This window comes from Varanus komodoensis, unplaced genomic scaffold (assembly GCF_004798865.1).
Source record: "Varanus komodoensis strain SLA01 unplaced genomic scaffold, ASM479886v1 scaffold6_1, whole genome shotgun sequence".
Lineage (NCBI taxonomy): Eukaryota > Metazoa > Chordata > Lepidosauria > Squamata > Varanidae > Varanus > Varanus komodoensis.
The window spans coordinates 4,579,597-4,651,685 of record NW_025336345.1 but is presented as its reverse complement, the minus strand read 5'-3'; the positions used below and the strand labels follow the sequence as shown (position 1 = coordinate 4,651,685).

The following is a 72,089-nucleotide window of genomic DNA, read 5'->3' as shown; positions in this document are numbered from 1 at the left end:
TACCACACCTGTAGCCCATGGAACTCCCTGGGTGGTTTACTTTTCCAATGATAAAAGGAAATATACAAGTGCAAATACATTGGGATTCCAAATACATTTCACATTACATTTCAAATACATCTCCAAAATTCAGGCCCTGGTTGTGAAAATGGAACAATAAATGGGGAGAGCCAGTGTAGTGTATGGTTAAGAGTGAGGGACTGAGGATCCGGGAGCTCCAAGTTCTAGTCTCTGCTCAGCCATGGAGCCCACTGGTGACTTTGGGGCCGTCACAGACTCTCAGCCCAGCCTGCCTCAAAGGGTGGCTGCTGTGAGGATAAGACTGAGAAGAGGAGGAGGAGAATTGTGTAAGCTGCCTAGAATTCCTTGGAAGGAAAAAAGTTGGGATATAAATATAATTGGCTACCAATTATAGACTAGTTCTTGGGCAAGGTGCTCGAGTGGGTGGTGGCCGGATTGTTAAACCATCCTGAGTGGGTGGTGGCTGCCCCTTAAGATCTGGGGCAGACGCCCTTCTCCAGGAGCCCTCCTTGAAGGTTGTTAGGAGGATGACTACCCAGAGAAGGGCCTTCTCTGTGGTGGGGCCCCGATTGTGGAATACGGTCCCCAGAAAAGTTCGCCTGGTGCTGTCACTTTATTCTTTTTGGCACCAGGCTAAAACCTTTTTATCTTCCCAATGTTTTAGGCTTTGACTGTTTTTAATATGGGTGTTATTGTTGGTTGGTTAAGAATTTGACTAGGCTGCTGTGTTTTATTCTGTTCTGCCTAATCGTTAAACCATCCCAAGACTACAGTAAGGGATGGTCTAGAAAAGTTTTAAACAAACAAACAAACAAACAAACAATAAATAAAATATAGGAAACAAACAGGCACAACTCTGCTTTGCTGTAAATTAATGCAGTTTAGTTGTCAGATTTGCATCAGTGTTCAGGAAACAAATGAAGTGGTAGTCATGGGAAAACTGATTAAAATCAACTCCCTCACTGGCCGGGGGAGAGTTGCTTTGTTTTGCTTTATCAGGTTCCTCCTCCCCACGTCACATATCGCATCTTTTCCTTCAGGCAAATTCTCCGCAGAGAAAGCACAAAACCTCCATGTATGTGTCACGTGCGGATTGTTTGAGCAGGCATGCGTTTTGCTCTATGTGCACGTGGTGTGTGAAACAAACACACATCAGAGTGTGATATTTTCTTGCTTCTTGCAGGTAATCCAAGAAGAACAATCTCTCAACCCGTGTTCAATGGCGGGGTGAAAGAGCCATACGGCACCCTTGTCCCAGTTCATATCTTGATCATTCTACCAGTTCAGTACCGGGTAAAATCTGAGCTCTGGCCACCCAGTTGGAGAGGGAAAAGGCCACAAGTGTCAATGTTTGCTTGATGGCAGGATACACAACACATTTCCAGGAACTGACAAACAGAAATACTGCCCCTCTGTGTACCTAATTAGATTTTTTGTTCCCTTGATTGTGAAGCGTATTCATAGAAGTTCAGTGAGACATGAGCACAGTCTCACCATGGATACTTGCTGGTGCCACTGTCTTTAGGAGAGTAAAAACAGATCTGGCAGGTAGGTGGCACTGCAATGCCTTTTCTGAAATATTGTTCTTACCGAATGTCTGTGTGGGAAAGCTCTGCATTTATTCTGCCTCTTGGAATGGAGCCGTAATTCTGAAACTGTGGACATGTCCCCCACCCCTAGGGGCCCATGGGGACAGGAAGCTGTGTGTGGACAGAGGGGGACAATCCCACCTGCCGAGTGCTTCCCTGCTGCAAATTCTCCTCTTCTCCTTAAACGACTTATCATACAATGGCGTTCTCTTAAACACAGTTGCCTGTATCGTGTGGTCAACCCATTCGCTCCTGTTCTAAATCAATAACTGGAAAAGCCAGATGTAGTAGGTGTATCGCATGTCCTGGTCAATATCCTGTTTATCGAATTCAAAGAATACTAAAATAGCCAGGAGGCAGATATTTCCACTGCAGAAGTCCACAGAGATCCACTACAGAAGTCAGACTGAGATGTCCTAGACCAGACATGCTATCATAACAATCCTAGCTTCAAAAAACAGCCTCATCTTTTTTAAAATTATTCTTATTATTTTGCTTTTGGGCTAATTCCTAGAAAAACAAAGGCCATTGCCTCTGCCACCTCTCCAGCAGGCTTTGAGGGTAGGACAGTGAATAGAATTGGACCCCACCATTACACCCACAAAAATTGTTGGAGTCCCTCCAGCCTAAATTCATACACCAATAATTATAATTATATTTGACTATGTGTTATGTCTAGGGTGGCCATGAAACCTGATTTACAGAGGCAGCCTTTTCTAAAGCTGTTCTGAATTTGAAGGGAAGTTCAGTCCATCCAGCTGAAAGCTAAAGAACCACAAGAAGTTGGCCATCAAAACACAACATCTGTATCAATCAGATACAAAAGTAATCTGGTTGCAGTTCTTTCTGCCATGGTGAGTTGTATTGCACTGATGTTTAAAATAGGATTATTTATACAATTACATATGTATCGATGTAAACTTGATGCAAATCTGTATCCTCCTTAGGTGATACATTTCTTCTTTCCTGGTGATGTGTAAGTGGTCACTGTGCTCACGGTCCAAAGGCATATTATTTTCATCATTACTCGGGGAGCAGTTGAAAACAGCCTTTGTATCCTTTTTAAAAGGCTTTCCAATATAAACACCCCCATTCAGAACTGACTCATCGGATCAAAGAATATAAAAGGCCTGAAAAACGAAGCCATCTTTTTAGCACAGTGAATTGCTCCTCTGTGTCAGAAACTTTTCAGTATCCACAGCCTTGTTGGGCTCATGCCAGCAGGGTGGAAGTGCGGGAGGATGAACATTTGTCCTCTTCTTTCCTTTTCTGGAAGGGCTTTCAACCAATTCCCCTCCAATCGCAAGCAATGGCAGGAAATTGTTTGCATCAGCTTTAGTTGGGTGGATTGGAGGAAAGGAAATGGAGGCTTTAGATTTGGAGAATGTCAAGTTCCCCTAAATTGCCCGCACTATGCCAATATCTGCCCCATTTTACTTTTTTCCCAACATTGGCATCTTAATCTTGAGAAAATAAAGAAAATGGAAGTTTCTATAGGATCCTGAGGTCCGATGTTCTTCTCTGAGGGTGGACCCCCCTCTCTGCCATTGGAGGAGAGAGCTGAGCAGCTCTATGGTTCTTGGACAACCTGCCAGAGACCAGAGGATTGCATAATATTTCAAGCAACGGGTTTTCCAGATGGATTCTCTCTCTTTTTTGCAATTGGTATTTTTGATCTCAAATCCAATGAAGATATGCTGAGTACACTAAAAACCTCTGTTTTGATAATTAGAAGCTACGCATTTTTTAATCATGGAAGATAACTTTATTAAATATTCTACATTCTCAGTTTGTCAGATGTTTTGGAAATCACAAAGCCATGTTCAAATGCAAGATGGCTTCATACAGAATACCATCAATAACATGCTTCTGTCCTCTAACAAGTTCATGAGGAGAACCTGTGGTATCATGGCCATGGAGAGAAGAGCAGTGTCCCAACACCCTTCTGGTGGGCTTGTCGTGAGCGGAGCCGGCTGGAGCCGGGGGTCAGACTAGATGGCCCAGGAGGCCCCTTCTGGCTCGCTTTCTTTCTATGTTTCTATGTTCTTCTCCCTCTCTTCCTCCAAACTTCTGCTTTCCTAATTTAGTCATTTCCTCCTTGTTATTTGAACTTTGTCTGACATGTGGCACATATAACCATTGATGTCTCTTGGAGGCTGGGGCAAAGGAGAAGAGAGTCTGGGCAGGCAAAAGTGCATTCAGGGTGAATACTGGGGAACTCATGTGCTAAAAGACTCTGCTGGGAGAATGGAGGCTAAGGTTTATCTTAGAGCTGTTATTCAGGAGTCAAAAAATTCTCCAATCTCCAGTCCATGTCTTTTTCTGGTTTCTTGGAAGAATCCTAATTGATTGACAAGGGGTAGACAAAAGCTTTTGTCTTCTGGTTGTAGACATACAAACACACAGGTATACATTGACACTCACCCCCATATACTTCCTTGTGGAAACACACACCACACATTACAGTGCAGTGTCTGACACAAAAATTCAAGTACTCACAACTGGAGTAAACTGCATAGAAAACCACCTTGCCCAGACTGAGATAACGTGCCTGTTAGATGCAACAGTTTCAAGCCATCCGTGAACCATCTTGGGTCATCCTTCTCTACATTCAGTTTCATAAGAAAGCAGTCCTGGTGCAGGAAAGGGCACATCAGAAAACGGCATGGGGTGCAAAGGGCTACATTCTCTTCTGCACTCTAGCTCCTTAAACAAAGGGATTTGCCTCTAGCTCCTTAAACAAAGGGATTCATAGATCTCTCTTGGGAAGGATGTTGGCCAACCAGAGTCTTCGGCAGCAGGACAGGCTAACAAAGGATGAAGTATCATGAGGTGGGCTCAGATTCCTAGAGGAGAAAGACAAATGAAAGTCAGAAGATTATTTTATAATATTTACATATTATTTTATTATATGGCTCATCCGATGGTCCCTCCACATACCACTGTGATGGGGCTAAGAGAGTACCATGTGGTTGCGATTCTATGCAATTACAGCAGCCAACTGGAGAGCACCACAAATAGCTGTAGGAACCAAAGCTAATGCAGGACCCCCAAAGGCACCTCACCAGAGACCCTGGTGAGCCCACCCCAATAGCCTCCCATGTCAAAGCACCCACAGTAGCAAAGAAGGCACCCACCAAGTCCTGGGGGCAAGTTGCATTGTCATGAGCAGAGCTGGCTGGAGAGGAGGTCAGACGAGATGGACTGGGAGACCCCTTATGCCTCGCTCTGTTCCTATGTTTCTGTGTCCACATTCTTTCACACACAGCCATGCACAAGCAGGCTGTCAGGGAGGTCCAGCAGTGCCCCTCATCAAAAGCCATTTGCAGGATAGTGGTTAAGAGGTGTTGCTTGTTGCCACATGCGTCAGAGCATCCTCCCAGCCAGGCGCTTGAGTCCTTTGACAATGCAACAACATCGTCAGCTCTGGAAAGGAGGGCCTGACATGGTGCCATCCGTGCATTGCACAGCACAGTGCTTGGGAGCCAGCCTGCCTGCAGCCCGGGATCAGGTGACTTGAAAGACTGCCTTCTCCCACACAAGTCTGCTGAGTTCTCCAGCTCTTCTGGAGATGGCCTTCTCTTGAGCCCACCCCATTCAGGGATGCTTGGGTGGCAATCTGGGGGAAGGTCTTTTCAGCAGCCTCTCCAGGCTGAGCAACACTTATAGCATGAACTGGTTGCTGGCTCAGCAAGGCAGGGAAGGGTTCAGTGATAGAGGGGTAACTGTTAAAAGAGTCCTGTGGGATGCTGGCGCCAGCCAAGGTCGCAGGAGGATCGGCTGGACTCTTGGTATGCAGGAAGGAGAGATACTGTAAATCACACCCAAGGACTGGAGATTGCTGCGATAAGGCAGCAACCCTAACCCTAACCCTACACCTGGGATCAAGCGTGAGCCGTCATCTCCAGGGTCACCTGACCCATGTTAGGGGGAGTAAAGCTCAGGGCCTGAAGAGGCTCAGCCTTCTTCTTCAAGGAGAGACTCTGTTCTTGTTCGGACTCCGTGCTGAAGATTGCTGTGCTCCCCTGCCCCTGTGGCGGGACAGCACCTGTGCATGCAGCTGAGGCTAGGCTGAGCTTTGCTATTTTATGTCTGAGGGGGCCAGCAAGGCCTGGGAGTTGGGGAGTCTTTGGCTGGCTGTAAACTTGTTGCTGCTCTCCAAGTTCCCCTTCCCTTTCCCTTCTACCCCTTTTCATCTGTTTAGCTGTTTTAGTACCCTCCAACTCTATATTTTATCCTTTTAATAAATCCATTGGGGGATTTATTGGAATGCAATAAATCCCCCAATGCTTGGGTTGTCATGTGCTGAATCCTGTGTCTGGGGCAGGGCTCTGAGACCAGGAAAACACCAGGCAGGGTTTTTAGCCCAGCTGGCCAGGGGAGTGGGGAATCCTGGGTGGCTTTCCAGGACGACAATCTCCAAAGGGAGGCCACAGCCAGCCTCTCTGCGGTCCTTCTGCTAACAGGCAATGGCTGCTCTGTCCAAGAAGGCCTGTGGCCTATGAAGGCATCTGCTGTGTCGGGTGCTGTCATGAGTAGGTCTCCCTTTTTCTCTTTCCCGCAGTTCAAAGTGAAAGGCTTCAGAAATGCATTAAATTACTGAGTGAGGCTGGTTTTGCAACACAGGGTGAGTGATAATTAAGTTGCTAACAAGCAGTATCTATCAAAGCAGGAATCTCTCGGACTGGGAGACTTAAGTCTTGCCCAAGTCAAAGTTTGGTTCCAAACTGAATCCCGCTCCTCTCTTTCCTCTCTAAAGTGGTAGGTTCTGCCCTCAGGGAGGTTCAAGTCACTTATGGGCCGGATAATGGGAACACCGGGCATTGCTTAACTGGTCCCCTCATTTGGCTTGATGACGATCCATAGGGTTGATGGATTCACTCCCCTCCTCCTTTAATCCTCCCTGTGCTACAGTGTCTCCCTGAAAACCAGAGGTGGTCTGGTTTTCACTGGCCACATGGGACATGCCGTGGATTTCCTATCTTTTAATATATAGTGTAAAGGTTTGTTTACAAGCCTTACAAGCCTAATCATGTATGAAAATCCCTAAGCATTTTTATATATGTCTCCAGGTACATGCAATTTTGTATGCATAATGCCTAATATACACAAGTAGGGAAGCAAGGTTCCTAATTCAATGCATTTTAAATGTGAAATCCCCTGAAATATGCATAATTGCACAGAAATTTTGATTAGAGAACCCCATTACAAAACTTGCAGAAGTGTAAATTTCAAAGGAGAACCAAGTTTTAGTTTGAAAAGTAGTTCAAAAGTGCAAGATTTTCTAAAGTTGCATTAAATTTAAAATGCAAACTGAATGAATTAATCATTCATTCCTACCCTCAGCTCATGAGCTGGATTAGCTTACTTGCATCTGCCAATTGCTTCATCAGGCAACTCCAAAATTAGGGACAAAAGCCCTGCCTGTGTTAGGAGGCAGATCTTGTTGTAAGTCAGGGAACACCCTGCAAGCTTACTTTGCTCACACTTTGGCATCCTGTCTCATTATTCTAGGGTAAGTGTGCAGCAAGATCACACAGTAAGGCAGCAAGAGTGAGAGAGCACAAGAGAGGGAAAGAGCACATGAGATACAAAACCCCAAAGATGTGACGCAAGATACGTGGTGTGTAGGAAATAGGAGAAACAGTCAAATGGTGAGTCTTGGAGGAAATGATACAGTAAGAAAAAGGGTAGTGACAAAAAGATTTATGCTCAGTTACTAAAGCTCTTCTCCTTCACCACAGCCTCTAAAACCAACCTGAATGCACAGCTTGCTGGCCTCAGAGAAGCAACGCATGTACCCGATGGGTCCTTGCAGGAAGCCTCCCATTGGATGGCATTCATGGCTGCTAGTGAGCTTATAGCCAGGGCTGCCTAACCAAGTAGGGCAGGGCTGGTCCAAGATGTTCTGGTGCCTGATGCAATGGACCAGATGGTGGCCTCCAGCCCACATCCAGAAGCTAGCCTGCCTAGCCGCTGAATCTTCCTTTAACTCCAGTGTGGGACTGCTTCCTCCACCAGAACTGAGTCCGGGAGGAGGCATCCCCCAGGGAGTTCAGGAGGAATGGCTTGGGGTTCTGTCTGTTCAGCATCTGCCATCTGAGGCTGCCGCCTCCCTCTGCCTAACGGGAGATCTGGCCCTGGATCAGTGAAGGGAAGCAGGCTTAAATCCATACTCAGTTCTATGACAGTCTCTTGCAGACCTTTGCAACCTGGACATCTGGGAGCAGCTATCCATGACATCTGGCGAGCACCATGTTTTTGCAGGGCACCCCCCTCACTTTAAAAAAAAAAAAACACCTATATGTCACTGTGAAATATAAAATCCGCCCCAACCCCACAAAAGCCTCCTTTTATTTCACTGATACCTTTAAACCAGAGGCACATAATCTCTTCAACCTGATTGCACAAGCTCTGGGTGGTGGCAGGACCAAAGCAAAGGGATGTCATCTGAAATAGACAGTAAGCCGTCCAGAGGCTTTTGGTAGTGGGACAGCGTATAAAAACGTTAAATAAATAAATAAGAAGTGCCAGTCCATTAGGTATTCAGGCTCTTCCTGCCAGTCACTAAGCCTTGGAAGAGGCATTTCAACCTTTCAGCATGGGGAAAACACTGGACAAAACCTGGGCAACCACCACAGGGTTGACAGCCAAGGGGAAGGGGATCGGACCAAGAAAAGGAGGGGTGGCCACCTGGGAAAGCCAGAGGTCCAGACTGGCACCCAGCAGGAGGACTCCCAAGGAGTGAGCCCAGTCTGTGGCTGAATGCGGACTTGACTTTCTGGGCATTCTTTCTGTGCATTAATGAACAGTTGATGAAAAGGAAGTTGGTCGTTGGAGGAGCACTGGCAGCCAGGGTAGCGTGGGAGCGGCAGTGTTGGACTGGGGAGATCTGGGTTCTAGCCTCCCGCTGGACCATGAGGCTCACTGGATGACAGGGCTCAGCCTCACCTGCCTCACCAGGTTGTTGAGGTGAAGAGAACATGGAGTGGAGGAGGATTAGGGTGGCCATCTTGGGTCCCTTGTTGGAGGAGAAGAGGTGGAATGTAAAATAGTGATGGTGATGGTGATGTGGATATTGAAGAGGAGAACACTGAGGATGGGCTGATGGAAGGGCAGTCAGGGGCCTTTGGAGGTCCATCAAGGTTGCCGCTCACCCTTTCCCAGGCCAGCTGTTAGGGCAGCCTTCTTTGGAAGAGATGGGAGCAGACCTAGGAGGAGACGGAGGGCTGTTGCTTGCCCAGTCCCTGAGCCCATGACCAGGTGTCGGAAGAGACGAGCTACCACTGAGAGGGCTTGCCGAGGGCTTGCCAGCTAGCTCTCCTCCAGCGGGAGCCACCCTGAGGGTGGATCCTCCAGTGGAAATGAAAGGGAAGGAGTGGGGGGAAGTTTCCAGGTGGGGTTCAACTGTCTCTCGCTCTTTACATGAACAGAGGCTGTTGCTCAGCTTGCTCGCGGGCTTTAGAGCTGCACTGCCTTGTTAGCTGTGAAGCACCCATCAGGATCTGCATTCCAAAAGACTGTCTGGTGTTTTGAGGCCCAGAGCAAGAAAGGAAGGGCCAGGCTTATGACAACTCAGCACCAGCACCAGCACCACCATTTCCCTGAGCTTAACAGCTCCACCCTAAGTTACAGGCACATCAAGCAGTGCTGTCGGGCATGGAGGCTCGTCCTCTTTTCCCATGCCCAGCCCTCATCCCCTTTCTTCAGAAGCCATTACTCAGCCGCTAATTGCCTCCCCCGCTGCTTTTAGACCTCTGCGACGAATGCCTTTGAGGGCTACTGGCTTTCACACTGAGACTCTGGGGCCCAGGCACTCATGCAGACAAATCTATTCCCAGATTCAAGGTACCCCACTAGCTTGTTCTGAGGAAGGAGAAGGGGAGGCCACCCTCCAGAAGCAGCTGCTGGCAGGCAATGCAGTTTCAGGCCTCTAACCACACCCCCGCAGCCAGAAATGCTATTTGCTTGTGATCTTGCACAAGGTTATTAGTGCCCTGTGTGAAGCTGGCATAACAATGGTATCGGAGTTCAGGCAGTCAGGTAATCTCTGTTTTTTCAATCCCTGTGACACTGTCAATAAAGTAAAGGCAGAGCGGAAAGAGCCAGTTATCAGCAGGAGAGGGTCGTGGGACGGTATGCAGAGGTGACTCTGACCTTAGCTTGCGAAGCCCTGCCCTGCTTTTTCAGGCCCACAGCAAATAATAACTCGATTGTAGCCCGAATTCATGACTTTCTTCATATGATGCAGACCTGCTTGCCGTTGTTACTGCAGATGATGAATATGTATGGGAATAGGAGATCATAATGCAATTCCTGCAGCGTTAGGGAATTCTTGCTAAAGGAAGGAAACACTACATCCCCAACCTGTCAAAAAGCACAGAAGTGTTGCCCGTGATGGATCATTTGAAAAGGCAGTGACTAAAATGCAGTCACCTCCGGGATAGTTGCTCAACAGCCAAGTGACACCTTCGAGAGCAGGCAAAAGGGGAATTGTGGAGTTAGTTGGAAGGAACGGCTTGGCTGGAAATTTCGCAATGAAGTTTCTTCTCCACTAGAAATGCAGAAATGCTCTCTCTCGTGCACACGCACACATAGATACTCCAAATGAGGTACAGGACTTCCCTTTCCAAACAGCAGACCACAAGGACTCTCACGGGAAGCAAAAGTCCACCATACCAAGGCAGCAGGCCTCTCACGCGGTTTCACGCTGTGTTGCTCTGGAACATTCTGAGCACACCGAAATGGGGTGGCAAGATTTCTCCTTGACAACGTGACCTGTGATAATATACCTTGTTCCACAATGAATGCAAAGGCCATGTGGGGACCTGCACTGCCTAGTCAAGTATCTAACAATATTGCATCAGATTGGCCCTTAATCTAGACCTTGCTTAGGCTGTATCTTTGGGCTTGGTCCTTTTTGTGATGTGTAGGTAAAAATGTGGTGGGGACATCGTTTCTTCCTCCCCCATCACAATCTTAAGAGGCACATCCCGGCAGCAACGGATCCCTAGGAGCATAGGAAGAGCCTCGCTAGATCAGAGGAGGTCCATCTCATCCAGCATTCTAGTCAAACCATGGCCAACCAGCTGCTCAGGGAATACTTACAAGCAGCACACGAGGGCAACATACCCTCCTGTCCTTATTCCCAAGTGACTGGCATTCCCAGGTAACTGGGCCTACTTCAGTAGAGACGTCAGAGAAATCTACATCAGACTCTAATGAGTTTAGGGAAATGTGGAAAACATTCAGCACAAATGCAATTTCCCCCATTGGCTCAAGCATGAAAAATAAGCATTTTGGGGGGATTTGGGCATTTTGGAGGAATTTGTATATATTTTTGGAGTGCAAAGATCTGCAAGTGACTTTGTTTATGGACACATTTCTCCAAAGTACATTTTTGTCAATGAGCTTATGATGGCGCTTAAGGCCCCCAACGTTCCACAACATGGAGGCAGAATTGATGTTACAGTGTTTGTGGATCTCTGTCGGTCAGTAATCCTGGAGGTAACATGCAGCCATCGGCCTCCCTGAGTGCCATTTTCTGGCAGAAAGGTAGGATATAAGTTCAATGAATGAATAGTAGCCACTGACAGCCTTATCATTTGTGAATTTCATTCCCCTTTAAAATTATCCAAATAGGTGGCCATCACTACTTCTTGTGGCAATGAAGGCCATAGTTTCAGTGTGCTGTTGTGTGGAGAAGTATTTCCCCTATCTGTTCCGAATCTCTCACCCACCAACTTCCCGCAATAACTTCAGGTTCCATTAGTATTTTTATTAAGGAGGGACAGAAATGTCTCCCTCTCCACTTTCTCTGCACCATGTATAGTTTTGTCCACCTCCCTGAAGGTCTGCACAGTTTTCTATGCCTTTTTCTTAAGCTAAGCAATCCTAGCTATTGTAACCATTCCTGACAGGGGAGTGGCTCGTCTTCTGCTCGTTTTAGTTGTCCTTTTCTGCACTTTTCCCTGCTCTACAAGATCATTTTTAGGCACAGTGACCAGAACTGTACACCATAGTAGAGTGGTCACCCTCAGCATCATAAATATTCTTTTTTTAATGGAACCTACCATATTTTTCGCTCTATAAGACTCACTTTCCCCCCCTCAAAAGGGGAAATGTCTGTGCGTCTTACAGAGCAAATGTGTGTGTGCCCGATGCCCGGGATGCTGCCGGCCCGCCTGCACCACGTGGCACCACCTGGCCGGCACGCGCTCAGTGCGCCCTGCTCCGCCCCCCTCCTCCAGCGCAGGTGAGAGCAGTTAATCACAGGTCAGTGTGTGTTTTCAAATGGCAACCCATCTTTTAATGAAGCCCATGGGGAAGTGATGGGGAATGTGCCTGTGATTATCAGGAAGCTTTCCATGGATCCCTCCTCTAAAAACTAAGTGCGTTTTATGGTCAGGTGCATCTTATAGAGCGAAAAACACAGTATTTTCCTCTGTTCAGTGTTGGAGGCTAGTGAGAATAGGGCCATTTCTCTCCTGTCATGTAGCAAGAGAAAGGCTGTCGCTGCAGAGTGGGAAGTTCAGCCTTTGTCTGGGGAAGGTTTCTGGTGACTGTTCTTCATGGAAAACCTTTCAGGGAATGTTTCCAGCAAGTCCGCAAGCACGGAATGCAGGAGAACATCTGTGGTGTAGCTTTGTGGCCCTAATACAGCAATTCGCCCATGCAGGACAAAGTGACCCTTCACCAAGCTCTGATACTGACATGAAACTGGACTGCTCTGTCTTTCATCTTCTCACAGGCCTTGTCTTCCCTGCAAACAGGCTCCTGGGATTTCTCCACCAACACTTCGGCTTCAGGGGCACGCCTCCAAGGCATATGTTCAGCTTTCCACACTCTCTGGCACAGAAACACTCAGGATGAACAACAAGCCAACATAGAGATCATCTGTGGCAGCAGAAACTGCTTTTTAGTGTGATCCCCCCTGCTCATTGGCCTTCCTAAAACTTCCTAAAGCTAAAGGCCCTGTGTAGCTATTCTCTCTCTCTCTTTCTCTTTCTCTCTCTCTCCCCTTAATGGAATGTCTGTGGGGCGGTGAGGGGGAGGGATGCAGTGGTGGGAAAACACAGGCATGTTGGGAACAGAGGAGGTCATCATCTGCAGCCCCCTTAAATTATGTGGCAGGATGATTTTGCAAGAAAAACTTCATACTAGAGAGCATACAGGGGGAATCCACAAGATTCAGGGTGAAATTCCCACTTGGCCTTGAGGCTCACTGGGTGACTTTGGGCCAGTCACAGACTCTCAGTCTAACCTACCTCACAGGGTTCTTGTAGTGAGGATGAAATGGAGGTGTGTAACCCAGCTTGGGCTCCTCACAAGGCAGGGTATGAGTGCAATGCAATAGTAGTAGTAGTAATTATTATTATTGAAGGCAGCTTTGTCCACAAGAATGGTAGCCCTGCTATCACTATAAGAAGTGGGGGAGGGGAAGAGAGAAAGTCAGAATGATTTGGATCCACCTGAAAAAACATCAATATTGTTCCTCTTTTCCTTGAGCACAGCCTGCTCAAACCAGTGTAGGGTTCCCACAACCCTGTGCCTTTGACAGCAGGGTGACATATCCAACATGGCATCCAATATGGCATCCAACTGGGGCAGCTTTTGTGAACATGGAAATAGCAGGCAGCTGTAAGAGAGGCGTGGGCCCTCTCTCCAGTTGGGAAAAAAAAGAAGGATGTACCTTAATCCTGGGATTTCTACTTGCCACAGAACAAAGTGAATCCCTTTAGGGTATCTAGAGGACTTTTGATCTCTTTCACAATAGGACTTCCCAGGTACTCACCCAAGTGGTACTGTTTTTGATCTTTCCCCGGCAGGCATCTAACTGTGTCCCTCTGTTCTCCATGGCTTTTGGAACAGGACAGTCAACGTTATGTCACAATAACCATTGTTCATGCCCTGGCCGGCTTGCAGTTTAGAGACAAGGTCCAGAGCTGCAAAGGTTCAAATGAGGAGAAAGAAAGCGTGAGAGATCTGTCAGTGATCCAAAACAACATCCTTAGCAGATAGATAGATAGATATTTTCTTCAGGCTATTGCCCTGCTACATCTCAGCACGTAATGACAGCCTTTGCTCCATGAGCTCTGGTTTATGTTGCCCAGCTCCAGATTTGGAAAGAGCAGGGGAGGAAAATCAGAATTACCGCTCAGAGTCACTTCATCTGCAACCGGTAATGTAGTTACTTCTGCAGGGAAAATGAACATATTTCTCCTCATATCAGATGGCCAAAAGCAGTGCTCAGCCGATCAGCTCCAGGGTCAATCCAGACCAGTGCGGAGTCCACCCGGGTCTTGCTAGATTATAGCAAATCATCTGGGAGAGGGACCAAGAGTGCAGCCCAGACGGGCCACCCGCACCTTGTGCTCTCAAATTGTGATACCCCAACCATGCTTGCTTCTAGCTTACTTAGGGTGGCCATGCCTCTTCTTTACAGAGGGCTGTCCTCTGTTCAAAGGACTGACCTGCCTGGGTCTTCAGTAAACATGAAGTGCCATCAAAAGGAAGAGCTGGGCTCTGAGGCTGCCCCTCCTTGCTTCATGCTCGGATGGCAGACTGAGGGAGTCACCTCAACACATTCCTCCCTACCATATTTCTATTGAAATGATGGGATTTCTTTCTAAATTTAAATCTACACCCAGAGACACATGTATGTAAATTTTATGCAAATGGACGCCTTCTTTTGTACTTTTTTTGGAGGATAATTCTGGAGCCCAGATGGGGAGGGGAGATACAGCTGGGAGGTGGTGGCTTTGGGGCAACGGGCTCGGGCAAAGGACGGTCCCCACTCTCACCACCCCAGCTACTGATGCTGTTTCTTAAAAAATCGCCCCTCAGCCAAGCATGATACGAATTTACATCATGCCAGTTTGCCAGTGAATGGTATGAGGGATTTGTTTATTATACTTCTAATCTCCTCAATTGCCAGCATTCTCTGGTTGGTTTACAATCAGTCGAAAGACTAAAATGAGGTAGAAAAAGTGAGGGCAGTCTTATGCATGTTTAGATAGAAAACAAGGCCTACCACTCTCAGCATGTCCCAGTCATAGGACAGCATCCTTAAAAGGATATAAACTATCCAATGTAGTTAATGTATTGACTCTAAAAATACTGAAAAAAGATGCAAATTTGCAGTGGAGGAAAAACTCAGATAATTTAAGCTTGATCCAAAATTACCAGCAGAATTTTGACCTTTGCTAGCTGCTTTAAATGTGGGCTGTTACACTTGACTATGTGCAGTCTTGAGAGAGAGAGAGAGAGAGAGAGAGAGAGAGAGAGAGAGAGAGAGAGAGAGAGAGAGAGAGAGAGATTAAAAAGCTGAGAGTGCATGGGAAAGGAAGTAGGCCGAAGTGTTTCCCATTTGTCATTCCCTAGAATCTAAGCTCAGGAATTCTTCAGGGTACTCATACAAATCCTATAGCCTTAAAGTGTCCTAGGCTGGGTGGTCACTGACAGTCAAAAGAAGATACGCATCACCAAAAATGAAGATGAAGGAGGTGATAGATTTACATAAAATAAGTATATTGCAACTTATGCTCTCCCTCCTGTCTGAGGATTTCTCATCTTCAAACCAGGCTTGGGCTGGACAGCTCTGAACTGGGACCAAGGAAGGGGCAAATGGCAGTCCCAGTTCCAGAGTCCCCATCCTGCCTCCCTGCACCTGCAAATTACTTTTTAGAGATCCACCCCTGTGATTACCAATGGCACGAATAGGCATGGTGTCTAATTCATCCCTGGCGTGAAGGTATTGTTTTCCTTTAGAATTTGGCAGATTTAATGGGCCAGATTTGCACAGCTTCCCACAGCAGGCAGGAAGTTTTCAAAGAGCCCAGTTTTTATTTAAGCAACACACTCAGGCTATCCAAATTGCTCTGCAGGGCCAACTGATTCATCTGCAATCCTATAAACATTAGCTTAGGAATAAATCCCACTGATTTCAGTGAGAATTATTTCAGAGTTGATACACAGGAGTAGTATCATGATCCCTTTATTTAAGGGATAGCAACAAGGAACTCCATCTATAGACACTTGACCAAATACTAGGTGAAATTAGTGGGCACTGGGGACTGAGGGGAATTAATATTGCCATAACTCCCCCAACCCCAACAATACAACAAAGCATTGCATAGCATAAACAATACAAACTTTTTATTACTGTCAAAATAAAAAGTTATTTTTTATTTGCATTTCCCTGCTAGCCAATTGCCAAAGCTCGCTGAGTGTTCAGAACAAAATGATGCCAGTCTAGAAGCAGCCCGTGCCTGAAACCTCGCTGGAGTGCAGGCGTGACCCGCAATAAATTCCAGTGCGGTGGAAGGTCATCGAGATGACAGGAGAAAGGCGCAATGTTAACCTCTTTAGAAAGAAAGGCGCCCTGCAGAGTTGTAGGACTGCCTCGCAAGCGGTGCATGGATTTGCACTGAAAGCTCCGGGAGCCGTGCCACGTTAGGAGCCAAAGCAGCCCTGCCTCAGAAGTGACCGCGCGTGTCGAGCACAGCAACTCACGGCAATGAATGTAAATACCCAGGCTAGTCCTACCTCTTGTACTTTGTACGTTGTACGTTGATGCCCTGCCCATTAGTTTCAAGTTTATTGCTGCTGAACTGGTTAGCCTTTACAACATAGCACAAATAAAAATGAAACAAAAAAGAGAAAGTGTTATGATTAAACGAACAGTATAAAACAAAACAAAACAAGAGCAGCTCAAGGGATCTTTTATCCTCATAATGGTGGCAAGAAACAGCATTTGTTTTCCATGAATTCATTCTAATATTACCAACCACACGCACAGATGCCTGCATTATAGGTAGTGGGATAATCAACATTAAGTGCATATTTTCTTTCTTCCAAAGAAATGGGAAGTTTATTTTAATCTTGCAAGTATCTAATCATTTCAACTTAAGAGAAAATGGTCCAGAGTCTATTACACCCATTACTGTAGAGGCACTGGGTGTTTGGTCGCACATGCCTAATTTTAGTAATATACGGTTCAGATCCACAACGCAGAGGCTAGCTGACCTGAATGGTATTCACAAGAAGTTCTAAGCAGCAGATTGTTTGCTGTTTAGAAACATGAACCAGATGCCACAGGAATCTAAGTTAATCTAGAGACTTGCCTAAGGCATGACTCCTGGCAAAGACAGCTGGAGGCTACAGCCTCTCTCTACCTTTGCTTGTGGTGGCACTAGTGGGAATGGCTACTCTCTTTCGCCTCCCCTGTGTGTTGGCTTGCGCTATATAGCAATTAAGTGCACAGATCTGGGACTAGCAGCCAGTTTGAGTTCTTCTTTATCGCACAGCAAAGGAAGACTTTTAGAGGGTGGGAAAGCAGCATGTCTGGGAACTGCTGTCATCACAGAGTTTGACCCTTCCCTCTTGAAATCTCCCACATCCTGAGTCTTAAACCAGGAGGCTCCCCTACCATGCTAGGTCAGCGGCCTCGGCAATGAAACCGCTGATATACTATAACATTTTGTTGCAGGTCCTTACTTGCATGAACATCCCTCAATGGCTGCAAAATTGCAAAGTCAAGGAAGGAATCCAGCTCCATGTACCTACGATCTGCATGGAGTAAATACCATCTCTTGTATTCCATAAAGTAAACCACTTCTAGGCACATAGCCCGTCTATCAGCAATGATACAGTTTTTCTGTATATAGCCAGAGCACCGGGACTATTTGATTGCATGTGTAGGGCTTCAATCCCTCTTCAGCAAACCTTCTCTGTGAAGGCCTTGTGCAGGGGGTGGGAATAGTTCTGCTGTGCCCTGACTTTTCAGGAACACAATTGTCTTGCTGAAGCTACAGCAGGAAATCAGCTACAGAGGTATTCGTTTTGGCTCTTGAGTGGGTGGGATAGATTCCAAATATATAAAGGACCTTTGTAGGAATGCCTTCGTATGCTGAGCAAAGGTACATAAGCTCAGGCAAGGCAAGCTAGAAAGTTAGAAGACCCACCAGAAAGCATCTGCAAAGGACTGTAGATGAAGGCAGAATCAGAGTTTAACAGAAAACTTCAGCATGTTTTCCAAGGTAAGTCAGTGTGCCTAAAGTTAATAAAGGACATCAGATAGTAGGATCTAACTGACAACATGTTCCAAGAAACATGGGAGAGAAAAGCAAAATACCTAAAAGGCTGCAGACAGAAGGTCTTTCAAAAGGCTACAAGCGTGTAGCAGAATCTGGATTTATCCAGATCACGCCCAGCAAAATGCATCAAAATATAACTGATGTATGGAGGAGAGTAATCTGGTCTTGAAAAAAATGGCTTTGGGGGACTGCAACAGCCAACAAATCTGCATAAATCAGCTCACTATAATGTCTCAGTTGCAGCACTGCAGAGACTAAACCCAACTAACCAAAGGCATAAAAGTACCTGTCCAAGAAATTAAGTCCCAGGCTTGAGCTGGGTGTGCAGGGTATACATCCTACCAGCTTCTGCAGGGAGGCACCCTGGGCTCCTGCTTGAACATGGAAGGCTTTTTTTTATCATGTTTCTTTAATAAAACCTTATTAAAATTTGCTTGCTATATAGTCTGGGCATGAGGGTAAGCTAATCAACATGTCCAGTCTCTTTGCCCTACACAGGATCTGTTCTGCTGTATTAAGTTTAAAGAGCCAAAGACATTCTGAAACTAAGTTAAGAACATAAGCATATAACAAGTTCCATGCTGGATTAGACCAAGGTTCATCCAGTCTGTTTGCACAGAGGCCAAGCAGCTTCCCACAGGGTCCCACGAGCAGGCTTTGAGTACAGTAGCTCCCTCCTGCCCCGCTTCCTCAGTAAGTAGAGTACATAGGTTTGTTGCCTACATACAGCAGTTAATTCCCTTACACAAGAGGTGAAGAACCTGAGGCCCAAGGATGGAAACTGCCACTCTGGGGCATTCTAGAGGGTCATGTCCTCTGCCTGACCATGATCACCTCCCCCCAGTCACTGATCATTTGGTGGATTCCTGACTGTTGTGCAGTTTTTCTATATTCTAAAAGGTGAAAATGCTTTTCCTAAGACTTAGTTACTTTAAGTCACAATGTAGTGGCACTTTGTGGTGGTCCAGTCCTTTTTGCCTTTGGCTTCCCCCTTTTTTTCCCTTTGGTCCATCTGCCACTGCAGTGCGGCCCTGGCAATACTTTCAAAATGGAATTTGTCCTTCATGCTGAAGGAATTCAACACATCTGTCCTGAACCTTCTCCATTTCGTTAGTGAATTCGCCGAACCAGAATCTAACAGTAACCTAAGCGAACTGTTTGGAGCATTTGATTGAAATGGATGGCTGTCACCCCACATTGCAAGTTTCCTTTTATTTCTAAAACGGTCTAAGCTGTCTGAAGTTAACACAATCAAGATCTGTGCTTCAAATATGAGGCAGCACCAAACCTAGTTTTTGGTGCCCAAGTGACCTTGTATCAATGAAAGAGCTGAGAAATGCTTTTGCCTCACTATCTCACACCAGCGCTAGTTATGATGAATAGAAGAATTGATTCTTTCCTGGAACCACGGTAGCAATATTAAGCACTGTCTGCCAGGTGGAAAGTTTCTGTCCTGCTGATCAAGTTGCAGTGCTGGAATCAGATAAAAACTGGCTGTGGAACTTAAAAGTGCCCATGCAAAGTAATGCAAATATACCAGAGAAGGGCAAATTTGTAACTTTTGCATTATTTCCACATTCAACTTTAAAAAACCCTCAACTTCTTTGTCCTTTTCATGGTGAACTTTCCAATTTTTGTACACTCTTGTGAAACAAATAACCAAGTCAACTTATCTACCACCCATACCAGCTAAATTTGGTAAAAAGAGCTTTTCCTAGCATGGTAAGGATTGTGTTGCTGCATCTGCCTGCTGTATTTATAGCTGTTGCAAAGGAAAAGTCTGCCAGAAAAGAGGAACAGTGACCCTAATTCAACACTGCAAACATGGCTGAATTCATGGGAATTCAAGCACAGACTTTTAGAAACTTAGTCCCAAAAGCCCCCTCACGTGTTAGCATTTCAAGTTCTTTCTTTCTGTTTGTGAAGAAATTTGCAAATCTAGCAAGGTCATATAAAAAGCAACAAGTGCAACAACAACAAGCATCTCACCAATTCCTAAAATCTCAGTCTCTCTCAATCTCTCACTGTGTGTGTATGGGAGAGGGAGAGAGAGGGCAAGTGAGCGCTCTGCCAAGGATATATATCTATTTGCTTGGACTGTCAGTGAGTTGTTTTTTCTAAACGAAAACCTCAGTATCCAGGTTTTATTGCAGTGTTCGCACTTTGTGATAAATAAGTGGCTTTTGGTTTGCAGTTTGGGCACTCGGTCTCTAAAAGGGTCGCAATCACTGGACTAGAGCTTCCGCCTCCTGAAGAACTTGTGAATGCATCCCTGACCCATTCGTTTGCCCCACTGAATCAATATGGAAGTGAAAGAAGCAAAGATTTCTCAGCAGAGCCTGGCCTTGTGGTGGATAAGCACCTTGTCCAGGGACTGCATTTCATCCTTCTTTCTCTCTCCATTTCGTTCATGCATAATTCCCCCCACCCACACACATGCACACACAATGTGTGTGCGTGTGTAGAGTGAGGGAGAATGACCAAAAAGTTCAACTTATGCTATCCTTTGCCCTTCCTGCAAAATGTTGAAAAGGAATTGCACTCAGTGACTGAACACAAACTCCCAGTTTTCCAGTTAGTAAGTAAAAAATGTGCTTCAGTTTGAAAAAGGAGAGAAAGCTAGCTTCATGTTGTGTGGTCACCTGACTTTAGAGAGATGGAGTGAAACATTATATCCACAATGGACTATTTCTATACTTGCCTGGCACTATGGCAGGTACTATAGCGTGGCCCCTTCCCATGATTTTCCAGCCACATCCCAACCCTGAGAATAAGTTCCTGAGAGAAGATCACCAGCATGGTCACTCCAACGACAGTGCCTTCCGGTCCATGAGCAGTAGCAGCCCTGGCAGGAGGAGAGCAACTCTGGAGACTCATCCAGGATGTTCTGGCTTCAGAGAAATTCGGCAGCGTGTAAGAGCACTCCACCGGAGAGGCTAGGAACGGGCCTCTAGACACACAGTACAGTGTGTGTACTGTGCCTTTAATCATGCAATCTGAGTATCTTTGCATGGAACCACATCTAGTACTTTTACACCTGACATGGGGAGTTAACTTTAAAGATGCCCAGTTAAGCAGATGCACTGCTTACTGGTGACACGATCTTCCTTCCTGTCCATATCTGGCTTAGAGTGGCTCAGAACAGTGTGGTTGCTAAGAAACACTGAGTCATACCCAGAGTGAAGAATTTTTCTAAGAAAATATACTCATAGACTATATATTAAATGTAGATTATATTTTTATTATCATAGTATAGTAGAGTTGGAAGGGGCCATGAAGGCTATCAAGTCCAAACGGAAGGCAAATAGTTTTCGGGGACTTATGAGCATTCCTGGGCCCCTTCCCCTTGCAGGGAGGGGGTCTCTGAAGGCGATCACACCTCCTCTCCATGTGCTGCTCATTCAATTGGGCCTCCTGCCTGTGCCGATGCCTCACCCTGAGGTTGAGAGAAGGAGGATGTGGTCTTGCAGAATTCCTCATCCCCGGAGACCCAGAAACTGCCTGGCTCACTGAAGTGTCTGGCCTTGGAATAATAACCTCTGCCTCCTTCACCTCAGAATCTTAATCTAGCTCATCCTCCACAATCTCACTGTAATTTGTTTCACATTCCAATTGTGCATTGTCTGTAGCCAGCAGTTCCACGGGAACGATTGCCCTAAATGATCAGCCTTCTTACTCCCAAGAAAAGGACTCATTAGCAGCACAGCTTTCTGCCAGCACAGGTTCCGCCCTGCTGGGAGCAAACCATGCCCAGTCTCTTCACCTTTCGTTTTCCCATTTATACTTCAGGATGATATGTGGTGAGATGGAGTACTGGACTCTGATTGACCACAAGTCCCACCTCTTCATATCTATTTCTATCTTCCATTTTACAGCATTTAGTTATTGATTTCTCCTACTGACCTTTAGTCATTAAAAAAGCCATTATTCCCACTGCAGGAGAATGACCCTCTAGGTGGGTTTGCACAACACACACCACTGCGGTTACTTGTGCAGGATGGTCTGTTCCATAACCTGAACGTTGTCAAGGTATTTCAGCACGGTGTGTCTGGCTTTTAGAAACCACGGGGAGAAACAACTGTGGTAGTTTCTCAGTCTGTTCTGTGGTTTCCATGCTTCACCATGGTTTCTCCTTTCTCATCATGGTCCCCATGGTTCTGCTATGCAGCTGCCACAGGGTGTCTTAGAAAGAGTGGCAGATGCAGGAGCTGCTCCAGCCATCCAGTATGAGATTGGATTTCAGGCACAGTGACTGATAGGATATGTGCCAACAGTGGGAGGACTGATCAAGGAGGGTGGAAAACACACCAGTGCAGAAACCATTTGACCATTTGCCAGGCACATCCAGGTGGAAAAGCACACGTCATGGAAACCATGCAGGCTTGCTTGTGGTGAAGTCTGACCCCGACCTCTGCCTATGCTGTTGAGGCTTAACCATGAGGTGATATATCTTTCCATAGCAGCTAAGATTTGCATTCTCCTGGATTCCCGTTTTCTGTGATTCCTGTTCTCAGAGCCACTACCTCTTCCATTGACTACCCTGTTTTTATTTTTAGGCTAGAGCCTGTTCATTTAGAAAGGCTCCTGGATTTGGCTAAGCCAGACTTTGGTAAACAGCTTCCCACAAAGGAAGGGACTGCTTTGCATGTAGAAGATTCCAGGTTCAGACCCTGGCATTCCCAAGTGGAGCTAGGAAGCCATCTTGCCTGAGATCCGGGAGAGCCATGGCTGCCAGACAGTGCCAACAATACTGGACTCAATGGACCATCGGGCTGACTCAGTATAGGGCAGCTGCCTCTGCTCTATATTCTGATGTTCCCAGACATTAAGATAGTACTTGTATAGCTCATAGGTCAATATTTACATGAAATGGAAAAGAATAACCTAGGCTAGAATTTAATCAATGGACATAGTGGGAGTTTGTATTAATTAGTTAATTTGGCTGCCATGCAAAACACTGAATGCACAACATGTTATGTGTGTTTCTGAAAAGTACTGGCAGACAAAGACAGCAATAAGGCACAGTGTATTACAGTGCATCTGTCTTCATTTCCCTTTGCCAATCCATTTCAAATCCAAGTTGGCCACACATCATTCAGAATGGATTCATCAGTTACTCTGTCTTTCATAACTCACACTCAAGAACAATGATACAAAAACAGACCCCTGGTCTGCATTAGCGTAGCTGTTTGTGTATATGCTTTCTATGAATGAATATTTAGGAATCAAAGTGGACAAATAATTGTTGGACTAATTGGCTCTGACTTATTTCACTGCTCTTCACAAGTCCTCCGAAAAATACTTGGTTCTTAAATTTGGTTGTGAACTGAGTGCCACTTTTAACATTTTGCAAGAATCTGTCATATAAATAGAGGTCATTCGATTTCAGCTCTCTTCCCGCCGCCAGCACAATATCAAATATAATTCAGCATCAGACAAAGAAATCTTACCTTTCTATGCAGTCTTGGATGCAAGGGTTTTCCTTCCCATTCATTGTATGTAGATGCAAAGGTTTATCTTCCTGCTTGCCCGGGGCCTGATTACAGGTTTTGCCTCTCATCTCATATGTCAGAGCGACCTCTCTGGCATTTGGCCACACTCTCCGGCACTTGAGCAGCTGCTGATAAGCTGTCCGGAAGTCCCTGTTCAGTGCAGCATATAAGATCGGGTTCACAGCTGAGTTGGCATACCCAAGCCACAAGACAATGGTCATCAGCGTTTCACACACCTGACCCCTCATGCCTCGGTATGTGAACACTGTAAAATAAGGGAACCAGCAGACAATGAAGACTCCCATCACAGCCGCAAGCGTCACAGTGGCTTTGTGTTCCTTCACAGTGGGCAACGCATGTCTGACCGTCTTGCAGCAGCTGCTGCTGTTAATCCTCTTGGCTTGTTCCCTGGCTATTTTGAAGATCCGGTAGTATGTGACGGACATGATAAGCAGTGGGAGGTAGAACGTTAGCAAGCCATCCACCAGTACATATATGGGGTTGACCTCCAGCTTGCACTCCCTCTTCCCATTGGAAGAAAGTGTGTTCTGGATGGTTGTGCCGTTGGTGTTCCAGCCCAGGTGAATAGGTAGGAAGGAGACCATGAGCGACACCACCCAGATCAGGAACATGGCCACCGCCACCCGCAGAGGAGTGACCAGAGTGGTGTAGCGGAGAGGGGCCGTGATGGCGTAGTAGCGATCGAGGCTGATCATGAAGAGGTTGAGGATGGAGGCTGTGCACAGCATGACGTCCAGGCTGATGTAGATGTTGCAAAAAGTAGTTTCCAGGTGCCACTCGTGGGAGGAGATCTCATAGACGGCTGAAAAGGGGAGCACCAGCAGGCCCAGCAGCAGGTCCGTGCAGGCCAAGGAGACTATGAAATAGTTGGTCAGGCTGCGGAGCCGCCGGTTGAAATACACAGCCAGGCATACCATCACGTTGCCACAGACAGTCACCATAATGAGGACGGAGAGAACGACCCCGATCACCACCTTTTCCCAAAGGCAGAGGGAGCCGTCTGTCACGTTTGTGGAATTCATGCTCGTGTGGCTGAGGCCTATCACTTTTCCTCCATACAGGCTCACAGGCAAGATGGGCTTATGTGTGATTCGTTGAAGTGCTTGTCAGCTGCCTCATTGTGCCAGTCTTTCAGCAGGCCCATGTATCATGGCTAAGGGAATGTTTTCATTTGTTCTGAAAAGATGCCATGAATCTGACACTATCTCTTGTTAGAGTTCTAGAGAAAAGTAAGTATGTGAAAATAAATCTTCAAATCTAATTGCCTTCAGTTCCTCAGGAGGGACCCTTGATGGGCAGCTTGCTGCAGGAAGATCAGACTCTTGGTAGGCCTTGCTCTTAAAACTTGACAAATGTATAGAGGGTAGGTCTACCAACGGTTAATAGGTACAATGGTGAAATTAGAACCGATGTATTCAGAGACAGTAAACCTCTGAATAAAAATCCTGGGCACATGTGACAGAGGAAAGCTGTTGCCTTCATGACCTGCTTTGTAGACGTCCTGGAGGCATCTGCTCGCGTCCTGCTGGCAAAAGGAAGCTGGACTAAAGGGACTTTTCGTCTGATCCAGCTGGGCTCTTTTACATTTTTTACATTCGACCGGGTCCTGTGGGTTTTGCCTCAGCCGCTTCCTTTTCCTTGCTCTCTTTTTTCCTCCTTTCACAGAAAGCATTAGGATGCCTTAAATGACATGGTGTGTTAATGACTGTGTGTGTCTTCCCAGATCAGGCCAAAACGGGGTTGGGGAAGCCCCGGCTATCTCACTGCCCTCAGGCAAGGTCTCTGCATATATCCCTTGAGAGAAACCAGGAGGAGCTGAATAGAAGAGGGATGGCTATTATGCACTCTTGCTTGATCAGAATCTGGAAAGAATAATTAAGAGTCACGTGAAACATGCAGGACGTATGGGGCTGCAGGTCAGACCATGTGTCCATCTAGTCCAGAACTGCTGCTCTGCCTGGCAGCAGTTCTCTACGCCCTCAGGCAGAAAAGACCCTGCCTGCCCCGTCACCTGCCACCTGCACCTTCCAATTAGGGGGCCGGGGTTCCGGCATGCGGCACTGCATACACAAAGGCTGTGCTTGCCACTGAGCTGCATCTCCTCCTCCTGTGGCTTCTGGTCAACATGTGGCGCTTGGGCTGTGTGCTGTTCTCACCACTGCTGAGTTGCTGTGGTGGCAGTGGAAAAAACAGCATTCTTTTTTTTTTGATACAAAGCAAAGTGCACCTTGTCTGGAAGCAGGACTGCACTCCCAGAAAACTAGAGGGATGATTCCAGGAGCAACACTGGCTTTTTTATAACGCCAGTGCAGTGCAGCTGGCAGGGACAGGGGTGCTGCTCCCAGTAGGATGGGGCCACAGTCTCTGGACCCCTGGAAATTGCCCACTCCTGCCTTATGTCCTCAGACTGAGGTTAGGGATTTCCTTTGTGTGGTTGATCACTCACTGGAGGTTCACTGGTATCTGTAACATTTCCAGACTTCATACAGAGAATCTCTTATCTATTCATTTACCCAGTCAGTTCATGGTTTCAGGAATAGCCACATTGATCACTCCAGATAACATAGACTTGAAGTGGCTGAAGGCAGAGACAAAGAAATAGAGCCAGGAGCCTATTCAAAGCTATAAAGCTTCCTCCCTCAACATCTGGCCTGATTACTTTTTGGATAAGCTAAGCCACTGTGGAGAGCCAGTGTGGCACAGGGGTTGGAGAGTTGGACTGGGACTCTGGAGATCTGGGTTCTAGTCCCCGCTGGCTGCTGAGGGTCACTAAGTGACTTTGGACCCATCACTGAGTCTCAACCCGACCTACCTCATATGGTTTTTGTGAGGATAAAATGGGAAGAAATAGGCAGGGTATACATGTAATAATAAATAAAATAAGTGCAATAAGGGAGGAGAACAATGGGCAGGTTAAGACACGGAGCTTCTGTACAGCATGCCATTCTTCTCTTTTGCCTATAGGTCTTCTGGCAGCAGGGAGACAGCAGCAGTGCAAACTTTTGATAAGAGTGACTTTATGTACGTTCATTTTAATAATACAATTAGAACTCTTCATTAAACCTGACACTGAGAAACATGCAGGGAGATAAGATATAGTGCTACAAAGCAAAGGGAGGGAAAATAATATCAGCTGGAATCTGCAGTTTTTGAGATCCTTGCCTAACTAGCACAGTTTGTGGAACCCAGCCAGACCCCTGCATGAACCTGCGCTATGAGCAGCATGAACTGAGAACTGCCCAGGACACAAACCATGTTATCCAAAGAACATATACATGCTTCTGAATGAGTGGCTGCTGATTCCCTACCCAGGGATGGCCTTTCCCAAAAGTTTCCCCCCAAATCGCTCCCAGCTGTGGCAGCAGATGCAAACATGCCTCATGGTTTCTCTGGTAATTGCATAAGCCAAGGTGGACTCAAGTGGTGAAAATACGTATCAAACACACAACTCTCGAAATTAAATACAATATGCCGGCTACCATCTTTTAAAGCTGTACTTGTAGTGTGCAGATTCACCATGGAATTACATATGAAAATGTTAAATAAAGCTGTAAGAATGCAGGAACTAAGTAATCCCCACAACTGAAGTGAGACCCATCTCGTACGGTCTGTTTACCAGATAATTGGCTGTTGAGATCACTGTGGACAACCAACTAAATAAATAATCCAAATACCAAATAAATAATAAAATCTGATCCTTTAACATCCGGGCAATTTTCTGCTTTGCTACCATTTACACATCTGAAATGCCCTAAAGTCCCCCACCCCAAGATCAAGCAAACAGAATGATGTGGGTTTGTTTGGTTTTTGGAAAAATGTTTACTTCGGGGGAATGGAAATTTCCTCCTGTTTCTAATGAGACTTGCATTCCCATGACTCTGCATTGATCAGTTTAGGAAGAGAAGAAGACAGATATCGAGGAAACATAGCAAGTGCATCTCCAATGCACAGAAGGATCAGGGAATTACTCTGAAGGACTTGGTTGGATGATCATGTGAGCTAGACTACCAGGCAGCTTGGGATACGGGCACTGGGGATGGGAAGTGGCCGTATCCCCGCCTTTCTTATATTCATGGGAAGTTCTCGATGGACCCTGCACATACACTACTGAAAGCGTCCCAGCTCATTTCATAGGCTTTTTCATTAGGCTGAAATTCAACATGGCATGTGTATGCTTGTGTACTTAGCCAACAGCTGTTAAGAAGACATTCTCTGCCATCATCAAAGACTGAGATAAAAATAATAACTCACCAACTGTAAGAAGCAGTAGACGGGAGCAGCAGACATGCAGATGATGACAAAGTGCGTGTGTGTTACAGCTGCAATGGAAGCAAATCGTCAGATTATGAGGCATATAGAAAAGTGTGAATAAAAATAATCTTTCAAAAAGTACAGGCTGTGACCTCTTTTGCTCATCTGTTTTAAGAAAAGGCATCCTAACTAAAGCAGGTACAGGGAAAATAATTCCCAAAATGACCATGGGAAGAGTGAATTTATTAAGAAATGTAAGTATTTCATCCAGAACAAGAGTGGCCAACTGGTGACTCCCACCAGATTTAGCCAGCACAAGCTACAGTGAAGGATCAAGGAAGTTGTGGGCCAGAACATCTGGAGGGCCACAAGCTGTCCAACCATGATCTAGAAGGAGACAGCCAGGGGTACGATAGCATTTTGCTAACATGCAACCTGACGGCCAGCAGGTTTTGCCTGGAAAACAGGAGGAAGAAATCCAGAAAGAGAGGCAGAAATCACGATTAGTTCCCTGGTGCAACAGTTGTTGAAGCAAAGTTTCCCTTTTAGACATAATTTTGAAGGGTGTTTTAATATTCAGAATTCCAGAAAGAAAAAAGAAGGGCTTCTCTCCTCAGATCTTGAGGACCTCCCTTCCAGTGGAATATCAGATATCAAAACTATGCTTGGTGGAGTGCTCTTTTGCTAGATGTTGAAGAAAATCCCTTTGAGGGAAGGAAATTTTTCTCTACAGGTTTAATCCTCCTTGTTTTCTGGTGGCCTCAGTAATCCTTGATCTTCCTGAACATGGCCTAAAGCTTAGGGAGGCCTGGGCAGGATTAGCACCATGAAGTCAAAGGAGTGGGCTGGGTAGTCTATATGAACAGGGACCCTTTGTTGGTGTATGCAAGAGCAGCCTAATTAATCCAGGGACATGAAGATGGGACTAGGAAACAGCATCAGTTAAACTCTTTTCCGCTAGTCATTGCAAATCTTACAGAGACAAAAGTGTTGACAGGAAAGAGGCAGTGGTGCAACTCAGCAAAGAAGACAGTTGTTATTTCCATTTCACCTGTAGAGTTGATCTGATGGTTCAAAATCCAGTGGAGGCATATATTCTGTTATAGGCAGCACATCCTGTGGTATTTCCAGGCTTTAACCATGGTCCAAGGGTGCCCTAATCGCACTTCCGCCTTTGCCAAATTCCCTCCCCCAGAAATCCTCATACAGGTTGCTCTTTCCTCATTAGTAGTGGCGAAAGAGCTGCCTGTGTCAGCACTGCTGCACAGGTGGGTGTGCATTCACACGAACATCCTTCAGCCCTTCAGCCAGCCTGCATCCCATGCAGCTCTCGGAGTGGAGTGGATCATGCACCTCCGTCTTAGCAGAAGGCGAGTTTCCGTGAGCCTATTGCTCCAGTGATGTCAAGTCAGACACATTACAAGGTTGGTTATTACCATAAACCCTAGACATCAAGACATTCCTCCTACCACAGTGCTTCAGGTCAGCAAGGTCAGTATCCTGGAAACATTTTATCTGGACCATTAGAACATTAATGGCAAGTGAGAAGGCATCTCAGCTGGATCTCTCAGGTTATGGAATCAGGAAATCCATTTGCTCCAGAAGGTCAGCATATGCTGAGGTCAAAACGAAGAGCTAGTCCAGGTGGTGGTTGGACTGCCAGGCTGGAGCCTGGGAGAACTGTCCCCATCAGTTCAGGACTTCCTCTGGCTATAAGGTGACTAGAAACCCACTGCTGACTTTCAACTTTTCCTGCTTCACAGGGTTGTCGTCATGAGGGTAAAACAGAGTGGAGGAGCACTATGTAAGCTGCTTCGGGTTCCTTGCAAAAGGACAAAAGCAATAGGAATGTAATATAATAAAAATAATGATGGCAATGCAATGGCTTAGCCCTGATGGGGAGGCTGGTTGCTTTGCTTCTGCTGTTGTTGCTTTATTCTGTCTCTCTACTGCTGTAGTGGGTTGCCTTTTAAAGTGCTAACGTACTGTATTGTCTCTTCACTGCACACTAAATTTAGTGTATTAAGAAACTATCTTGTAGATTAACAGTTTAAGCAGAATCCAGTAAAATCAATAGATAAAAGCAAACATACATGGCAAAAAAGCCTTTTCTGTTTCTGTTTTTATAAAATGGTAGTCTAATAATATTTTTTAAGAATTTGAAAAAGAATGATGACATGTTATTTAAGGTTTCTTTCTTTCATCCCTGCATTTATTTTATAAAAATAGAAAATACAAAATATGTTATACACAATTTGCAACCATGCAATACATGCCACAAAAAGTCAAAAAGTCATGTAAAGGATAAAAGTGTTAATAATATTGTTCAGAAAGATTAAGACTCCAGCTGTGCTTCTGCTTGGGAATAAGCTTACTTTTGAGTAAACATGTATATGACTGCATCTAAATGAGCAATAGGTATCTATTTCAAAGTTAAATGTATTCTTTATACAGTCCACCAAAAGAAGGCACTTATTACCTCATGTTTTTTTTTCTAGCTCCGAAAAAGAGCGTTCACGGGAAAGGATTATTGTCCATGCTGTTTAGAGTACAAGGAGAACTTAAGAGGAAATATAAGAAAAAAGGGGGAAATCCAAAATGGAGTGGATTTAGCAGAAGGCGAGTGCGAGAATTTGCACTAGCATTTGCAAGTCTAGAGAGGAGGGTCAGTCCCTCGCCTGTACAAATATGAAAATAATCTATAGAACAACCTGCCCTAACGTGGCGCTCTACAGATGGACTTCCATGCCCATCAGCCCCGTTCACCATTCCCAACAGTCAAATATAACTGGTGTTTCAGTCCAAACTATTTGGAGAACTCCAAGTTGACAAAGGCCACACCAGAAGAAGAGCTAAGTACTCCAAAAATGTGTTGAGATTCTTTGTTAAACATTCATTTGTGCAGGGTTGAATTTCTACTCTTTTGTTTCATTTCTAAGGCTGTCTTTCTGAGATCAACCCGCTTCCTCCCACCAACAGAGCCCAAAACTCAGAGGCACTTCCAAAGGATCCATTGATCAGTACATGGAACCAAAACAAGGGAGAGAACTTGAGACATCTAAATGCCCACAAGAAGTGTTTTCAGTCGTCACAATGCACAAAGCAAGAGCCACATTAGTTGCAGTTCCTGATGACTGCTATATATATTTTCAAATTTAAATAAAGAACTTTTCCCTGTTCTCTTTTCCTGTGGGGTTTTTCTCTGGATCAGTGTTACCAGTTTTGTAATTAGTCAGCTTCCTGGTCAGACAATCTTGTGGGTGTATTGTGCCATGAAGTCTTTGACTTACGACAACCCTATGGATGAATGTGAGACATCACCTGTTCATAATGTTCACTTATTCATGAGCCTGGGCCAGCTTCTTGCAAAAGTGCTTGTGAGTTTGGAATTAATTGTGACCTTCTAAGCATGCCCAGCCTCTGTCTGAACAATGTTATTCCTTCCATGCGGATGCTGAGTTGGTTGGATTAACCCCTTCCTGGCCTATGCCGAACTGTGATGAAGTCCTTTTGTCCCACAACCACTCCTGACAGACCATTCTCCCACTTATTCTCCCTCCCTCCCTCCCTCCCTCCCTCCCTCCCACCGAGTGACTCATATTTAGAGGCACTGCTCATTCAATGCCTCCTTTTATTTTGTTGCTAAATGATTCTGTGCATGCCTTACTGCTGCTGCTGGAGTGTTTCTGCGTGAAGCCACTTGAAAGCAACCGACCTAGAAGGAGGCGCACAATGTAGCTACGCATGACGTCTCAACACACAATGCATCTCCAGGCGACAGCTCCTAAGATGCACTTTGATATTGTGTATGCGCAAAAGCTCATTTGCACAGAATGAGTTCGTGTGCACAGAGAACTCTGAGTTTGTTCAAATTCACAAAAATAGCCCATTCACTGGAGCTACGTTCTTCCATCTCTGTTATGGATCTGAAGGGAAAGTTTGAAACAAGAGCTAATGGGCTGCATAAAAAAGGGTGGTGACTGACACACTCCTGAAAGTATATCTGTCTTCCGACACAAAGGACTTTAGGGTGTTTCTTTAATCTCGTGGACATCAATGGTCAGGAGCCGAAAGGCCTGGGACGGAGAGATGATCAAAGTAGTAGGATAAAAAAGAATGCTAGGAAGACAGATGTGGAGCTGCTGGTCTCTTTTCCATTGTGGATGCTTCATAGAAAAAGTTTTGTATTATTTCTGAAAGATGGGAGCTGGATTTTTATAAAAGAAAATGGTCACAGCTCAGCGTACAGCCAGGCCACAGAAATGTTTGTTTTGGGAGTGAGAATTTCAGGCTGAGAGGGACGTACACAGGGATGGGCAGTGCTGCAGAACACAACCACAAAGCCATAGATTCAATCTACACATCTTCTCTCGAAAATAGGGGTGAAGCAGTTCTCCAGATTTAGGGATGGGGGGAGATTCACCTTCTCTGAGGGAACGTTCTAGCTGTTTGTATGAAAATGGCTTAAATCGTAGCTATGCCCCTTGACACAAAACTTGCAACTGTCAGGCTAGGGAGTTACAGTACATGAAAAATACTTCTTTCCTTCTCAGTTGGAACTGAAGGCAAAGGCAATGAAATAGGAGCATACGGTACCAGAGGCAGAAGGAGCTGAACACCCAGCATTTTCCAAGAAAGCACCCTCCCAGGTCCCAGAGATTCTGAGAAACCTCTTCTGATGTTCCTGAGCTTGGGACAGAGACATAGCAAAGAGCACCAAGCACTTGATCAGCGCTGCATTATATCACTTCAGCATCTCTTCCCCCAAGAAACTCGACGGAAGCATCCTCGTAAAAATAATTCACTGTGATTAGAAGTCACAAAGCTGCACTCCTCCTTTTCCTCCCCTTGCCCTGGCATTTTCTTTATATGGAGAGCTAATGGAGAAATGATCCAGTTTTGCAGTTACACAGTCAGCGTCTCTGTCTTTCCCTGAATCTCCACTTTGCTATCAAAACTGTAGGAGGCCTCAGCTTCAAATTTAAGCAGCTCTTCAATTTGGGCATCCCTTTGCTTCTTTTCAAGTCAGCCCAGATTCAGCCAGATCTGATGCGCACCACCTAATTCTCACATTTAAGTGTACCCTTAATGAGGAGGGTGTATTTTCAAAAGAGAATGGATTGTTTTCCGTTACCAAGTATCAGTAGAAGTTGAGGTAACACCTTGACAAAAAGTATATGCCACATTCCCAGCTTTTCTCATTAGAGAATAACAACCTATTCCTTCTTCCAAGGGGCTGAGATTTCAGGTGCAATAAATCTTCTGTTCACACCCACTCAGAAGTGTTAACATCACAGTAGTGACAGCAGAGGAACAATTTAGAACTTCCTGCCAGGTGGGAAACTGTGTGTGCCAAGGTTAGGGTACAATTTCTTGGTTTGATCTTAACTATTCCCAGAATAATTAAAATGCGGTATTTCTAGTCAACTGGCACCACCTGTCTCATAAAAAAGCTCCTTCCTATAGCAATGTGTTCATACCAGCTGCTGATCACAGCTTCTTTGGAGCACTTTTCCTAAGACAGTCAGGTTTTCCAATAGTTTTCCTATTTGGTCAATGTCTTTATAGGTTGGGAACACAACATATTTCACACATTTGCACAAACTGGGAGGGTCATCATCCAGACAACCTATAGCCACAGAAAAATCAACCAAGTCTGAAGATGGCCTCTCTATGGCAGAGACTCTGAGAATGACTAACCTTGTACAAAATGATCATAACTAAGGTGATGTCTCTGCCTTTTCCAGCTACCACTTTGACACACTGGGGAGAAAGAGTGGGGATGGTGAAATCAGTCCACCACAAGCGTTCACCTCTAAGTCCATTCTAATCCATTGCTCCATTAAGCAATCCCTGAAAATGTGCATTTAAATATACGTATATTTCATCATGCATTTGAAATGTAAAGATAAATGTATTTTCTGTTAAAATGTGTGTTTAAACAGTATGATTTGCTTAAACTACCAGGAACTATATTGCAATGTTTGGAGAAGAGCAAAACCTGCAGTGCTCTGATCCATATATTAGTCTGAGAAATATCAATCAGGTCCATTCATATTGGGTCAAATTCCTCAAGCAGGACAGGCATCAAGGACAGGCACAGAAGGGCACTTGCCGAGGCCCCAGACCTCAGGGATCCGCTGGCAAGAGCCTTCTGCACTTGTCCCTTCCCGTAATCAAAGCCACTTCCTTGCTCACTTCCTTTTCGCTCTGGCCCAGACAACGGAGGTGGCGAAAGAGAGCAGTGGTAGAGAACCTCAGTGGTTCTCTGCTTATGAGTCAACAGAGGGGGAAGCAATGAGGAGAAAGACAATGGGAAGCAATGGCAAATGGTGATAGAGGCGAGGAGAAGGTCAGCTCACTGAGGGAAGGGAGCCATTGAGGAGGTCATTCCCAAGGGCCCTCAGAATCTTGGAGATGGCACCGTCCTTGTAGCAAGACGATGGGCTGGAAATGTTTTACTTTGGAGAGAAGGAACTGTGTGGCATGGAAAGGTTCCTCACTGACTTCACTGCAGACCCTTTTGCTCTTTTGTGGTGCCCCAGTGATTGTGCTTGTCTGGAAGTCTAGATCTCTGCATAAGGCTGCACACCAGCATGTGAGCCTAACGGAGCCATTTCCGCAGTGCTCTTCTGCATATATCTGTGTCTGGCCTGTCATTAGTTAATCCCTGAAGGGGCCTTCCATTGGCAGTTGATGTTCAACTGACCCACTCATGATTTCAGGTACAGATGCAGTTCGAAAATGGCGCCACAGCTAGACTCCCACAAAGGGATGTAACACCATTGCAGTCCATGTGTAGTGGGCAGCTGAAGAGTAACCAGGACTGATTTGCTTTGGACCTTTCAGAAAGCCCTTGTAGCGGTCAATTTAATATATTCCATAATCTCAATTAATTTATGTAAAACATTTCTGTCTTTCGATGCAAAATTTCTAAGGCATATTGCATGCATCTCATTGCTCATATTTGATATTTCCCTCACTGCTGTTTGTCTTTCACATCTATGCAGGACTGCATATATTTTCTCTCATGATTCTGAATGATAGCTTTATAAATCAAGCATGCAGGATTTCATACTGGGATTATCAACTGGAACTGTCAGAAAATTGCATTTGGCAGTTTGACGGTCTCAGTTAAAATCTCCTTTTGTGGTTTAGATAAAACTATTTCCTATCACACCTTCTCTGCATCCTTTTCATAATGACTGACACATTTACTCTCCCCCCCACACCAGTACTCATTCTTATACAATCCCCAAGTAAGTAGCTAACATTGCTATATCTTTTGGCTCTCGATGGAATTAGAGCAAGGGGGTGGGAAGAGGAGGAGGAGGACATCTCAATTCATTTCCTGCTGTCTTTTTTCATAACAAGATCAATTGCTAATGTTTTAAAAACTACGCATCAAGAGGAATAAAATTCTTCATTTCCTATCTGTGTAATGAGAACATTAAGAGTTTCAGAATTCTGTGACACAGGATGAGTAGAGAAAACAAACAGGAGAAGAAAACTGAAACAGCATTACTAAGCAGCATCTGCTTAAGCATCCGTTATGCAGTCGGTGGTAAATTGACCCTTGATTTTAAAAAAGAGCCTTCAAAATACTTCTGGAGTTTCTGGACTGTAGGAACGAGCATAATCTATGCCACAAGTATCTTTAGTGTTCTGTTCATTTTTAAAGCTGTTTCTTTCATAAAGCTATGCCTGTCCATACCTTTCAGGCTCCCTCAGCTGAGGGAAGGGGTAGCCAGAGACCAGGCTTGTGGAGTGTGCTGCTGGTGCTTCTTTCTAAAAATTGGAACCTAAGAGTCACCAACCGGAGTCAGGCACAAAAGTAATAATAAAAATCCAAGAACTCAGAGGCAAGAAAGCTGTTCTGAGTAGCAAAACTGACTGGAGTTTGTGGCACTTCCACACATCCTCCCTCACCTCAAGCTTTGTTTCTTGATCATCGGCTGCAGATCTCCTAGAGATCTACCAGTACTTCCAGATCTACCTTAGGCTTACCTCTACCCAAGAGTATGCAAAAAGTAAAGGAAAGCTTACTAAGGTGTCTTCTATGTAGTCCCAAACGTCCTACTAAGGGATTTGGCTGTTGTTTCTGTATGTCAGGTTGCCGGGTAACTTTGCTGGGTTTTCCTATGTCATGCTGACCCTGCTTCTCAAGGTGCCTTCAGCCTGTTCCTTCCACATCTTGGCCCTCCAGGAAGGTGGCCGTACAATGCACAGCAGCGGCCCATTGTGTGATTCCATTTGCATACCATGTTGGGATTGGCACCATGCCTGAGTTAAAATCAAGTATGGTGCCCGCGAATTCTCTCAGCCAGCACATTCCATTGGATCGGAAGTGTAACTCTGGCTGTTAGCGCCCGTGCTTGCTGGGGTCCCAGCGCAGGGTTTTCTGGCCATCCCCAGGGTACCTTTTTAGGAATCTGAGAGATTACTATAAAATGGTGACCTGCACCTGTGGATGTGCGAGGAGTTCTTCTGAGTGGAGTCAGTGAGTGTTCCTCAGAGCAACATTGGTGTATGTGCTCTCTCCCCCCCCCCCAATGATCCTATGTGATAGAGAAAGAGAGAGAGAGAGAGACTGATTTTAAGGATCAGTGAGAATTTTGGCAATTTTTTTAAAAAACAAACTTCCAGATTTCTTTATAAAGATAAAAAAAGAGCTTGAGATATTAAACCGCTAAATAGTAATCAATGCTTCTCATAAAGGCATTCTGTGTGTGTGTGTGCGTGCGTGCACGCAAGCACACCCCCGCGCGCACACGTGTGCATGAGAGCGGGGGTGGGGGCTTCCAAAGATATCTATGCTGATTATTTTACAATTAGTCTGAAGTCACAAGTGTGAGATTTCTTTCATTCATGCTGTTGGCTACTAAGCAAGACAAGCGACACTCCGTGGAAACTTTTTATTTTGGGTATTTTGCTTTTTCAGCAGTGTCCCCACACCATAGGTGGGATAGGACCCTGCACAGCTGTCAGAAAGGACTGCTGTTGAAAGGAGACCCTGCAAGGCATCCACGCACATCCCGGTGCCCCAAAACCCCACGGACAGAACATGCACCAGAATTCCAGTTCCCTGTTGAAATAAAAAAGGCATCAAGTCAAGCGAGAAGAAAAGCAAGAGGCATTACCTGGGGAAAGGAGGGAACGAGGGCAAGGCAATCCGTCCCTCTCTCGCCTCGGATCCGCGTTCCTCCAAGTTTGGTTTCTGCTTCAGCACGCTGCTGAAATTGTAACGACACAGAGAGAAATTCTCAGGGCTGTTCGTGTGGAAGCTTCCTCCCCCTCGCTCCCGCCTCCCCTCCCACTTTCCCCACACATACGAAAGCAGTCAGTGAGGTGACTGATTGCGAAGGAAGCAGTGGGCAGAATCGGAATTTCCGAGGGCTGCTTTACAGCCCGGCAAGCCGAGCGTTTGGGCTGGGTGGTCCTTTGCTCTTCTCTAGCTGCATCCGCATGCAATACTTTGCAGAGAGCTAGCATTACGGGAATGGGGCTGCAGGGGGAGGCTGCCCTGGGCCATCTCTCTCTCTCTCTCTCTCTCTCTCTCTCTCTCTCTCTCTCTCTCTCTCTGTCTTCCCCCTCCCACTGGATTTTAAGGATAGAGCTATGTCCTAAGACTCCATGCCAGCAGGGGATAGAACATAACTCAAATCCCACTGCAGCCATATCAGCATAATGACAGCCCTTCATAGAGTGTTGCAAGATGTAGCTGCCAGTGTAATAACAGGGTCCAGACTGCCTGAACACATAAGGTCAATTCTGGCCCGCTTGCACTGGCTGCCTATATGCCTCCAAACCCAATTCCAGGTGTGGGTTTCAGCCTATAAAGCCCTACGCACCTGACAGGACATTTTCCCCAGTCACAATCTACCCAGGCAGTATGATCAGGAGCTGGGGCCTGCCTCTGATTGTCACCCCAAGAGAGCCTTGGTTAGTGGTCATAAGGAGAAGGGCCTTCTCAGTGGTGGCCCCCAGTTGCAGAACAAGCTGTCCACTGATATCTACTCAGTACCAATTTTATTATCTTTTCAGCTCCAGGTTACGATTGTCCCTTACCACAGGGCATTTAACCAGTTCTATTATATCGGGACTTTGTTAGCTACTTCAACATGTTCTATAGTTTAAGCTGCTGTAGCTTTTTAACATTTGTTTTCAATTTGTTTTTAGATTTTGGATAATAATCTTTTAATGAAGTGTTTACTGCTTTTTGCATTTTAAATTGTATTTCTTGTGTTGCAATCCACCCAGACAGCTTTGGCTTTTAGGTAGTAGAAACAAAACCAGTCAATACAAATAAATAAAGATCTGTGCAGCTAGAAACAGTTGACTGCAAGTATCTTGCTTCCAGAGGTAAAGGCAAAACGGCATCTTACCCACCCCATTGTACAGAAAGATACCAAGCAGACTGAAAGTCAAAATAAATCTGACTTCAGTGGGGCAGCATCCCCCAGGACACTTGAGGGAAACAGGATAAACTTGGGGGGTTGGTGAAGGGCAGACCAAATGTCACACACATCTCTGTCCTCCAAAACCTCTTCAGTTACCTCCCGTCACTTCAGGGTAGGTCTGCCCTTGCTCAAAAAAAGCAGATCCCCTTCTTCTGCAGCCCTGCACAATGTATCACAACACAGAAAGATAGGAGGTAGTGCATGGAGGACTAGGAGTTGTGTGATTTTGCTGCATTTGTGACTTTCCAAGTTTTGCATAAATTGGGGGCGAGTAGCATAACGCAAAAGCAAGAGGCTCCAGCAAACTAGCCCCCCATTGCAATCCATCCAAAGCAACTGCTGGAGAAAACAGCTCTTGGTGATCTTCATGCAGGATTGAAACTTTTTCATTCATGCTTCATCACATGGGCATGCTTAATGAGCACTCCATGGTGCTTTGTCATGTTCAGTGGTGCTTTATCATGGCAGCAATATATGCGATTACTATCTGTTTGTTTGTTCATTATATTTACTTCCTCTCTTGCGAGGAACTCGAATGGCTACACAATCCTCTTCCTGCCCATTGTATTGGTTCAAATATCAGAGGCAGGTTGGTCTGTGCAGCATCACTGGGGAACTGGGAAGTGTCCATCGAGATCATGACTTACTTGCCAGACTCCCATTGTGGGCATGTGGTCAACCATTGTACAGACGATGCAGGACAGAGTCAGCTTTGCTCTGCTCCACCACTGTTCTCCTTATGTAGAAAACAAAAACACATGGTTTCTGTGGTCCAGATTTTGGCTGAGGCAGGCCCTGGGAACGAGCACTCCGAAAACTGGAGCTCTACAGAAGAAGCACCAAGGGTGCAGAGATGCTGGTGAGATCACTCGAGCGTAGATGGGAATGCTCTCTTCACATTTCTTTTTCATTCTGAGATGAATAATTTCTGCTAGAAATGAGTCTAACGGGGGTTGGCAGGTCATAACTTATAGGCTGTGTGTGCCGATTCACAGCACCAGAATATCAAAGGAGTGGCTGATTTTCCTATTACATTTATCCTCAGCAACTGCCCCTCCAGTCAAGGGATTCAGTGGGATTCCTAGTTGCCGCCTTCTGCAGATTGGGTTAGACCTTGGTCTGGTGGCAAGGGCCCCATGGCCTTGGGGTCCCCAGTGACCACCTAGGGAGCAGTAAATGATGGAGGCTGGGTGGGAGAAGGCACCCAGCTTAGTTACACCATGAGTTGAGGGGTTCACCATGATGCATTCCCTGCATGCACCCTGGTCACTCTATTCCCTTTTTATGTTGTTTGTATAGCAGTATTTTTAATGTAACGCTTCTCAGCTGGCTTGGATTGCCTTCGAAAAAACAGGTAGACAATCAATCTTGTAATGGATTAATTCACCAACCAACCAAGACTTGCTTTTAGTTTATTTTTTTCCCCCGCGCAGAACAAATTTCCTCTTAGTCCCCTTCCGTTTGTGTAAAGAAATGTCATTCTAAAGACACCAAGACTACTTGTTGCTGCTGTGATCCTATATTAGGATCTACTATATTAGGATTGCTTTGTTTGTTCTACTATAGTTTGGGGTCAGTGCAGAGGAAACCTTCTCCCTCTCCCCTTCTTTCAGAGCTATATCTCCTCTTCAGAACCAAAAGGCAAGTCTGCAATGGAGTCTCTGACACCATGAGACAGATGTTAACTGATGAGCTCTCCAGACAAGGGCAGCAACAAAGCTCCTTGCTTAAAAACATAATGAAAGTATGTTTTAGGTATCACCTAAAAAGGAAAGGTTCTTTTCATGCAGATCAGGAAATTTAGACTCATTGCCTACATTTGCAGACATTGACACAACTGAGGTTTCTAAGGGACATAGCAAACATACATCTTCTATCAATCAGGACAACACATTTCACTGAAAAAACCATTCCTGGCTTTTTAGCAGCCGTGCAGCACAGAGAAAAATGTGGGCAGAAATGGGCCTCTTATACCAGCATGAAGAGCATTTGCAATAAGCCAGGATCCTCCAGAGTGAAGGTGGCCGCTGTCAGGCCCTCACTGATGACTGATGGCCACATTATTGTATTGTCGCTGTCACCACATTTGCCTAAGCCTGATGAGACAAGTCTAGTCCAGCCTAACTGAATTAGTACCCTGCCCACTTACAAACACTCTATGTCTTCTGGCTGGTTTTCCCAAGGAAGATCTGTATGTCTGCAGGTTGGAAGCCTTTCCTCAGAAACATTGATTAGGACCAAGGTAGGCAACTCAGTACCCTCCAGAATTTTGAACTAAAGTTCAAGTAATCCCTGACCCTTGGTCATGCCAGCTACAGTTTATGTGGTTTGTAGCCTGAGGCATCTAGGGGATATCAGGGTGCCCAGCCCTGGATGAGAGGTTTTCCAACTCTGTCCCAACTCCTCACCCACGCCTTTCATGTGTAGCTGTAGCCTGGTCTGTATCTGTAGCCAGGTGAGGCAACCAAGACCTGAGAGGGTAGCGTCACTTGAACCACTTCCAAGTTTCAGAGGGCAGGGTCATATTTCTGAAGGCTCCTCCATGGAAAAGTCACCTTGCCAGCAGAAAACCAAACCAGCTTGCAGAGGGCCGTAGCCTGTGAGGACCAGGCCATGCGTGGCAGCAAGGAGGGGCAGAACGCTGGGTCCGGGGCATGAACTTGAGCTGAGTCCAGAGCTCGCTATGGGCCAGAGGGCTGGGGAAAGTCAGCGGGTCCGGGTCAACGGCACGGGCGAAAGCAGCCCAAGTTTGGCACGCACAGAAAGAGAGAGAGTCCAAAGTCAGTTTGCTGGAGAGACACTGATGTGAGGGTTATAGCAGGCTGGAGCAAGGCAGCGACTATTAGGAAGAACGATGGGAAGAGGAGGAAGGGCACTGGTTGGACCGAGGTGGGAACGGACTTGGACAAGGCAGGAACAAACAGGGACCAGAGTACAAGAAGTCACCAGGGCACCTGCGCTGTTGTGGCAAGGAGCAGCACTGCAGAGGAGCCTTTCCGGCTGGTCTTCAGGGTCTCCAGCTGCATTGCGCTCCTGGTTCTGTGAGCACTTGCAGGATTCTCCAGGCCCTGATCCTGGCATAGCCAAACATATCTCCCTCAGGTGCCAGTGCTTTATTCAGGGTGAGGGGACATGAAATGGCACCCCCACCCCCCACAAACATGCCATTGGAAGTGGGGGACGCCATCCTAACAATCTTAGGGAGCGACTACTTTGTATGCCATGTGTTGACCCAAGAGGCAGGGCCCACTGAGTTCAAGCTGGGCACCCTCGCAAGCAAAGGCGCGTGAGGGAGGGCAGCAGGAGGGCAGCACCGCAACCCCTCGTGGGATCTGCATCCTCGCCTGTGCAGCTGAAGTGCACTCAGCCACTGGCCTTTGCAATGCCTGAGTAGCAATAAGAACCAACCTCCGGTGCTCAGCACCACAGCATCGGAGCTGATTTCTCCATAGATAAACAGTAGCACAGGGCTGCCTTTAGGAAGAGTGAGACTGTGGGATTCCAGCAGCAGTGCTTTCAAGTACGGTGTATTCAACAGCCCTTGACTCACTCCAGGCTCTAGCTGTCATCCTTCAGCATAAGCATGACTAACTGCCGCACGGCACGGAGCTGAAGCCCCTGCTGGATGCAGCCCTGCACTGCGCGATGGCTGCCTCGTCTCAGCCTTTCTCCTTGGAGCTGGCGGGCTGACAAACTGCTGGGTAGCATAAATCGCTTTCCCTATGGCGTGTCACGCCAGGTCTGCGCTAGCAGGCAGGCACGTGCTGGGACGTTAGGACAGACTGATTGACAGTTCGGCAGTGAAGCACTGAAGTCCAGTCTTAAGATGGGAGCAGTGGACGTTCGAAGGGCCCTCCTGTTCATCTAGCCAGCCTAACCTACTTCACAGGGTAGTTGTTGCTGGGATAAAATAGAGCAGAGCCTTCTGAGCCACCTTGGGTTCCCTGTAAGAGAAAGAAGGGCGTGATGATGTGATGGTCATGATCATGATGACAACTGCAGCCACCACCACCAGGCCGGTTTTCTGTTCCCGGGAGTGGTCAGCTGTAGAGGAAAGCACATACACCGGCATGAAGACAAAAGCTCTCCTCTCTTGTTTACATTTTGCCTCTGGTATAAAAACATATACTACCTGAAGGGTTCTGTTAAATTGTTGTGCCTAATGCTGCCACACCTTCTCCTTTTTCAGGATTTGGTCTGCTCTGGGGCTTCACATGAAGGTCAGAACAAGAAGCCCACCTTAGTATTTGTAGGATCAGCCCCAGGCCCTGCTGGAGCCCTCAGCATCCTGGTAAGCACCAGCTGGGAACCCTGGGAAAGAGCATCACAGGGCTTCCTGTGTGCAGTACAGCCTGTGTCTTGCCTGTCCCAGAACTTGCCTTGCTGTCTCACCCCGCAACGTGGGTCTTCCTGATGTCTGTGGTGTGGTCCTGCCCCTTGCCTGCCCCGGGCCGCTTTTGGTCCCTGCTCTATCCTGCCTTGCCATGTTCGCCCTGTAAGTGTGGTTCAGCTCCTACTTTTTGCCTTGCCATGTATCCTGCCATGAAACTGCACCTCTGTTGATCTTCCTGTGCTTGCCCCTTAGCTCATTCATAGCCATGTCCTTGTTCTGTCCTGAGACATACTTCTGGTTCTTGGCCCTGGCCTCCTGTGTGCCTAGGACTTGCCATTAAACCTTGATTTTGGACTATGGACTCTTTCTCACCTCAACTTATTGTTGTATTTTAATTTAATATTTATATTTTTAATTTATATTATGATTATTTTAACTTAATGATGTGAGCCGCCCCGAGGCTTCGGCGAATGGGGCGGCATAAAAATGTTTTAATAAATAAAATAATAAATAAATAAACTTGCGTTGCCCTAGTCCTGATGCCTCTGCCTTGTCTTTCGCCACCCGCGTCCCGGCTGTGGACCCTGACATCCTCCATAAACTTGGCCAATAATCCTTCAGAAAGCCGTCTGGCAGAGCTGGCAGAACTTGCATCATGAGATGGCATGGTCAGACATCTGCTGAGGGCCCATTGCCCGACAGAGGCCTCCCTGTTAAAAGCCCAGTGATCGCTCTTCCTCTGTACTGTGGCAACCTGCTCATATCTGTGTCTCTCTTGCCTACAGGACGTGTGGTGTGGAGCAGAAGATCTGCCCTCCAAAGAAGCAGGGGGCAGCAGTGCTGATGATGGGCACTGGCCAGCACTGGTGAGGCGGCAGATGCCTTGAGGGTGTCTCTTCAGGGCCCTTCCTAAGCACACAACCAGCCACTGCCCAAAAAGGTTCTAATGACTGAAAGCACTTCCTGTGCCTGCTCAGGACCAACTGGTTTAAACTAGCAGGTCCCAAGGCCTCTGTTCAGAGGAAGGTGCTCCAGCACCAGCAGCTCTGTGAGCGAGGGACCTCGGGGTGACGCCTGCGCTCCTGCAGCCTGGGCCCCCAACCACTCCCAGAGGAGTTGGGAGGAGTTGATGATTGTGGGGGGAGGCATCAGCAGTGGGGCACATCGGGGCCTGCCCCCATCCCACTGTCTTCCTCCTGATATTTAGCCTGAAATCCCATCTCCCATTACCTGGGAGTAAATCCTACTGGATGTAATGGGATATACTTGTGAGTAGGTGCTTTCAGACAGGCTTGTGCCTGGCGCTGCCAACTTCACCGCCCTGGAGTGCCAAAAGGGGCCCGGAGGCTTTCGGAGGGAGTGAAGATAGTGGGCCTGCCTGGAGGGGCGGCAGCAGCCACTTGGCAAACCCCCTTTTTTGGACAAGGTGCACACAATATCCCGAGTGGTGACCCCACCACAGATTTGCACAAAAGCAGCACAAGGTGGATGAGCAGATCATCCACCTTTTTGCTAACAATTTCCAACATTGAGATTGCGTCCATTCCTCCCATCTCTGCTCCCGATAGCTCTGCATGCACACAAGGCTTCTCAGTGCAGAATACGTACAATTTATCCTAGTGTTTTCTTTGCAGTTAACATTGTGTGTGAAAGGCAATATTAGGACGACATGTTTACAGTTTACACGTTTCCAGGGCAAACAGCCACTTCCTTAGAACCTGCAGGCCTGACCCATGCGTGGAACCCACTGGCCACATCCCCATTGCTGGGGTGGGCACCTCGTCTTCCTGCATCTCCCTTGCCAGGGGCTCTTCCTCGACTGGCACCTGACGTCGTGCTTTAGCCCAGAAATTAAAGGCAACAGCAGTTCAGCAGCTGAACTCAAAAAGGCGTTCCTTTCTGAAATACAGTGGCAAGAGAAACCAGATTGTTTGGCAAGGTGCAGCCGGGAAGCAAGCAGGTTTATGTATTGTAACTATTGCCTTTGTCACGTAAACAAACTCCCCACGGAGGGGAAACACAGTTGCTGCTGGGCTAAATACTGCCGTGGTTGTCCAACTCTGGAAGGCTGGCACTCTGAAGCAGCACTGCAATACTTAACAGGCATGGGATAGCAAATAAAGGGCCCCGTTGTCTGACGGAGGTGCAGCATCTCGGCTCTGAGTCAAGCCTGGCCCTCAGGGAATCCCGGTTTGGCTCTGTGTGGTTTCCCAGCAGGCTGTGCCCCCTTTCCCAGCTGTCAATCAGTCTGTGGTTTCCCGGCTTTTGTGCAGGGCTTTTTCATTCTTCGGCGAATGGGGCGGCATAAAAATGTTTTAATAAATAAATAAAATAAAATAAAAGATTGAAGTGCCTCTCCTAAGTCTCATTTGCTGGAAGTAGGAAAATATGCTGGCATCTTGGCTTAATATAAAACAAGCTGGTCATTTTTAGATTGTCTGGTGCTCACCTTTTTATCCTTGGCTGCATCCGTCACTGAAAGGCACCTAATGGGCCCATTTCTGAAATGGAGTTCAGCCTGTGGCCTGAAAGAAGTGCAGCATCCCTGGAAAAACAATAAGACAGGATAAGGCAAATCAATACATTAACAAGTAAGTAACAAGTAGAACAATTTCAGACTTAGAACAGATTCAAAATAGTTTTTTTTAAGGAAGAAATTGCAGCAGAATATATGCTCAAACTTCTTAAATGCTTGTGCAAATAGCAATGTTCTCAGAGGCAGGAGAATTCCACAAATGAGGTGCTATTACCCTGAAGGTTTCTGTCTTATATGAGATGCCCTGAGTTACCCATTCTTCTCATCCCAATGCCTGGGAGAAGTCCGAATGATCCAAGTATGGAAGTACTTTCCCTTGAGATGCTGGAAGCTCTCAACAGTGCAATCAGTCAATCATCTAATTTTGTTGCACCATCTTGAATACTTAGCTGAAGTGTCAGCTCTGGCTTTTAAGTAGCTTCATTCATTGGTCCTGTTATTTTGTGTTTAACAAGTCCCATTGGCACACCCACAGATCTCTCCCCCGATACTGCTGTTTTTCAGTTCAGTGGGGCTACGCTATATGTCTGAGGGGCTTTCATTCATAGGGTCATCATATGGGTCAGAGATGACTTGATGGCACATAACACACAAGCGAAATACATCGCTTGCAGCTGATCTTTGCTGTTTGGTTACTGAAGTGTAAGTGCATGGCAAGGGGATAACCAGATCAGGACCTTCATGTACACGTAGGAGGGGTTTAAACCCTCCCATTGACAGCACTTTCTCGCCGTAATTCACTTCACCGTGGCTGCACTTTTGCATGGAAAACTGGCACATGACTATGCTGAATAAGCAAAGCCTCCCAGAGCAAGCTCTTTTTGGGCGCTGGTCAGCATGGCAGCCCACGGGGGGTGTTTCAAGCTGCAGCCACGATCCTCAAAACATGAAACCGATTTCCCCCAGAAGGTCCTGTGGTCTCCAGGGAAAGCGCAACCTCCTATTTAATCCATGCAAATGCTGTTCCTATGGAAATCCTGAGAGGATCAGGAGTACTGACCTGGGTCCGGGCAGCCATCCCAATCTCACTGGAGCTGGTTCACTGTGTCATGACCTGCACAGCCGCTTTCCCAGGAGGTCGTCGTTGTTAGAGCACTGCGGGCCCGTCTGCAGGCCGTTTCCCCAGCTACTGTCTGGGGCCTCTCTGCAGACAGGCTCCTTTCTGCTGGGCCCGCCACTCAGCCCCCAGCCTCACTGCTGCATCCACCCCGTGCCCCGCAAAGGGAAACAATTTCCCTGCACTGTCTGCGCAGCAGCCTCAGCACTCACGCTTTCTCTTTGTCGATCCGACAACTCACAGAGACCAGAATGGGGAGCTTCTCAAAGGACACAATGAGGAAAAGGAATTGAGGTTGGTAGAGGTGAGTCTGAGCTCTACAGAGTTTGTCTAATCTTACTTGCAGTGATTGCATTGCACATAAATTTAATAAGAACTTCCTATCTGTGCAACAATGCCTCCCTTTGTCAGCACCAGACTATTTACACAATCCTAATTTAATGTTCTTGATCTCTTGCCCTTCTACAAATAATGTAGTATAAACAAGAGCTTTTATTGGGGAGAAACAGTCTGGGTATGCTAAAGAAGCAGGGTAATGTGTGGAGGAGAATCATTCTGGAAAGGAGGGCATCGGTTTTGACCCCAGGACAGGTTGATTTCCAAAAGGAAAGTGGAAAAAGCAGACTTGCTTTGAGATCGCATCCATACTGTTGCGCTCTTGAGCTGTGGGTTCTACACACTGGCACATGCTCAGTCACCACTAATAGCCGGGTGCTGAAAGGCAGATGTGAAGAACCGTGGTTCGAAACGTAGCTGATGCAAGCAGAGGTATATGTTTCATTTGACTGCTGCTATTTTTCAATGGTTGAAACGCACAAATTAGGATAGCAGGCAGTCAGTATGAGGCAGGAGTAGACAACTTACTGCCATCCAACTATGTTGGACAGATTCCAACTGGTGGTCAAGGATGGTGACTGTGGTCTCCCAAAAATGCCAGGAAAGCTCCAGCTTGCTTTCGCCTTTATAAGACAGTATGAAAGACAACTGGGAAGCAAAGAATATCTAGAGGCATCCTCGACGTATAACATAGAAAATTCCTCCTAGTTTGCTATCTTTCCAATTATAGCCACACTCATCAAATTCCCTATATGGTGATGTTTGATGGAAAAAGATACACCTGTTTAATGATCTGATGATGTTAGGCAATTTATCACAGGATATTATGCTTTTTGTGACACCTACTAGCATCTGGAATCTGTCCTAATATCCAGCACCAGCCACCATTTTTTCTTCTTGAGCAATTCATTACAAAAGACAAATAGAGCTAAGGGGGGAAAAACACTTCTGTCTTGGCACAGCTGCTCACCTGCTCACAGTGTGGCTGTTCATAAAGAAGATGAGCAGAGGTGCAAATGGAAGATTTTCACAGAGATCTTCAGATGGAAGATTTTCACTTAACAAAAATAGAGTGCATTGTTTGGAGAGAAAGCTTTTTGCCAAGACCAGCAGTTGTACAGAGTGAGGGATGCGTCATACACTTTTCAGAAAAATCCCACTTTATGCATTAAAGGAAGTTTGTGCAGCATCCAGTAATACGGCTCTGAACATAAATGCTCTCTGTTTCTCTGTTAGCCTTCATAGGTCAATGCTCAGGTGGAAGATGACTATGTGTGGCGGTGCCCTGGATGTGTGTTCCTTGCACCCAATCCCAAGAGGTACACTGCCTCTCTACAAGAATGGTGGCATGGTCTGCCAAGGAAGTGTCGAATCCTCCTAGAATGGCATTTGGTCTAGGGGCCATCATTCCATCCTGGAGCAACAAGTTCCAAAGTTCTCCATTCCTGAGTGGTGCATCACGTGAGGACTCTGTGGCAGAAGATGTCCATGGACTACCCAGCAGAACGAGGATGAGGCCACCGAACACAGCTGGACTGAATTATTACATCCTGAAGCAGTACACACTACCATGTAAAACTGGGCTGCAGGGAGCATAAGACATGGGGACATAAGGACTTCCTGATATGGGGTCAGACCATTGATTCATTTAGCCCCGCATCCATCCATCCATCCGATTTATATGCTGTCCCACTAGCCATAGGCTCTCTGGGCAGCTTACATCATTAAACAATACAAAACACACATAACAATACACAATTACAAGAACCAATACCAATGGCATCATAAAAAGCCATCCAAATTCAATAAAACAAAGATAAGCAAGATACAAATAATAAATAATATATATACAGAACCCCAAAAGTAATATAAAACCGATAACATTTATTGGTTTCATAAATTCAAAATCTAGCATTAAAACAACTTGGCAGCAGCACATAAACATAAAAATTAAAACATCAATAAAAATCAACCTGGTTGACCATGGATGTGCTAGTGGCTGCTCAAGGGGATCAGGCAGGGGTTTTGCCCTCTTCGCCCTCCCTGGAGGTGCCTGCAATTTCTGCACACACGGCATGTGCTCTGCCACTGAGCTGTGGCAATTAAGTTCAAAGTCTACATTTATCCAACAGCGCAAATGTTAGTCCCTCTGCTGCATCCACTACATCCTACTGTGTGAACCTTTGTCATTCATCTGACAATATCTTTCCAAGGAAATGGAGGCCTTTGTTTTCATTTTGTCACACTCAAATGGCGAGGGAACCCCTTTTCAGCAGCCCAGGGCGGTGAACATCCCGAGAAGCAGAAGAAATCCCATCATGCTCAGCTGCCCTGGATGCAGAACGCATGTGCAAGAGGACCCAGGGCTTGAGAGTCTCCTGTAGCCTCCACACTGAGAACCGAGTGCTCCTCCTTCCTGCTGTAGCACTGCTGCAACGTGGCGGGGAGGGCCACGGGGCCACCTGCACACCAAAACGCAGGCTGCTGGCATCCAGCCATGCTGTTGTTGGCTCTCACAAAGGGTCTACAGGTCGCCTGCGTTACCCCAGAATGATTTTGGCACTGTTGCTCTGTAGCAGCACAATGATGGCATCCTGTCCAGTCTGAACACAGTCCAGAATATGGATTTTTTTTGGATATCCAGGGAGCTAAACAGGATTGTTTACAAAGTGGGTTTGGGGTGGGGTGTAGTCAGGATCTAATCCTCACTCATGTAATTTGGAGAGAATCTATATTTTACATGTAATGCCCAGTGACATTTTCTTTTTCCCTATAAATATCTGCATCTTTGTTCATACTTCCTGGGTTTGTGTCTGAAACAAAAATGTACTATAAACATAGGGCTTATCTACAAAAATGTGCTATAAACATGGGGCAGGTCGAGCAGTAGAAGCTGGGACTTCACGAGGGCCAACTCTGATCAGTTGAAAGCCAGACTGAGGAAAGTCTCCTGAGAGAGGGTGCTGGAAGGCCAGGGAGATCAGGAGGAGCGGATGGCACACAGAAGGGAGGTCTTGGAGGCACAAGCCAGGAAGATGCCACTAGTTAGCAAGGCAGAGAGGCGAAGGAGAGCACCACTGTGGGTGCACAAAGAGGTGGTTAGAGGGATTAGACGTAAGAGGAACCTCTGTAAGAAATGGGCACTGGGGCAAGTAGACAAAAAGGTATACCAGGAGGAGGAGGCCCATTGCAGAAGGATTCTTCGCAAGGCTGAGGCTGATGATGAGATGAATGTTGCAAAGAATTTCAGGAGCAACAAAAAGGGCTTCTATCAACATGTAAATAGCAAGTGAAAGGGGAGTCGGGCGGGGGGACTACTTAATAAGGAAGAAGGGGTTCGGTGACTGATGTGTGGGAACAGGCACAGAAGCAAAATTATTATTTTGCCTCTGTGTTCTCTCCAAAGTAGGACAGGGGAGATCTACATGGGGGACTGGATGAGGCCAGGGATTTAGGGGCACGGATTAGAGTCACCTGGAGCTCCTCAGGTACTGGACATTACACAGGTGCCAGGTCCTGATGGGTTACACCTGAGGGTACTTTGGGAATTGGTGTGGGTACTCTCATACCTGTTGGCCTCCATTTTTGAGGCCTCGTGGAGAACAGGTGAGGTTCCAGAGGACTGGAGGGCAGCATCAGTGGTCCCAATTTTCAAAAAGGGTAGTACAGGGGACATGGGGAATTAAAGACTGGTTAGCATTATGTCAAGAGAGCGATGTCACCCTTGGATGCATAGCCAGAAGCCAGAAGTGGCTTCTAGATCAAGAGAAGTATTACTACCACTCTATACGACTCTGGTGCGCCTCAAGTGGAGTATTGTGCTCAGTTTTGGGCCCCACATTACAGGAAGGATATAACCAGGTTAGAATTGGTGCAGCATAGGGCCACAAGGAAGGTGGCCGGATTGCAGGGAAAGTCGTATGAGGCAATACTGAGGGAGCTGGCATTTTTCAGCCTGGAGAAGGTATGTGAGGGTATACCTCGAGTGAGGGACTCTAGGTATGTGAGGGGGTGCCACACAGAGGTGGGTAGAAACCTGTTTTCCTCTGCAGAAGAGGGCAGGATGTGTTCCAGTGGAGGAAAGCTGAGGGAACCAAGGTTCAGTTTGGATGCCAGAAAGTATTCCTGGCAGCTAGGAGCCCAAGGGTAGGGAATTATGCCTCATCAGTGAAGGTGTTCAAGGATAGGCTGGAGATCCACATGGCAGGCATGTCATGAGTGGAGCCAACTGGAGCCAGGAGTCAGACTAGATGGCCTGGGAAACCCCTTCTGACTTGCTCTTTTTCTATGTTTCTGTGTTACCGTGTCTCATTTCTGCATTAAAAGCTTTGTTCTGAGGCTTTCTTCTTGTTGCTGTACCTTATTTCTTTAAAAGTATTATTTGATGAAACTGTCATTTTAGCATTTTGTATTTTCTTGTTCTGTGGGCAGCATCCACCACTTCTGCTGCATTCTGGAATGGGACATATCGGTGGAAGTAATGGAAAGGGGCACCACTGATTTGTCCCATTCTAGGATTGTTAGTTTTACATAGTTTTGAGGTGCTCCTTTTCCATTGCATTAGCAGTCATCCCTGCTAAGGCGATGCATCCAGAGCTGCCAAGCCTCAGATGAGGTCCCACCTCTAAGGAGGGATGGATTCAGAGAAGAATGTTGAAAGGTGGCAGCCACAGGCAACACAACTGAAAAAGGATCCTCAGAACAACTGTATGTTCTGAGGATCCATTCCTTGTTGGCTTTATTTCCTTTACCTGTGTTGGGAAAAAGCAGGCTGCACCAGACAGTATAAAGTCATGCCTGCATGTAGTGAAGGCTGCTGAAGGGCTCCATTTTGCCATTTGGAGGCTATACTGTGCAGTGGGGTCCTTGGGTTGGAGCCTGCAAGAAAAACACTGCTTGTTGCTCAAAGGGTCTTAAAGCTTAAGGACTTTTATGCACTTTGGGGAGCTGTCTACCTTTCTGCATGCTGCACACTCCTGCTGTCTGGGAAGGGGAGGTAATTGCAACCGCAGGATAACGTTTGCCTCGCACATCATGCTAAGCCATGTTAATATGTCTTCTTTAATATTAATTCTGCAGCTATCATTAGGACAGCGATTATCCAGGCTTTGGAAATTAAGGAAGTCTCACTCCCTCTGTATGAATGTTGTGAAACATTTTAGAAGCAAGTTAAATAGAAAATATGCACGTTGTACCTTATATTAAAAGGGATGATGGTGCATTAATGTAAATACAAGACAATCTCAATAAAAGTACAGTTTGTTACTGTGCTAATCCACTACATTAGACTTGAAAAAATGATTTGCAAATTGCAAATGTACCTAAATAAGATTTTGTCAGAAAATGTAGCTATGCTATTACTATTGTTGCATTGCATTTATATCTTTCCTTTCTTCTTTTGTAAGGTTCTCTTCTTCTCCATTTTACTAGCCCTTAAGCAAAAATATTGAGAACCAACAAGAAAGGAGGAATTACAGAATTTTTTACTATAATAAAAAATAGGGATTGGGCTAAAAATAAAGCATACAGGACTTGAAGATGTATATGTGTTCAGTTTGAGACATGTGATAGCAATTAATATGCTGTGGTGATAAACTCACACTTAAAAAGGGTGCAGTTCTTTCCTACAATTGATCCTCTAACTTATTATCAAATATGCATTGACATTGCAGCTGCTTCTGTACCACCGAGTCTCAGAAGATTCACAACAGTAAAAGCAGAATTTCAAAATATCTCTCATGCCCAATACGTTTCCAAATAAATGGTTTAAAATTCTTTTAGCACTTAGCTTATTTAACTAAAAAAGAGAGTTTGAAGCAAAAGTTGCTGCTTGATTCAGTATCTGAAATTCTGATTCCTAATAATGACCAGCTGAATTCATCCCATTATAGGCCAATACTGTTAATTGTTAGTCAGTGCTAAAATGCAATATCACCATTTCTATGATCTATATTGTTTGTACTTATTTGAAGGACTATTTCCAGAAGGTTACAATGGGAAGCTTTTGTTTGTTTTCATGCTGGAGCCCTCCAAAGCTCCATCTTATTCCTCATGCTTCTTAATGTTTAAATGAAGCTTCTGGGAAAGGTCATCCGGACCCAGCTGGACTTCTGTTTGTCACTTAAGTCAGGAGAGGCCATGGAACAGCTTAACCTGTGCTTGGAGCTTGTGCTCAACTGGGTGAAGGTCAATAAACAGAATCCCAAGAAGTTTGATGCCTGTGCAGAGATGGTCCCCTAGCTCAGGGAGATGGTATTAGTTTTGTATGGGAATGCACTCACCCCAGATAACACACTTGCACTTTAGGATGTTCTTAGATACATTATTTTTATGCTGTCCATGGGGCTGCCTTTGGAAATGGGTTAGCTAGTGTGGAATGTTGTAGCCAGAGTTTGACTGGGATTTCTTGTTCAGATCTTGACAGTACTGAAAGGTCTTTGTTGCATCCCTATTTACTTTCAGTCCCAAATCAAAGTGCTGGAGCTTGCCTTGTAAACCTCAAATGGCTTGGGACCCAAATAATTGAAAGACAGTTTCCTCTCACACCAATTTCTCCACGCTTAAAGATACCAGCTGAAGCCATGCCCCAAATGCCACCTTTATCAGTGGAGAAATGTCAGAGGAGGACTATGTGGCAGCAAACTTTATCTTTTAGGCCCTGGGGGAAAAAAATGCACTCATCCTGCCATTTTAAACATCTTGGTCACTTTAAATGCTGACTTTATCTGAGCTTTTTACTATGCGCTTTTATGTTCACACTGCTGTTGTTTTCTTTTCTCATGTAAAGTTTTTGTAAACTGCTAAGAAATCCTTGGCTATGTGATGGTTGTGACAAAATCAGGAAGTGTTGTTTTTACTAAAGTTCATATGTTTTTTATCACCAGGGACAGCTATAGTGATGCTGGAACTCTGGATAGATTGATGGGACTCTGAGAAGGTATTAGCAGCAGAAGGCGAGAGAGAGCCTGTCATGACAGGTGGAAGTTAAGCTGGAAACTGAGGGAGAAAGAGTGAGTATATTTGCTGGTTCTATTATTTCCCTTGCCTTTGAAAGAGCACAAACTATTAGTCTACAAGAAAATAAAACCATTATTAATCCAGTGCAGCTTAGCGGAGGTCAGCAGCACTCATGTGAACTGGGGCTGGCAGCTTGTGCAGCAGCGACAAAGTCACTCCGGGACATCCCTTCTGCAGGATGTGGCATCCTCGTGATATGGATGGTTTTTGAATGGTTATTATTCTCCATACTAATTAATCAAACTTATTTGATACATAAGAAGCGGGGATCAGAACACATACATTATTAACTGATTAGTTGCAGGCTCTGAGGAAAAGCAGCTCAGATAATAGCTCTAACACTACATGCAGAAAAAGCATTTGATAAAGCATTTTGGAATACTTTACAGGTTTTCTGATGCACTGATATATTGATTGGGTTAAAACCCTGTCTTGACCTGCCTCCCCACCCCCCCTCCGCTCCCCGGCAGGGAATGCTAATGGACTTAAATTGGTGCTTATGTTTTTACATACAGGAGCAAGGTAGAGATGTACACTCTCCTTTTCAATTATCCATAGACTATTATACTGAATATGAAACTCAAATACTTTGGCCAGCTAATGAGAAGGAGACGAGCCTAATGCTGGGAATGATTGACTGCAAATGAAGAAGAGGATGACAGAGGATGAGGAGGCTGGATGGAGTCACTGGAGCAGTCAGTGTGAGCTTAGGTGGACTATGGGGGACGGTGGAGGACAGGGAGGCCATGGAATGTTGTCCATGGCGTCGTGATCGGTCGGACACAACTTCACGACTAGCAACAACAACAACAACAATTATGCAGCAGCAGTTAGAAATTGTCCAGGGCTTAGTTCAGTGAGAGAGATAAGGAGGCGTGTCTGGTTTCAGACAGTACTGAAGTGATGAGTTTCTTATGGCACAACTCCTAGTGAGGAAGGGGAGCTAACCAGCTTCCAGAACAGAACAACTGAGACAGCAGAGACTGATCATGCCAGGGAGCTAGAGATCAGCAACAAGGAGCTGGTCAGAAGAAATGTTGTATCAGGAAGGTCTGAGAAGAAAACGCAGCACTTTTATTACTGCCCATCCAGATCCACCTCTCCTAAGTACACTCATAGGCCTAATCCTGGCCACACTTAAATCAGAGACACTGCTTTGAAAATGGTTCTGCAACAGGAAAGACCCCATCTAGCTTGTTCTGCTCGTTTCTGCTTGGACTCATGGCTACTATTGTTCCTGGGGTCCAGAGAATGATCTTGAGGGGAGATGAATATAGCTACTTCCAAATATTCCATAGGGGCCATAATTAGACTATAGTCTAGGACAGATATCAACTATTTGACTCCCACAGTGGAGTCTTGGAATCATAGAGCAGGAGAGTTGGCAGGGGCCTGAAGGCCACCGGGCCCGACCCCTGCTCAGTGCAGGACACCAAGTTAAGCCATCCCTCTCAGGGAGCTGAGACTACAGGTTTCTCATGGGGGTGCAAGATGAACCAGGTGTGTTGCTTGCCATTCCATCTCCAATAATCGATGGGACATTATGGAAGGTATAAATTGCATACCTCAAATTCCAAATTTGCTTGGTTCGTAGGGATATATGGATATATCGTAAGCCAAAGTAAGTCAGAAACTACAAATCTTGGAGAAGCACTGACAGGGCATCATTTTATTAAATGGCCTTCCATAGGGAGGTTTGATAAAATCAAACAGTTAACTAGTAATATTGCAAGAGATGTAAGTAACATGTTAAAGTATTGAAAACATATTCAGAAAACTTTATAGACATATAAGGGCAGAGGTATAACATTTACTGCATTGTGCCAAGGTGCATGATTCTTTCAAACTTTTCTCTCCTGGCTTTGGAGTTGCTACCAATCTCTGCAAGTACTTCATCCAGAACAAGTCAAAAATACGTTTTGCTGGTCTGCACCCTCAGTTTCTTTGCCTTAAATTAGTGCCCCATCCTCTCCTCACACTAAAACAACTCACAGAATCAGACTCTGCCACCATGCTGTACATTGCCATAGCTTTAATTCCAGAGTTAGCAACTTGTGACCCTCCAGATGTTTTGGTCTACCACTCTCAGCAGCCCTAGATGTCATAGCCAGTGGTGGGGGATGCTAGGATCTGTTGCTGTTGCTGCATGCCATCAAATCATCTCTGACTTATGGTCACCCTATGAATGAATGAATGAATGAATGAATGAATGAATGAATGAATGAATGAATGTCTTGCAAAATGTCCTAGACTTTGGCAGTTCTGTTCAACTCTTTTAAATGCATGGCAGTGGCTTTCCTTATGGAGTCAACCCAGTTCATATCTGGACTTCCTTTTCTTCTGTCTTCCAATTTTCCTAGTGTGATTTTCTCCTCCAGTGAGTCTTGCCATCTCATGATGTGCCTGAGCCTCAGTTCTGTCATTTTTGCTTCCAGGGCAAGTTTTGGCTTGACTTGATCTAGGGTTCACTTGTTTATCTTTCTTTTAGTCCAGGGTATTCACAAATAATAAACCAGCATAGACAAAGATACTGAATCCTTTTCACCTCAGCACCATGTTTTGAAAGCATCAGTTGTTACCCTGTCAGCATTCTCTACTGTACAACTTTCACAGCCATGCACAGTGTTTGGGAATACAATAGTGTGGATGATCTTGGGCTTGGTCCCCAGTAAAATGTCCATATACTTGATGATCTTTTCTATTTCCTTCCTTGCTACTGTTCTAAATTTTAGTCTAATTCCTTGACTGTCAGTGCCCCTTGGAATTGATGTTAGAGTCAAGGCATGAAAAATTATTTCCATTTTCAGTTTCTTCATTGCTGACATTCAAGTTGTGGATCATCTGCATATCTAAAGTATTAATGTATCTTCCAATCCTCTATATTCCTCCTCCTTCTGTTATGTTCTGCGTACAGAGTGAACAGATTGGGAGATAAAGTACACTCCTGTCTTATACCTTTGCCTATGAGGAAGCATTCTGTTTCTCCATATTCTGTCTTAACAAAAGCCTTTTGTCCACAGTGCAAGTTACACATCAAGACAAGCACATGCTGAGGCGCCCCCATTTCCTTCAGAGCCATCCATTCATAACTTGTGATCTGCACAGGCAAAGGCTGTGCCGTAATCTCCGGACAGCCACAGGTAATTCAGCCCTGTTTGACTGAGTGTGACATTTATGCATTTATGAGCGCTCAAGGAGACCCTTCAGTGTCACAGGACTCATTCTCGGGAACACTTCCCCCGTACATATTAGACAGGAGCCAAACCTTCTGGGCTTTCAGTGCTCAGTGGAAATGCACTTGTTTCAACAAGCTTTTCCAGAAGGGTATTTTTATTGTTGCCCAGTGTCATGTTATTGCTTCTTTCAAGTTTCTGTGTGGCATTTCATTTTGACTTCATTATGTATTGTTTGTACATAGGGTGCAATCCTGTGGCTGCTAGAGAGTGTGCTGGTGGACAATGGAGTATCTGAAGTCTCCGTGCTGACCTTGGAAACACATCCTGAAGTCAGAGCTGGGGCCTTGGAGTGCCCTCCCACTGGGCTTTTGGGGGTGGGGAGGGAGTGGGAGGGCTGCTGTTAGCAAACAGAGCACCTGAGCAGTGTTGTAGCCGCCTTCCCTCACTCCCTGAAGCAAGACACTATGTTGTGTGTGCACATGCGGGGGAGAAACCCTCCACCCTTCCTGGGAAGCCCACACTCCCCTGAGTTCAGAGGGTTATGGGCAGCCTTCATGCATTGTGCTGTTCCACATTTTATAGGATCAGCAATTAATAAATGCTGACAAATAAATAGCTTTACCATCATCGCCATTGTAACAGTTCAACAAACACCCAGCAGAACAGGGACTGTGCCAAAGAAAAGCTTCTTCTGCTTCCTTCTTGCTTAAGCAGAACTGAAAAGCTAAAAGGAAAATGAAGCTAAACTAAACATCTGGTTTGCTTCTAAAGGGTCATGTCAGAATTACCAAACTGCACAGTTAGGGAACATCGTCAAATTCCTAAATGCCAACAGATGTCCTACACCGTGCAACAAGATTGCCAGCTCGGATCAGGACAACAACCGACGGACAGTAGAGCACAGGAAAGGAAGTCAACTAGGAGATGGATTGACTCCATAAAGGAAGCCACAGCCTTGAATTTACAAGTGCTGAGCAGGGCTGTCAAGGACTGGACCATTTGCAGGGCATGCATTCAAAGGAGCACCATAATTTGGAGATGACTTGGCAGCATTTCACAAACACACAACATGTCTTTGAAGGTTTAGATAGCAGGAAGTGCTCAGTCTGCTCAATCAAAAGTTGGAGGTGAGTGTGGAACTCCCATGCCCATACTTGGCTCCTCTGCATTCATGTATTTATTAAATTTGTTTAAAAGCCTCCCATCTTTGGGCAGCCATTACAATATTTCTGTGTGTTTGGTGCTCAGGTTCAGCCAAAGGGACTTAGAACAGCCCTTCAGACCTTTCCACTAAATATAGGGAGGTCTTTAGAAGAAGCTCTGCATCTGGATATGTTGGGGGAGGGCCTGCAACTGTCCCCCTACATCATAATAGCCCTTATTTTTGTAAGCAAATCTTGCATTAGGGTTCCCATCGGTTATGTTGAGATTGTGGGTAGTTTCCAGTGGTGTTGTTCTGATACCATAAAAGATGTTGCAGTAGCTGAAACCAAGTTCCAAATTGTGTGAAAAGGGAGAAGCCAGCAAAGGTTCTGCTTATGTAATGAGGAAGGCAGTAGAGCTCCACTGGTGCAGTTATTTCTTCCAGTAATGGTACTTCAGATTTAGGGAAGTAAATTTTTTTATAAGACCATCAATTGAAAAAAATATTGTCTCCAATGAGTTTTGTGGGATTTGCAGACAAATGGAAGCAATTTAGTCATAGGAAAGGAACTCAAAGAGAAGTGCCTAAATGACATGCATATAAAACATAAACTAGAGAACTCTGAGCATTTGGGTAGAAAGCCAAGTTAATTAGTATGTGAAACACTTATATTTTTTGACTTTCAGTCCAGAAAATGGCAGTGATTAGTACAAAAGCTGCATGGACAGGGAACAGAACCTTGTTTTGATTAGAAACGGGCTGTAATGCAATTATTTAGATGTAAAATTAGATTGTTCGTTTGTTTGTGATGGGTTATGCTCACTTGTCTGGCAATGGAGCAGGAAGGCTCTATCTGACAAAGTTGAAGTGGTTTTACTTACAGTAGTAAGTAATTCTCATGGATGGCTTCAGCTTTTAGGTGGCCTTAGGATGAGTTTGCTTTGGTGTCCTCCTTGCTGGACTACAGATACCCTCAGGGCAATTCACAGTGACAATTGAAATGATAAACAGAATGATTATGGCAACAAGGAGGACCAGCTGGAAGTTCTAACTGGTAGGCCCTCCCAGAATGCCGGGGCCTTGGCATCTGCATGGAGATGGCAGCTCCGAATGCCAGGGGCCCTTATTTTGGGGAGTGAGAAAGTTGGCAGTTTGGTGCAATCATTCTCAAAGACTGCTGGTTGCATCCCAGAAGATCCAGAATCAGGACTGCATTGTGAAATAGACTATAGTGAAATTGTGGAGGATGAGCTAGGCCAAGCTTCTAGATGAACGTGGCAGAGGTGATTATCTCAAGGTCAGATGCTTCACTGAGCCAGCCAGTGTCTGGAATTGACCAGGATGAACAGCTAGTGGGAGGGGTCTCTGAGGATGAGGAATTTTTGGACACAGACCAGCCCTCCTCCCTGCCCCCACCCTGCCACGCTCAACCTCAAGGTGAGGCATCAGCAGAGGCAGGGGGCCCAATTGCATGAGCAGCACGTGGAGAGGAGGTGTGCTCGCCTTCAAAGAGCCCCTCCTGTGGGGATGGGCCCCAGGCATGTTCACAGGGAGAGTTTCTGGAGGTAAACAGTAGATGAGTAGAACAAACTGCTCTGTGCATGTTGAGAGATCTGTTTTGGGTGACTTGCACCTGGAAGCAATAAAGAATGTTTTGCAAGGTGAACTGTCTGACTTTTGACAGCTCAAAGGAGGAACCTTGGCTCACAACACTTAAAGTTTTTCAGGATCAGGGGGAGAAAATGGATAGTGATCACTCTTTGCTAGAAGTTGATCTACGTTTCTTCCACATGTTCATTGCCAATTTAAGGTTTGTTTGTTTTTTTCTCTGCAATCTACAGCCCACACTGCCACACACTCCTACTCATTTCCCTGGAAGAAATTAATTTTTAGCAACATTCTATGACTGCAACCTCTCCTTTCTCCCTCACCCCTTTCTTTTTGGTCACAAGAAATGTTAGACATGTCTGTCTACGCTTTTGATGCAGTTCTGGTAAAAGCGTTACATTATTATTTTGCTTGAAATATTCTGGTGTTATTTCCATGTCCGACCATCATGGTGGTGCATTGTGTGTACCTTTTCTTGAACATCCAGCATTGCATCCACAAAGTAGAGGAGATGCTGCCATCCGTTACCAGCTATTGGGGACCCTCCATATGTTAGAGTGGATGAATAATAAATACATTTATGCTTCTCTCAGTTTCTCATTTTTCCAGGTTTATGCCTAGTTTGTCTCAAACTCAGAGAATTTCCCAAGGTTGAAGTGCAGATCATACCAAATTTTGGCAGATCATACCAAATTTTGGGAATTTTAAATGGATGTTTATAAATATTTTTGCCCACAATTCTCATAAAACATGCGTTAATGAACTTTTGCTTAAAACATTTTATGCAAGCAAGCACTCTCCCCAAAGGAATGCATTTTTAATGGAACTCTACTGCTATTTTTGGAAAAGTGCAGAGTTTTGGGTCACAAAGCAGTAGCCTGAGACCTGAGAGAGTGCCACCAGAGGGTAATTCTTTGCCTACTACTGAACAATAGTCTTTAGCATTGAAGAATATAAATTTTTCCTGATGACCAAACAAGGGTCAATTACTGAGGTTCTACCAGAGGGACACAAGGTCAGAACTATAAAATAAACCTTGGTCAGGAAGGCCAGAATTTGCTAAGATAAGCCTGAAGGCAGATGTTTTGACACCAGATGTCCAAAAAGTAAGTGTAGGTCAAGACAACCTTGTTCAAAAGTAACTGAATGTTTCCTTGCTGATTGTGTTTTCCTTTTTCGATAGATGCATCCTGCTTTTATTGAATAATGTTTCCTGATATGATGTTTTCTGCTACATTTTGTAAAAAGCTAAACATCCAAATTTGCCATACATGATGACTGTGGCAGCTGGTCCCAAATGGAGACGGGCTCACTCTATATTACTGGTGTGCACCTACAATAAAAAATATTTTTACATAAAACAACTCGCTGGTGTTGTCTTTCTCACAGTCAGAGGAACTTTTTTTGTCCTCAACAACAGACTGAGTGGCAATACATTTTCAGATTTCACAGCGTGTTCCCCAATCAGTGCATCTTTAGGTGAACAGCGTGTATATTTAATTGCACTGTTTAGCGTGACATTATTTGACTAGTAATGCATTGCCTTGGAGCACAGTGTGAATTCAGATAAGATACAACTTTGGGCATCTGTAGTTTGGACAATGGGGATTTATTTGTCTAAGGCTCATGAATAATGTAGCCATGTGTCCTACTTTACTTTTCATCCATATTGATTATTCCCTAATGCGCATCTACACATACAAATCAGCATATACAGATCTTATGCCAAATATCTGTCCTCATATGACTTCTTCTTTGGTTTCTTCTTTTTCGGCAACACATACGTGGCCATCCTATTCATCAGTTTCAGGAGCTTTTGATTGCAGCCAGTGGGAACCAGTCCCAATTTCTGTCAAATGCTCCTTTTTCTGTTGCAGTGTCAGGGTGGCAAAGGAAGAGACCTTTTGCAGGTCTAGTACAGCCATATGTAAATGCGCTCTGATACACACCGTGGTGTGCAACCTATATCGAAGAAAGGCTGCCGGTGGTACAATCGATGGAGAACATACTCTGGACATTTTTATTTTGGATTTGCTTCCAAATGGGAAGCACATTTCTCTTGCCCCCAGAGCTAGAGAGGCAACTGCACTACCCATTCACAAACAAGCAAGCAAGCAACAGCCTGGGGCAACCCCCACGGTTTGTAAATATGCAAAGCATCATTAGGAAAAGACTGCAAGGGGCAAGCTACCCCCAGACAAGCTCACACTAACTCAGTGGCATAGAATCCTGGCTCGCTGAGTGCCAGTGCAGTCACTGCTTTAAAGATGCAGTCAGGACCTCTTTCCCTTAGAGGAGGCACCGGGGCCAAGATCTGGGTCAGAACCTGGCATGGAGGGTAGAGAGCACTAATCCTTCCCCCACTATGGGCCTGATCCAGATTAGCCTCCACACCTGCGACTTCTGTTGCAAAACCCTGCATAATAAATGATCGGCAATTGCACACCCAGTATGTGCTTTGTGGAAAAGCTGTAAACATACATTTATATTTATTTAAGTAAGGATTTACAAATCAAAACATTTTAGCATAAAGTGCCACATTCTGTCACAGTTGAAAGCATGCCAGATGCCGTTTATCCCCCGTCCAGAACCAATCAGGAACAGGCCAAGCCTCATGGGAGGCAGGGGGATAAAAACAAATACCACACACTTGGGGTAAACCATCGATAAACATCCTGACTAGCTTCATCTCATCCTTCCCTCGATATTTGGGTTTCAGCCATCAATCAAGCAACATTGCCTCCTTGGTCGTCCGCGTGCTCAAGCTTCCTTCAGTTGCCAAGACAGAGATCTTCACCATTTCAGCATGCCGCTCCGCCTACGAAAGGGCGCAGTCTCGCACATGTTTCATGGTGCTGAGCATCAGCCAGAGGCTCCTTGCATTTTTCAGGATAAATCTCCCAGTGTCACCAATGTCCAAAGAATTACATTCCAGAAACCCAGTTTTATAAATAACCTGCACACTCTTCCTCACCTTAGTTCAGATTGTAAATTCCCCTGTCCAAGATGTTTCAGTATTCTCAGAACAGCACATCAATGTTATCTTTCATATTAGGGTGATGAAGGTTCTTCTGGAATGGATCGGTCACAAAGGGCATTTTCAAAACATGCTTTTTATGCTTCACACTCCTAATGGATGAAACTGGTAACCCATAGCACATACCTCCTAAGCATTTCGCTGCCTCACACTGCAATTTCTAAGAGTAATTTATCAAAGATATTGCAACAGTTTCCCCATTCATATTTTTCACAGCCTGCCTTTGCACAAGCAGAGTGTGTGCAGAATTGCCCCTCCAGGCAGATCAAAGGAAGCACTTCCACACAGTGCACAGTGAAACTAAGGAATCCATCTCTACGTGACGTAGTGAGGGCCACCAGCTTGGTTGACCTTAAAAGGCAAATGGACAAATTCATGGAGGAAAAGGCTATCCATGGCTGCTAGTCCTCATGACTACAGGCCACCTCCAGCAGCAGAGGCAGCGTGCTTGTGAATACCCCTTGCTGAGGAACATGGGTAGGAGGAGGCTGCTGCATACGAATCCGGCTTGTGGGATTCTGTGGGCAGCTGGTTGGCCACTGTCTGAATGGAATGCATGGCTTTTCTCCTGTTCTTTTATTCTGTTAGGATGTCTACTGTCATTGGTTTCCTATAACACCTTGTTCCTAGGTGTCCATTATATGTTCTTAGTACTAAATCCAAAATGCCAGCTTTGGAAATATGAAGCAACCTACTGCCCTTCATGACACACCAAAGGCCTTGCGGCAGGGCTGGCTACACTGCGGGTGTGCGCACTTGCTCACATCTCATGTGACCCGGGCATGAGATGTTTCTTTCTCAGATGGAATCCAGTCATTTGCTAATAACTTGGCATTTGCTAATAATTCTGCAGTGTTTTTCATTATGGGAAAAGCTTTTAATCTAAGTGGGTACCACATGCATCAGGTCCTGAGAAAATATTGTGATCCAGTATGCTGGTCTTTCTCTTTCTAGAGAGCTGTGAATAGAAAGAGAAAGATACAAACAATTGAATGCAGAATTCCAGATAATAGCTAGAAGAGATAAGAATGCCTTCTTAAATGAACGTGCAAAGAAAGAGAAGAAAACAATAGAATAGGGAGGACCAGAGATTGCTTCAAGAAAATTGGAAATATGAAGGGAACATTTCATGCAAAGATGGGCATGATAAAGGACCAAAATGGCAGGGACCTAAAAGAGGCAGAAGAGATTAAGAAGAGATGGCAAGATTACACAGAGGAACTATATAAGAAAGAGCTTAACGTCCCTGATAACCATGATGGGGTGGTCACTGACCTTGAGCCAGACATCCTGGAATGTGAAGTCAAATGGGCCTTAGGAAGTCTGAGCAACAACAAAGCTAGTGGAGGAGACAGTATTCCAGCTGAGCTATTCAAAATCCTAAAAGACGATGCAGTAAAAGTGCTACACTCAACATGCCAGCAAATTTGGAAAACTCAACAGTGCCACAGGCTTGGAAAAGGTCAGTTTACAATTTGATCCCAAAGAAGGGCAATGCCAAAGAATGTCCGAACTACTGTAGCATTGCACTCATTTCACATGCTAGCAAAGTGACGCTCAAAATCCTACAAGCTAGGCTCCAGCAGTAAGTGGACCGAGAACTACCAGAAGTACAGACAGGGTTTCGAAGAGGCAGAGGAACTAGAGATCAAATTGCCAACATATGCTGGATCATGGAGAAAGCTAGGGAGTTCCAGAAAAACATCTACTTCTGCTTCATTGACTATACTAAAGCCTTTGATTGTGTGGATCACAACAAATTGTGGCAAGTTCTTAAAGAGATGGGAGTACCAAACCATCCTATTTGTCTCTTGAGAAACCTATATGCGGGTCAAGAAGCAACAGTGAGAACTGGACACGGAACCACTGATTGGTTCAAAATTGGGAAAGGAGTATGACAAGGCTACATACTGTCGCCCTGCCTATTTAACATATGCAGAGCACATCATGAGAAAGGTGGGGCTAGATGAATCACCAGTTGGAATTAAGATTTCTGGGAGAAATATCAACAACCACAGATATGCAGATGATACCACTCTCATGGCAGAAAGTGAAGAGGAACTAAAGAGCCTCTTGATGTGGGTGAAGGAGGACAGCGCAAAAGATGTCTTGAAACTCAACATTAAGAAAACTAAGATCATGGCATCCGGTCCTCTCAGTTCCTGGCAAATAGATGGGGAAGAAATGGAGGTAGTGACACATTTTATTTTCCTGGGCTCCAAGATCACCGCAGACGGGGACTGCAGCCAAGAAATTAAAAGACACTTGCTCCTGGGGAGGAAAGCTATGGCAAATCTAGACAGCATACTAAAAAGCAGAGACATCACCCTGCCAACAAAAGTGCGTATAGTAAAGGCTATGGTTTTCCCAGTTGCAATGTATGGCTGTGAAAGCTGGACCATAAGGAAGGCTGAGTGCCAAAGGATTGAGGCCTTTGAATTGTGGTGCTGGAGGAGACTCCTGTGAGTCCCTTGGATCGCAAGGTGATCAAACCAGTCAGTCCTGGAGGAGATCAACTCTGACTGCTCTTTAGAAGGCCAGATACTGAAGATGAAACTCAAACACTTTGGCCACCTAATGAGAAGGAAGGACTCCCTGGAGAAGAGCCTAATGCTGGGAACAATAGATGGCAAAAGAAGAAGGGGACGGCAGAGGATGAGTTGGCTAGATGGAGTCACTGAAGCAGTGGGTGTGAGCTTAGGTGGACTCCGGGAGATGGTGGAGGACAGGAAGGCCTGGAGGAGTGTTGTCCATGGGGTCGCGATGGGTCGGACACGACTTCGCAACTAACAACAACAACAACAAATGTTGGTCTTTCTATTCTCAGACTGCAGTATGAGATATATTAAATGTTATTCAGAACTGGGGTTTTTTCAGATATGTAACAGTAGAATTGGTCTTTTGCTAGTCAGTAAATTATGTAGTGTTGCTTCAGTGGGGCAACATCCCAGTCATCCAATTCTCAGCAATTCTTCCTAGGAAGAAGATGGATGAAAGGGTGAAATGACAGGAAGGTAAGATGCAATTTGGTTGGAATGATTCTCCTGTAGGAAAGATTAGATGAGAGCTGCGACCAGATGGTAGTTGTTGATTGTATGCTTTGGGGCAAAGATTCAGGGTAGGATATCAATCGAATAAATATACTATAGTCATTAGCCTCCTTTATACAAAAGTTTCCCGGAACCAAGCAATTGCAAATCATATTTTGCTGTCTTCGTGGAATACTTGAGTTTTCTTAATCACCTTCCTTAGAGCAGGAAGTGATGATAATGAAGCTTGAATATCTTTGTTCCAGAATGCTGTCATGGGGATATGGTGATCTTTGGGGTCTTGGTAGCAGCTGACATCTAACATTTAAGATTTCATATATTTATTATGTTTAAATCTTGCCTGTTTTTCTTCTAAGCTACTCAAAGCAGCTTACACAATTCTCCTCCGGCTCTCAATCTTATCCTCACGACAACAGTTCTGTGAGATTGGTTGGACTGTGGATCTGTGACTGGCCCAAAGTTACCCAGTGAGCATCATGGCTGAGCAGGGACCTGAATCCAGATCTCCTAAGTTCCAGTCCTGCATTTTTCACCACTGGACCCCACTGGCCACGACCTCATCAGGAAAGGCTTATCTACCAAGAAAACCAAAAGAAGACATTTCCTTACTCTGGGTATGAACAGATTAGTCCATTACAACTTTTCTCAGTCTCTCATTGTTGTAGTCTGAACTTTGGTTTATCCTGAAGATAGACTTTTTTAAAGTTCATATGAAAATCCACATGTGTTTTTGAGTGTGTTCCTTCTAGTACATGCATTTTTGTAGATGGTTTTTCCAAATATACACATTTTTTGGCATCTGAGTTCCTTAGTGGATCTTAAACATTTATTTCATTAATATATGCAGTTGTGTGTGCATTTCCATGATGAATGCATTGTTGTACAATATGTTTTAATTGGAAAACTCCACTGCATAGTTCCAAGAAGTGTGATTTTCAAAGAATAAATGTGTTTCAGTTTGTATATCGGTTCAAAAGTGTGAAATCAGGCAAATTTGCATTACAGTGTGAACTCTTTACTTAACACGAGGTCACACTACTTGTTCATCTAACCCAGTATTGTCTTCTATGGTTCTTTCCAGAGCCTCAAGCAGAGGCTGTTTCCAGCACCTGAGCCTGGATCCTGTAACTGGAGATGCTGGGGACTGAACCAGGAATCTTCTGCAAGGCAAGGCACATGTTCTACCCCTGAGCTATGTGCCATCTGCACCATGACAGTGGATAGACAATGGGACGTCTGAGATAAGCAGTAGGCTTAGAATTTCTTCCCAATTGTCCTGTTGCTGTGCCATGACGGTCTGCTACATCACAAACCATCTTTCACTTATCCTTTGGTAGCAGTATAAATGATGGATTGGGCCAAGACTTTGCCATGCTTTTGATAGGCACACTAAAATCAATGGAACAAATGTATCAATACTGTAAGCATGGCAAAAGAAGAAGTTTCTTGTGTTGAGCTTCTTTGTATTCTACCTGTGTTCTTAGGAAAGCACAACTAGATTACTGATTTATATCCCGTTGTGAATGGTCTGGAGTAGCCCAGCATCTTGATGTGACCTGGCCAATGAAATGGTGTTAGCGTGACCCAAAAGTGTGGCATGCTGCTTGTGAGCCTCCCCACCTTTGCTCCAAAACCACGCAGTCCAAATTTTGGTGGAAATAGGGCAACAGATTTATTAAGGATTCGGGAAAATACAGAATGAGAAAAGGATGGGTCAGATTCTGAGCACACAACAGTAAGCAGGTAAAAGCGGCAAATCAGTAGCAATAGACCCCCCCACAAAAAAAGAAACGTCTAGCTAGAATTGCTCTGTACAAGCGGCCTACCTAGTTCCTTGAAGATCTATTATGTTTGTGTCAAAGTTCCCCAGTGCGAGTGTCACAGCTTTCCCTGTTGTGTGGGGAAAATTATAACTTGGCGCTCATACTGGAAAAAACTTAGGACAATCCCTCCTGGTGCTGAAAAAGGACCCCCCCACACACACCCACACCACTTCTTTTTTCAGTAGAGTATATATAAGTTCTGGTGCATTCTTCTTTACCTGAATGGCAATTCCAGAAGAATCTCTTGCTTTTGGTCTGCTGGCTGCCTGGTAATGGTCCATGCCCAGCTCTGAGATGGATTAGGAGATTCCTTATTGCTTAGCCATCTGGGCACTATATTACTGAACAGACTGGCTAAGTGGCAGCACTTGACCTACAAATGACCCCAGCCAGGTTATCTGCATTGCAATGCCAGAATCAGATGACTTTGGCTTTCTCTTAAGTGATCTGCAGCTGATGGTTTCTGTCTCTTGGACCTGGGTAAGATAGAAACAGTACAGCTGGCTGAGTGAGCCACTCCAGACAAACCATGATGTGACATTAATTAGGAAGTTTGGTTCCTTCCTCTCCTCTCCAGCAGCACAAGGTTAGAGGGGAAACCATTAGATCTGATTCAAATACGCTTATGCCCCAAGGAAATGGAAGGGATAAATTTGACTATGGTGTGCATTCTGCATAGATGGAGAGAATTGTTTCTGGAATAATGCCAAATGTTATTAATAGGTCTCCCCAATGTGCCTAATGGGTACAACAATACGCAGCAAGTATTCCTTTTGTGTCAGAAATAGCTCTTCCGGAAGAGTGATCAAATCCTTTTGTCTAAAGACAAGGGACACCATTTCCAAAATTACTTTAAAAAGTTTTACAAGGATGTCTGTTCTTTTGTTTCCAACTCTGTAAAATGCAAAGGTTTTCTGTTGCAAGAACTGCTGTGTTTGATGGGTGCCAAGCCATGGTTTAAGGAACATACTTCCCCTGCCCTCACCAAAGGCAAGCTTTGGGTGCCTGGGTCTTTTGGGGCATCACTACCTGGTCCATGGGCCAATCCTTCCCAGGGAAGGCAAATATCAGTATGGAGGTGGGTCTTTCACAGCAAAGTGGGATACTGGAGTCCTTCCATTCCTTCAGTTCAGTCCCCCCACCCCAAACTAGCAGCAGCTAGGCCAAGCACATCTGGATCTTCCTACCAGACTTCTTTTGAACTGAACTTTCCAGTGATCCTTCTGCTGGAGTTAAGTTCCCGGGTTTCAGAAAAGGCTTTGATGCAGGGAAAGATATACTGCAAATTATCCTCCACTTCCTTTGTCCCCACTGACTGAATAAGCATGTGTGGATGCATAATTTGGTATTTGGTATGTGGGTTGTGGTTGAAACATGGGTGAGCATAGGTCTGAACATGCCCAAACTTTTAAAACAGTTTAGATTTTTTTTTTTTTTTTTTGGAAATGTTGTTATTTCAGGCCCTAAGGACATGATTACTGGTATAACTTGGAATTTCACATACTTTGCTGCAATTAGTCCTCTTGGGATACTTTAAAACCTTCCAATCAGCTGTTATAAAAGGTTTAGGTGTGAGATGGGACTAGCACTGCAGATGGTGTGAACTATTAAACAGGTTGTTTATTAAAGCGATAATTTGTACATAAAGAAACATTGAGATTGACTGATTGACTAAAAGCTTTTGTATGCCATCCTATTATACAAGATCTCAGGACGGCTTACAGATTGAGGCATCAGCTTTCCACTTTCTTCTCAACTTGGCTCTCTGCTTATACCAAACCCACCTATAGATCCTCAGCCTAGATAGAACCCTCAGCCAATCAGAGTCTGGTGTTTCCCAGCTCAAGCAAAAATGATCGGTCCAGGCCCAATTGCTGCCACTCCATATCCAGCGCCATTCATATACATTTTAGCATCAGAGGGATGATGTCACTCTCCCATTACAAAACATAAATGAACACTTATAGGCATAACAGTCCCCAAAGCTAGACACTTCCCTTTGTGAGAACACTTTACCTATAAGAACAGGAATGATGTGTCCTCGCAGTAGCTGTATTCTCATGCTCCAACTGTTTGGTGTCAGACATTCTACATTCTCAGGCTATTTTAACCTTTTCATGCCAAGCCAGCTGGATTCTTACTGTTTTTCTCTGCCCGTTCTCACCAAATCCTCTCCTGCAAACCCTCCATCTACCACAATACCAAATGCAACTTCAAGTAAAATATACATCTGTGCAGGAAAGTGTGTCAACTCTACGATGACCATAAAACCTCTCAGCTGGTTCCCATGAGAAAGGAGCTGTGCCACAGAACAAGGCTGTGAGCCAGCGGCACAGATAATAACTGCAGCTAATTTTATACTGCACATTTTGGGGAATGGGAGAATTGATGTTTTACTAAATGATGGACCTTTTCACTGAAAGGGAAGCGCATGCCTCTCCTTTTGTATTCCTTTGCTCTGTTTAATCTGCTGCTAATCATCCCCAGCTTCCTTGCAACGGGGCTGTTAAGCTCTGTTGAGTATCACATATTAGGCACCTGCTACTGCTTTGCTTTCCATACATTCCATTGGAGCCAGGCGCCTGGCATCCCCCCTTGCCAAAGGGGATGACAAAAGCCTGACAGAGCTGGCTTGCAGCTTAGCATCTTGGGCCAGGGCCAAATTGCTTGCACTGTGCCAATGGTTTTATAACCTCTGGAGCGGGTGCAACAAAGATGCCAGGCCAAATATGCTCAACACTGTCAAATGCGATCTGGGAAGCTAAGCAGAATAGAGCTGCAGAGCTGGAATATGGAGTGCGGCGTGATGGGGCAGGGAGCCGTTCCTGAGCGTTGATGCCAGCCCTGAATGCCCCAGCCTGCTGGGCAACCTTAGGACAAGGGAGGCGGATCACTTACAGTGTAACTGAGGAGGGTTAATGCCTTCATCAGCCAGCATGTAGGAGGAGCCATTTTAAAATAGAACGATGTTGGTTTCTATTCATTGTAATAATATAAACTAAAACTGCTAAAAGAGCTCCATAGGAATCCTTAGCTCTTAAAAGCTTGCAAAAAATTGTTTATTTATTTATTTAATTCACTCTCTTGGTGGTTAACTAAAGCTAAAATTAAACCAAGGTTAAAAAAACATACATGTGCATGCGCACACCCATGTATACAATTTAAAAGAACAAAACCATAATTGCAATTGCTATCATTCAGTACTGAGGCACAGCTGTGGTAAAGAAATAACACGTGATATACAAAAATAAATTTTAAAAGTTAGATAGTTTAAAAGGTTACAGCGAGCCTCTTAGCTATTGCACTGTATAAAATGAAATAAGTAGATAGATAAAGCTGGGCAAATGAAAAGGTTTTCACCAGGCACCAAGAAGAATACAATGCATACAAATTCAAGCTGAAAATATGGCTTTTGGCTGGACAAGAAAAGTGGCTATAAGTGTCTCAGCTGGTGGGGAATGTAGGGACCTGTTGGAACTGTTTCTTTCTACTCATGTGTAGCATTACACCCTAAATGTAGCAAGCCATGGTGTGTGTGCTGATTTTTGCTCAGAATTCTCAGGCTGTGATATGGAACCTCCCTTGTTCTTGCTTTCAGCCCCCTCCTGCCCCTCATTGTGGCTGCCCCAGTAAACGTATTTTTATATCTGAGCATTTAGCTACATTTCTCCAAAAAGGGATTTCTCACTCAGACCATCCATATGTATTAGACGGCTTGGTTGCCCAGTTACCCATGGTGTTCTTAGGATATTTCATAAGGATTTCACTTGGTTCTCTGCCTTCTGGGTTTTGTGCAAGGAAATACCTAGCCCATCCCTTTTTGGCTTCCCCCTCTTAGTGTGGGGTGGAAGGGAGGCACCAAAACACTGCCCCAGACGCATCAGGAGATTTCACCTGACCAGTAAGTCTGGGGGCTCCTATATAGAAAAGAATCTGCCAGTGGGGAAGTTTCCATTCCCCAAGGTCCACCACTGAACAAATAAAACTGAAAGCTAAGGGGAAGGATGCTGACGCGGTGAGAGAACCCCTGCTCGGCATGCAGAAGGCTGGATCACCGGCATCTCCAGGTAGCGCCGAAAAAGCTTCTGTGCAGCGTTTGGGAAAGCCGGGCTCAATGTCACCGGGCCAGATGGACCTCAGGATGGGGCCGCCTCCTCTGCACCTGTGCAGCTTCAGCTGGGGCTCTTCGTGGCTCTGACTGCAGGGCGCAATTGCCCAGTTGTTCTACGGGAGATGTCGAGAGCAGCAAAGGTATTCTGCTCATAACGAAGAACAACATGTGCTTCCCTCGGAGTCATTACATTTAGCAATTGACTCCCACGGATACGAATGCAGGAGTGCTGGAGTGCTGTAATTTTGGCTGAGACAGATTTCAGCAGGGCTAGCAGAGTAATATAAACTAAGGGTCACAGGCCCAGAAATAAAAAGAGCCAAAAGCAAACTCGGGGCAGCTTTGCTTCCAGAGCTGCTACATTTATATTTGTCTTCCATGGCTCAGGGAAGGGGTTGTCAGACAATAGCATCACACAAATATACAAACTGCTTATGCTATTGCTTATAGGGCAATGAAGGCTACAGGAAAGCCAAGTTTTTAAAAAAATCCAGGTATGTAAACAGAAGAAAGACCAAAAGTGCCTTATATTAAATATCTGATCTTATCTGTTTTCTTTAGTTTTTAAACATAGCACTTCTGGGAAGCATCCAGTTATTTCCCCTTGGGTTCCTTCTGCCTACAACAGAGTACAAATGGGAAAACTGTGGTAGCTGCTAGGCATAATTTTAAAGTCATGTCTGTTTTGGTTTGGTGTGCAAGCAGAGCTTCTGCTGGTGCCCAGCAGTTCCTCCTGCCCTCCCCCTCAACCCAGGAAATAGCAGAATTGGAGGGTGGTTTTCATTGGGTAGCAGTGGAGAGAAGAATTAACCCCACACTCGTGCCTCGCACACCTTAATGGTTTCCTGTGCTGTTTTTATTTGTATCTATGCATTCATTAAGAAACTGAACCCCAAATTTGGCATCACGTCCCCCATCTTTTGGCCCTGG

The 72,089-nt window shown here is 45.4% G+C and overlaps 1 protein-coding gene and 1 long non-coding RNA gene across 2 annotated transcripts; both read right to left on the bottom strand.

The window, feature by feature from the left end:
• Positions 1-3,352: 3,352 nt before the first annotated feature.
• LOC123034031 lies at positions 3,353-13,539 on the bottom strand. Its single transcript, XR_006416682.1, has 2 exons — positions 13,405-13,539; positions 3,353-4,456 (listed from the first exon to the last, which is right to left on the bottom strand). It is a non-coding gene; the product is annotated as an uncharacterized LOC123034031 (long non-coding RNA).
• A 9,556-nt stretch (positions 13,540-23,095) lies between these two features.
• On the bottom strand, positions 23,096-36,722 carry HRH2 (histamine receptor H2). Its single transcript, XM_044451066.1, has 3 exons — positions 36,612-36,722; positions 27,472-27,539; positions 23,096-25,082 (listed from the first exon to the last, which is right to left on the bottom strand). Exon 3 carries the CDS (start codon positions 24,240-24,242, stop codon positions 23,154-23,156), a length of 1,089 nt encoding a protein of 362 aa, XP_044307001.1. The 5' UTR covers positions 24,243-25,082; positions 27,472-27,539; positions 36,612-36,722; the 3' UTR covers positions 23,096-23,153.
• Between the last annotated feature and the right edge of the window lie 35,367 nt (positions 36,723-72,089).

Coding starts and splice junctions, on each gene's coding strand:
- HRH2 (XM_044451066.1), bottom strand. CDS start 24,242: ATGAATTCCACAAACGTGACAGACGGCTCCCTCTGCCTTTGGGAAAAG.